At 33.0% G+C, this 55,522-nt stretch overlaps 1 protein-coding gene, 2 long non-coding RNA genes and 1 other non-coding gene across 16 annotated transcripts; 3 read left to right on the forward strand and 1 right to left on the reverse strand.

Moving 5' to 3' along the window:
• Positions 1 to 1,427: 1,427 nt before the first annotated feature.
• Positions 1,428 to 2,496, forward strand: LOC126692321 (uncharacterized). 2 transcript variants are annotated; one of them, XR_007644966.1, is made up of 2 exons: positions 1,428 to 1,766; positions 2,330 to 2,496. It is a non-coding gene; the product is annotated as an uncharacterized LOC126692321 (long non-coding RNA). The 2 variants fall into 2 exon arrangements; XR_007644965.1 differs by lacking the exon at positions 2,330 to 2,496 and adding an exon at positions 2,004 to 2,102.
• A 12,330-nt stretch (positions 2,497 to 14,826) lies between these two features.
• Positions 14,827 to 14,908, forward strand: TRNAS-AGA (transfer RNA serine (anticodon AGA)). Its single transcript has one exon. It is a non-coding gene; the product is annotated as a tRNA-Ser (tRNA).
• A 3,355-nt stretch (positions 14,909 to 18,263) lies between these two features.
• LOC126692322 (uncharacterized) lies at positions 18,264 to 37,143 on the reverse strand. 11 transcript variants are annotated; one of them, XM_050387884.1, is made up of 11 exons: positions 36,204 to 37,053; positions 35,789 to 35,996; positions 35,383 to 35,473; positions 35,137 to 35,282; positions 34,328 to 34,571; positions 33,651 to 33,755; positions 33,385 to 33,567; positions 33,034 to 33,235; positions 32,177 to 32,229; positions 26,839 to 27,315; positions 18,264 to 18,497 (listed from the first exon to the last, which is right to left on the reverse strand). In XM_050387884.1, exons 1-10 carry the CDS (start codon positions 36,373 to 36,375, stop codon positions 26,872 to 26,874), a joined length of 1,848 nt encoding a protein of 615 aa, XP_050243841.1. In that variant the 5' UTR covers positions 36,376 to 37,053; the 3' UTR covers positions 18,264 to 18,497; positions 26,839 to 26,871. The 11 variants fall into 11 exon arrangements, 10 of the variants coding, with proteins under 10 accessions (XP_050243841.1, XP_050243842.1, XP_050243846.1 ...); XM_050387885.1 differs by lacking the exon at positions 18,264 to 18,497 and adding an exon at positions 18,504 to 18,931 and having other exon boundaries at positions 27,272 to 27,315; XM_050387883.1 differs by lacking the exon at positions 18,264 to 18,497 and having other exon boundaries at positions 26,582 to 27,315; positions 36,204 to 36,300; positions 37,046 to 37,143.
• Positions 24,272 to 32,367, forward strand: LOC126692324 (uncharacterized). Of its 2 annotated transcripts, XR_007644968.1 has the most exons (5): positions 24,272 to 24,402; positions 24,522 to 24,589; positions 25,373 to 25,556; positions 25,721 to 25,769; positions 26,979 to 27,576. It is a non-coding gene; the product is annotated as an uncharacterized LOC126692324 (long non-coding RNA). The 2 variants fall into 2 exon arrangements; XR_007644969.1 differs by lacking the exons at positions 24,272 to 24,402; positions 24,522 to 24,589 and adding an exon at positions 32,308 to 32,367 and having other exon boundaries at positions 24,817 to 25,556; positions 26,979 to 27,431.
• Positions 37,144 to 55,522: the final 18,379 nt, after the last annotated feature.

Raw genomic sequence — 55,522 nt, forward strand, 5'->3', positions numbered from 1 at the left:
CCAAGATAATGATTATGGATTGCACCATTTTGAATACGTTGAACATGTTCTTGCATTATTGGATCAAATTCTGCAATCATTTCAATTATACTTAAAAAATTTCCGTTATTTTCTTGATAGATCTTTTCGTTTTTTCCTCAGAATGCCAAATTATTTTTACCAAGATTTTTTACCACCGCTATTATTCTTAATAACACTTTTTTCCAATGATCTTTCTCTTTCTTAATTTGTTCTTGGACATTTTTATCAATTGTTTTATTCTTCAATAATCTAAGTTCTAAATCAATCCAAGTATTCATATTAGTAATATGCTCATTAGTTGTTTCGTGATTTTTAAGAATAGAACTAATATTTTTCCAATCCTTAGTTCCTCCATTAGCTAGTTGATTTGTATTAAATTTTGAATTAAACAACTTGCAACAAAAACAAAATACTTTATCTAGGTCTTTCGAATACACTAACCATTTTCTATCATGTTTCTCTCCATTTGGTAATTTTCGAATATAATGCGTAGTAGAAAAATGTCTAGAGTTCTTATCTATAGGAAAGTTTAGATCATCAACTCTTATTGGACCATTTTCTACTAACAAATCTCTTAATTTTATATCAATAGTTTTCCATTGACTTGGATCAAAAATATTTGTAGGAATATAATTAGGTTGATCATTAATATTTTCACTCTCCTCTAAATTATTTTGAGCTTCATTATCAAGAATGGTGACATTACATGTTTGAACATTATCATGACCATCTTCATTATTATCATTTTGTTGTATATTTTCATTATTTTCTAACTCTTTTTGATGAATTTCTTCTTCATTTATGAAACTTTCACTCAAATTTTCTACAAGATTTTGTTTTTTACTAGTAATAAATTTGTCCATAGCTCCTTTTTGAGATTCAATTAGTTCTTCTCTTTGTCTTTTCTTTTTTAGTTTTTCATATCCGGATGGATATTTTCTAGTAGACATTTGTAATTAAAAAATATTTACAAATAAATGAAATACAATCTATAATAATAATAAAAATTACAATTTAACTAGAATAATATAAATTTAACGTATAAAACAATAGAACCTGGTTTATAAAAAGCACAATTGTAGCTTTACTTAATATGCTCACTTTACACTTTAAACCTGCACAAAAAAATTAAAATTAATATTAATACAAAATAAATTATTCTAAATTTATAATTTTGTTATCAATACTCTTCACTAACAAAATATGTAGAACTCAACTTGATTCACACATTCACTGATACTAAAAGTTCATCATGGCATCACACTAAAAAAATCTGATTTCTTAAAAAAAAAAAAAAAAAAATCAAAAATCAAAAAATGTAAGGCTTTCTCTGATTTCTTAAAAAAAAAAAAAAAAAAATCAAAAATCAAAAAACAAAAGGCAAAACGTGTAACTGTGTAGCTTTCTCTAGAAGCCACAGCACAGCCAGCTTTTTTTCACTTTTTGTAAAGTGAAATCAATGGTCCGGATGAATTGATGCTTCTAGAGACATTTTTAAGGGCCCGGATCAAGCTTCTAGAGAAATCTATTTCTCTTTTCACTTTTTGTTCTGTTGCCGCAGCTGTTTGTGCTCTTTACTCAGCAGTAATGAGCAATAACAGAGCTGAGCAAACTCCTCTTCAACCAAAAAAAAAACCCAGCAAACTATGAAGAAGATGAAAGAGGCAACGGAGGAGAAAACAAAAAATGAACCTGAAATGAAGATCTGTGAACACATCAAGTCTATTGCCAACACCAACTGATGAGTAAGTCAACAAAAAAAGAGAGTGTTTTTTGTTTTTTTGAATTAAGATGGAGATTGGAGAGAGTCAAAGAGTGGGGGATTTTTTTCTTCTTTCTGCCTTTTGTAATATTTTCTTTTACAAACCAAAGATTATTGCTTTTTATAATCTTTTCTTCTGCAAGTTAAAGATTTGATGATAGGATATTAGGATTTCATGTCACTTCAATGTAAGTAACGGGCAATTTTTTTTTTTTTCAAGATGAGAAACGGGTGTTTTGTGATCTTTTCTTCTGCAAGCTAAAGATATCATGTCACTTCAGTGAGAAACGGCCCTTTTTTTTTTTTTTTTTTTTTTTTTCTCCTCAAATGAGAAACGGGCCTCTTTTCTTCTGCTGCTGCAACTTAAATGTGAGAAACGGTTTTTTTTTTTTTTTTTTTTCCTTCTTCAGATGAGAACACAATATTATATACTATGTTTTTTTTTTTTTTTTTTTTTTTTTTTTCATCAGATGAGAACACAATATTATATACTATATATATATATATATATATATATATATATATATATTTTTTTTTTTTTTTCAGATGAGAACACAATATTATATACAATATTATTGCTATTTGGGGGCCCTCTTACATGTGGGGGCCTTAGGCGACCGCCTAGCTCGCCTATAGGTTCAGCCGGCCCTGAACGGGTGTTTTGTGATCTTTTCTTCTGCAAGCTAAAGATATCATGTCACTTCAGTGAGAAACGGCCCTTTTTTTTTTTTTTTTTTTTTTTTTTTCTCCTCAAATGAGAAACGGGCCTCTTTTCTTCTGCTGCTGCAACTTAAATGTGAGAAACGGTTTTTTTTTTTTTTTTTTCCTTCTTCAGATGAGAACACAATATTATATACTATGTTTTTTTTTTTTTTTTCATCAGATGAGAACACAATATTATATACTATATATATATATATATATATATATATATATATATATATATATTTTTTTTTTTTTCAGATGAGAACACAATATTATATACAATATTATTGCTATTTGGGGGCCCTCTTACATGTGGGGGCCTTAGGCGACCGCCTAGCTCGCCTATAGGTTCAGCCGGCCCTGGCTGCGAGCAAACTGAGGATGGGAAATCAAAGAACACCAGCGCTTCGACACGGACCTATATTGGAGAGCCCATCGGCAAGGGAGTCGATAAAGGACCTCGAACAATAGAGCATCGGGCAGCTTTTCGATATCGATTTGGATCGGATCATTCGACTTTTCTTCTATTATTATTTTTCTTCTTTTTCTTCTTTTATAACACAGAACCATGGAATCTGTGTCTGTGCTTTTGATCGACTCCACCGCCGCCATGGAAACAGAAGTTTAATAAACCTGAAAGATAATTTAACCCTATGGATTTGCTTTGCTTTTAAATATATTTATAGGTGGCCATATAGGTGTCAGTTTCCTAGTCGATCTCTAGTTGGGGTGGCCTAATCCAAACCGTTTCTTTTTATTTTCAATAAATGGCCAGAAATTGTATAGAGTTATTTTTGAATTGACTTTGTTTTTTTTCTTCTTATTCTAATAAATAAATAAAGGGTAAATTTCATCTAAAAAAAAATTAAAGGTTAAATTACAAAGTTTGTCACTATACTTTACATTATATCTCAATTTCACCTCTAACTAACTTTTTTTTTAGTGTCCTGTCGATTTATTCATTGTCCTTCTCTCCTTAAAAGAAAAAGCTGTGTCAAACAAAATTATAAAAAAAAAATTCCTACCACATTATCGGTTAACTATATCATCATGTTCAAGTTTGGGGAAAATCTAAAATCCTATCTCTCTCTATCCTTATATTACTAGCCTGTTTGGATGTTTAAAAAATGAGGGGGAGTAGAGTAAAGAGAGAGAGTAATTCAATTACCTTATTTGAAAATTTTTTAAGGAATGAGAGGAGGCGTTTGGAGGGGTTTGGAGGGGTTTCAACTACCTCTAACCCCTCATTTTTAATTCCCCAAAATTGGAGAGATTTGGAAGGAGAGTAGAGTAGATAAATTATTGACTAAATGAATTCCCCAATTTACCCTTTCTAAATTATTAAAATTACAAACCGATTATATAAATAATCTTTGTTTGTTTCCTGAGAAAATTTAAGGCAAATGAAAAAAAAAATTACAAATCTAAGCAGATTGCAACAAAATACAAATTAGATTTGGAAAAATCAACAAATCAGAGAATTCAAGTCTCACAAAAATAAATAAATAATAAATCAAAAGGACTGAAATGCTCACCGCCTCCATTTGCGAAGAGCAAAACCTTCCTCTGGCTCCACTTCAGTTGGTGGTAGAAGCACCGGACCATCGGAGTTGAAAACGTCGTCGTCAATGCCGATGCCGATGTTGTTTTCACTGAAACCATCGTAATTGTTCTCGTTCCCATTTCCATTATCCACGTGGATCAGGTTGAACGGAGATTGGGAGTAGCCAGGGTTTGGATCGTCGAATTCATAGATCTCAGGCGATGCAGAGGCGTGGTCGACAACCACGTCACCATCAACTGGAAATCCTCCGAATAGGAAGCTGAAGTAAGCGTAGCCTTCGCTGGCAGTGGTGAATCTCTGTTCTCTCTCTCTAAAAAAACACCTAATTAATTAGTGGTATTTAATTTTTATTTTTATTTTTATTTTTACTTTTATTAGTGGTATTTGATGGAATGAGAATGTTGATTAAATAATTATTTAATTTAACAAATTAATTATAGACCAATGTTATAAGTTCATTTTCAAATAAGGGTAAATTTGTCTATTTAAATCATTTCTTCTCCTCTCCCTCCTAATTTTTAAAACATCCAAATCTATATATTACTAAAAGCTGAAACGTAGCGTTTAATGCTGCTGCTCTCACGTTATGCCACATCAACTGCCACGTCATTCTCTTTTTTCTTTTCTTTTTTAAAATATAATTTGTCTTACAATTTTAAAATGGTTTTTACAATTTTCAGCCCTATAAATGCAGCCCACTACTTATTTATTTACTTCCACTATCATCCTATAATAAATCTAGCCCACTACTTATTTATTTACTTCTACTATCACCCTATAATAAATCTATATAATTAATCCAGCACACCTCTTATTTATTTAGTTCCATCATCAAGCCCAACCCAAAGTCTTTTCAGCTTAAAGGAAGAAAAAAAATATATAAAATAAAATAAAAAAACGTTGAAGCCTTTCAAGCTTTAGGGGTTTTTTTTTTTTTTTTCAATTTTCTTATAATTGTTTTTAACATTTATTTGTTTTAATATTTACACTTCTCCAACCTTTCTCTCTCTCTTACCATTTCATCTCTCCACTACTTCTTCAATCTTTCTCCCTCCCTTACTTTTTCATCTCCCCACTACCCTCTACATTAATATCATTCCTCCTCTTTCCCTTCATCTTCCTTTATTTTTGTCTCTTCTTATTCACACCCTCTTACTATAAATTTGTCACTATCTCTTCTATTCTATGCATAGTTTTCCCTCACACAAAAAAAAAAAAAAAAAAAAAAAAAATGGTTCCCTCTCTCTCTCTCTCTCTCTCTAAATTTTTTGGTGGATTTTATTATTTTTCTTGCATCTCTACTTTAGGTTAATAATTTTTTATATTCTTTAAAAATCTATTTTGGATTAATGCGATTTAGTTTTGTTTTTTAAATTGTGATTTTTTTTTTCTCTTTGATTGTTAAATGTTATCCTATTGCGTTCTAAAGAATTAAATATAGCATATAAAAATATAATATTATTCTATTACATAGCATGATTTGGATAATTTGGTATTTATTCTGTTACATAACATGATTTTTTATAGTGATCAATTTAGATGTTAAATTATGAGACTTTACTAATTTTTATTTATTTTCTAATCCTTTGTGGTGGACGAAGTACTCTTAATAGTTGTATTAGAAGTACTCTATAATGTCATTTATTTAAAGAAAAGTAAAGGTTAGCCAAACAAAAATAATTGGATAGGTAACAAATTTTAACTTTTGCAATTTTTTTTTTATTATTATTATTTTATAACAATGCATGTATAGAAATTTAATTCTTAGATTTTGCTAATAATTTTTTATTTGATAATATGTTTTGGGTGGCCGAAATTATAATTTCTACAAAGAAAATAACCTTAATAGATTATAAAAAAAAATTATCCTAATATTGGTTCAATTAATCATTGTTAAGTTTTATTAATTTTTTTTAGTTTACGTTTTTTTGGTGTTTTGGATTGTTCTTATATTACATTTATGATTGTTCCTATAATAAATAAAAATATATTTACGAAATACATTACTCATTATTAGATTAGTTTAAATTGTAAAAAAAAAATTTAATAAAACCACCATAAAAATAATTATTACGCACAATGCGCGGGTTCGCGGCTAGTATAATAATAATACCCAATCATATTTCAAACTAAAACAATTCATAACCTAATAAGAACCTCACGTCCTCACTTGAATCACTTCTCAGTGGCAGCAGCGACTCAGCAAGGCATTGAAGGCAGAGATTCTTTAAAAAAAAAAAAAAAAAAAAAAAGGACTCAGCAAGGTAGCAACAGCAACACTGAACGCCCAAAGTAGCTCTGCGACTACGAGATCGGAGATTGACTTGGCCCAGATCGGAGATTGCGAGATCGGCAATAGCAAAAGCGAGATCGGGAAATAAGAACCTTAGGCTTCAACGTGTCGCGACGGCATCGCCCCTAACCTTAGGCAAGTATTTCAGTTCTCTCTCTCTCTCTCTCTCTCTCTCTCTCTCTCTCTCTCTCTCTCTCTCTCTCTCTCTCTCTCTCTCTCTCTCTCTCTCTCACATAGTCTGACTTGTGTTGTGAGTCTTGTGACTTAGACTTATCTTTTGACAATATAAATTGCTTAGCTTTTGTCTTTTTGTGTAAGTGTATGTAAATATAAAAATATGTAATTGTGTTGAAATTGCCAATCGGCTCTTATCTAAGTTGTCTCTTAGTGTGGGGTGGATGGGGCCGTGGCATTGATGTCTACGTTATGGATGAGTTTAAAAAACAAAATCCTAAAGTTTTGCTAAAATATTGTGTAATTGTTTTATAAAACCGACTAAATTAGCTTGAAGTAAAGAAATAAACTGTGGTGGAATATCCTCCATTCACACAAGAAAGTTTGGAACATTAACAGCAAATTTAGTTAGACTGTGAGCAACCTTATTACATTTTCTCTTATCATGAGATTGTGTAACTACTTGATAGTGGGGTTGTACGTGGGATTTGCTTTTTGTTTTTTTGTTTTTAAAATTATTTTTGAATTTAGCTATTGAATTTCCTTATATGCCCCATTTTTTTTTTTTTTCTTAACTGTAATGATAATATTATGTATTATATATACTAGCCTTTGAGCACGCACTCACGCGCGTGCTCAGAGACTCTTCTATTTTTTGGGTAAGGATTAATTTAGAGCATTTATTATAACTTGACATTACTACATTTTTCAATCACAAAAAAAAAAAAAAAAAAAAAAAAAAAAAAAAACCTAGGGATGTGATGAAAAATTATTTCACCACACATAATACTCATCACACCCCTGGGTTTTTTTTTTTTTTTTTTTTTGTAAATGGAAAATGTAGTAATTTCAAATTATAATAAATGCTCTAAATTAACCCTTACCCAAAAAATAGAAGAGCTTCTGAGGGTGCTCAGAAGCTAGTTCTTCTTAATCTTTTAGATCAACCTCTGGAAAATTAAAAAAAAAAAAATTATAAAAAAAGAATTACAATTTTTTTTCCTCACGAAATCCAACAAAGAATATAAGTCAACAACAATAGATGAAGATATAAAAAAAATAAAATAAAAAATAAGAAATTAGATGTCTCATACTCCTTTGCGTTCATCGGGGCTCTTTAATAAGGGCTTATGTAATATTGTGTCTCCAATTCATCACCATCGTCAACTATTCCACAATCAATCTAATCACTCAATGATAATCTCTTTCAATATGCATCTTCTCTCTATCAAAATACATAAATAAAAAAATAAGCTTTAAAAAATTATATCAATATGACTCAAGAAATAAATATTAAAAAAAAACTAAAAATGAAATTAAAAGTAAGAGAGTGTGAGAGGAAAGAGAGTTACCTAATTGTGATTTGTGAGAGGGTGGATTAATTGTAGAGCACCATTTAATCTCTTTCAAAATGTGTCTTTTTGAATTCTCCCTGTCAAAATGCATCAATAAAAAATATCCTTAAGAAAAATGCATCAACTTTAATAACTATAAGAAAATTTTATCAAAATGACTAAAGAAAAAAAAAACTGAAATGAAATTGAAAGGAAGAGAGTGCAAGAGGAGAGAGAGTTACCTAATTGTGATTTGTGAGAGGGTGGATTAATTGTAGAGCACCATTTAATCTCTTTCAAAATGTGTCTTTTTGAATTCTCCCTGTCAAAATGCATCAATAAAAAATATCCTTAAGAAAAATGCATCAACCAAAAATAACTATAAGAAAATTTTATCAAAATGACTAAAGAAAAAAAAAAAAAAAAAACCTGAAAATGAAATTGAAAGGAAGAGAGTGCAAGAGGAGAGAGAGTTACCTAATTGTGATTTGTGAGAGGGTGGATTAACTATGGAGTACCATTTTTCTCTTTTTTCAAATTAATCAGTTTTGGCACTTTCTATTGAAAAAAATGATGAATATAAATGGTCAGTTTTTAGTAGTTATCTTAAATAATAACTACTGAGTTTAGTGGGAGGTGAAAGAGAGGGAAATGGGTAAATGAATTAGTAGGATAAAAGAGGGAAACTGAGAAATTTTAATTATTTTTTTTTTTTCGGATAGAATATAGCAGACATTTGAATACTGGTGAGGTGAACAGCCTTTTTCTTTTTTCTTTTTTAACTTTTATACGTGATGCAGTGGGTTTTTGGTGGAATGTTTGTTATTATTAGCAAGAATTTCGGTTTTTTTTTGAATTTGGTAGTGTTTGACATTGAGCCTACTTCTAAAAAATGCTAAATTTTAGGGAATAAAAAGATGAACGTGAAGAAAAAAATCCCAAATTTTAGGAGTGCTCTGTTTGTCTATTTTACCAAATTATCCTTTAGTTTTGTCTCTACTTGAACTTAGGAAAATAGGGGTACTTTGGAACTAAAAAAATCCGGTCCAAACAGGTGCAGCCCCTTAAATAGAAGTATAGATTATATATTAAGGGTGTTTTAGTCAATAGAGGTAGAAGTAACTAACTCTTGGAATCCTCTTAATATATAGAGACAAATCATATTAATATATAGAGATAATATATAAAGATGAACATATCATTTGTTTTTAATAAATTTTATTATATTGCTTTCTCTTTCTCTTTCTTTATTTTTCTCTAATTGTTACACCGCCTTAGGCATTACATCTTTCTCCAAAAAAAAAAAATTTCCCATTTTTTTAAACTAGCCTTGTGGGTACTTTTTTGGAGTTACTTAGTAGCCTTTGGCTTTCTGTACTCTCCTTTTTGGTATCCCCCTTTTTGGTATCCCACATCGAAGAAATCTCCCTCCCCCTCAGGCTTTATAAGCATGAGCCGAAAAATTGTAGGTACTTCTTTGGAGTTACTTAGTAGCCTGTGGCTTTCTGTACTCATGTACTCCCTGGCATTTCCTTATAAGCATGAGCTGAAGAGAAAGGAGAACCATCAGTTATCTGTGGGTACTTTTTTGGAGTTACTTAGTAGCCTTTGGCTTTCTATACTCTCCTTTTTGGTATTTCACATCGAAGAAATCTCCCTCCCCCTTAGGCCTTATAAGCATGAGCTGAAGAGAAAAGAATACTATTAGTACTAAGTAACTCCAAAAAAATACCCACATTCTTCAAATAACTAGTAAGAAGAATAACTAATTACTCTCTTTCCCCTTATTAATTTTAAAAACATCCAAACAAGGTGGAGGATAATCATTCCCCTCTACTCTCCTCCCCACTACTTTCCTTCCCTCTACTCCCCTCTACTCTCCTCCCTCTCTAAACTTTCAAACATGCCATACATCTCTCTTCTCCCTCATCCTCACTCTCATGCCATTGAAGTATTGAACCCAAAGTGCATAAAACAAACTATTACTTGACTTAAACCGTTAGAAGTATATTGGATTGGTTCACACACTAGCTTTGACGTTTTGTTTTATGATTCTTGGCCTATCAATTACACTTTTCAAACTCAAATTTCGAAAATTGTGTTGGATGAATCTGGGGAGCTTAAACTTCAGTCATAATTAGAAGAAGGGAAAAAGTGGAATTCCTCATTACAGTCATCTAGCATCCAGGTGTATGGGGATTATGCTTTATGCAGTGCTTTAATAGTGATGTTTAGAATGATGGGTTTCTTCTCATATCTAACATTGATTGGCTCCATAATTCGCTGCCAAAGAACATTGACAGTGATAAAGAGTGTCAATCATCTTGCTTGAACAATTGTTCTTGTATTGCTTATGCTTTTGAGCAAAAGTTCGGTCCCAAACAAGACCAAGTCTCTGGTTGCTTATAATGGCATGGTTCTTTTTCATATTTGAAGAATTGAAGCAACTATTAATGAGAGTGAAGATAAGGAAGAAGAGAGGGAGATATAATCTGACGAGAGTGAGAGAGAAAGGGATAATGGCAGGGAGATATAATTTGAAGCAACAAAAAAATTTAAACTTTTTTAGGCGGTACAGTTGACCGTTAACGTGTAGGAAAAATAATTTTTTATATTAGATTTTTTATTTTTTTATTTAAGGGATAATAGCAGGGACCAAATTGACTCGATATTGAAGGACATGGACTAAATTAACACAATTGAAAGGTTATAGACCAACTATGTAGTTTACAAATAGTAGAATGATTGGATAAGATGTTAAACTTCTGTGCTACATATGCTTCACTTGATTATTTTGATAACATACTGAACTCAAGTACATAATTGGGATTAAGATTTTGCTGTTATTGTTGTATTGGTGCTTAAAATAAAACTGGGTTATGGATGACTATTTTTCACAAAACAAAAAAAAGGGGTTATCTGGAATAAAATTAAAATTGAAGAAGAAATAAAGAGTTGTCACAGAAAACGCCATCATTTTTCTCTATAGTACATCAATGCAGGTCCATAGACATGTAAGAATACTCTCTTATGCTTTCTCAAAAAAAAAGAAAAAAGAAAAAGAAAAGAATACTCTCTTATGGGGTAGTTTGACTCATTACAGAAAATAACTGTATTAATGCAGAAAGTGGAAGATTGTGTATGCCATTATATTATTGAGTATATAAATAACTTTTGAATTTTGTGTCCAAACAACAGAAACAAAGTTTCTTATAAGATGCATTCCTTATCATGTCTTCATTAACACGGGAAAAAAATATATGTTTTGAAAATGCAGTTGTTGGGAAATACCAATACATAAAAAACCTGATGCATTGTATGAACACTTCAGCTATCATTATCATGTCTACATTTTGCTGGTACTAGTTGTAGAACACTTCTGCTATCATTTTCTTCCAGTCTATATAGTATTCCCATTTTCTTAATTAATACTTACTAAATTGTGAATTGTTGGATTCCAGACCTCATTGTTGATATCAAACAGTTTACTCAAAGAGTTTTGTGTGCTGGGATTTTCATCTTATTCATTTTTTTATAGCTCATAATGTACATAGCCAGATGGGCTTTGTGACTTTGTCTCTCTGTGCAGAATGACCCATTGCTCTATGTACCTTGCCTGTTTGAATTCTCAAGCTAGAGGGGAAAGATAGTTTGGGCCCATATGCTTCTTTTGGTTTATAATATAATGTAATCCTCTCTGTTTCTCTTTTTTTTCTTTTTCAATAAATTATTGTTCATATAGCTGGGGAAAAAAATAGTGAACATTAATCTTACATATTTGCAATTTCATTGAAGTGGAGGGAACAATGGTGATTTCTTGACCTATCAATATCGCTACTACTTGACAAAAGAAAAGAAAAAAAGTGTTGGCATTGCATGCTGCAATATCGTTAAAGGATCTATCATCTCATAATGTGACACAACCATTGGATTTGGAAGACAATAAGCATAAATTTCTCAAGAGGTTTACCTTTTGTGTATCAGAGGATGGTCATTGGTCAGCAATAATGCAACAGATCGTTTATAATACTTCCAAGTTTGAACCATTTTAACTTTTCAGGACCTATTCTATTCTTTCACTTTTATAGCTATAAAAAGCCATACCTTTTTACCTAGTAGGAATAATAATACTGGGGGAACTACATTTTACTCACCTGTGGTTTGCTTCAAATTTAACTTATCTACCCGTTGTTTCATTTTTGACACTTAACTTACCTATGCTTTACTCTGTTAGTATTCCATTACTCACCTCCCTATTAGACGTTACTCTAACACATTTTTTATCAAAAATAAAACCCAAATCAGATCAAACACTCCTCTCTCCCAAAACACACTCCCATCCACGTGTGCTCAACAAACTAAGATCAAAGATGCTACAAGGTAGAGAGCTTGAGATAATAGACCGAGAACCATCTGGGTTTTGATCATGCAAGTAAACCAAGGAAGAACAAGACCCCAATTCTGGGTTTATCTGAGGCAAACTCGTATTTTTGATGGCTCTTGACACGATGCTGTCTCCAATTGCAAACAAAATGGTCCTTTCGGAAGAAGTTATTGAACTTTATAGTGACTTAATGAAGTTGGATTCACCACAATCTCATTACTACAAGGACGAACGCAGCTTAGTTTTATTGCAGCAGGTTATTTCTTCCTTTCTGTATTAACTGTCTAGTAAAGCATAGTTCCCTTACTCCTTTAACCTCTCTGTTGGTAGTAATTCTGCTTGTACATGTAATTGTTGAATCTTTCTTTACTTGTTCAATGTTTTATATTCCAAATACTCATAATGATTGGTTTCAAAATAATCCCTAGATTGATCATAAGATCCTTTCAATTTCTAGAACCCATTACCTGAAATTAATTAGATTATATTTATACTTTGCCCATTTGGACTCGGTCAATCTAAATATATTACTACGCTTGAGTCTTCAATAGGCAGGCTTATGCCCACAACTTTTGAATTCTGATATGGAGAAAAAATCTCTTTTATACGTAGGTTACCCCTCTTTTTATTTATTCCTATTGTTTTGAGTGGACCTGTTACCAAGATCTTTTTTGGGATCACATCAATATCTTGATGTAAATACTTGGTAAGGGCAAGTGTTGCGTTGCACACCTTAATTTGATATGTTCAGTTTGTGCACACTGTGTGCTCCTCCCAGTTCTTTGAATGCTAATGTGTAATCGCTTACTAATATATCAGAATAAGTTTACATTTTGCTCTTGCTCTAACTAAAATTTTCTTTGGAGTGATTCTGATATTGTGTTGATTCTACAGATAACTTCCAATAGGGAGTCTTTGCTGAGGTACTGATTTGGTTCCACCTGTTTGAAAATTCTCTTATTGCGGTGAGTCCATAAACTCCAAATTCCAAATGCAAAGAACTGGTTCCATGGCAAACACACTTCACTAGTACTCTGTTCTGAACACAGGTTTCTCTTCAACTAGCAGCAAATATCAGAATTAAAAAACACACTATCACAACTTATGTAACCCGAGTGTAACCAAAAATCTTTGTCAAAACTACAACCACGCAAAACATGAATTGTGGTCTCACTCTCTCTACCACAAATTTCATACATGTAATCTTCAGAAATACCTCTACTCATAAGCATATCTTTGACAGGGAGACTGTAAATAGCATTTCCACACAAAGATTTGAATTTTTTGAACTGTATCAAGTTTCCATATCCATTGCCCAGAAAAATTGATAGGACACACCAACCCAATAAAGAGAAAACGAATGGATCAAGACCCAATAATCAAAAATACGAGTTTGCCTCAGATATACCTAGAATCGGTGCCTCATTCTTCCTCGGTTTGCTTGCACAATCAAAACCCAGATGGTTCTCGGTCTATTATCTCAAGCTCTCTGCCTTGTAGCATCTAGGATCTTAGTTTAGTGAGTATGCGTGGATGGGAGTGTGTTTTGGGAGAGAGGAGTGTTTAATCTGATTTGGGTTTTGTTTTTAATAAAAAAATGTGTTAAGAGTAATATCTAATAAGGAGGTGAGTAACAGAATAGTAATGGAGTAAAGCACACAAATAGGTTAAGTTTCAAAAATGAAACCATGGATTGATAAGTTAAATTTAAGACAAATCACAAATGGATAAAGTATAATTTTCCCATAAAATTGATTAGTTCCAAGAAAACATCGCATCAAGAATAGAATTTTTAAGGAATTTTGTATGGTATGGTTCTTTAAATCCTCGTTTATCTTTTGAAATATATAATTAAATATTGTCAAGAGTATTGTAATTCAAAAATATTGTCTAACCATTTTATGAAACTTAGATTTGAATCCCTTTTCCGGAATTAATATAGGAAAAAATAAAAAATAAATATTATGCCACATCATCACTTTAGTAATATAATCATAAAACATTAAATAAGATAGAAAAAATGCATAAAAGTTGTATTTAATGCTAGATGGTAGATTCCAGCTTAACATTTTCTTTTTACTCACATTTGTGTGTGTGTGTGTGTGGGAAATGGTTTCAATCGTTTCAACTAATAAAGGCTCTCATTATCGAATAAGAAATATGATATTCAAACTTGGTTTATTCCAAAAACTAACTGGCGTTTTAGTCTGATGATAAGAGCAATTATTATAAAATGAATGTCATAGGTTTAAATTCTACCATATCAATCAAAATAAATAAATAAATAACCCTAAAGATTACCATAAAACTTCGTCCTCAAAATCAACAACACAAAAGAACTAAAGAGGACACCTTTCAATCTCTTTATGTTCCCATATTTATTTCTATTAGTTGCATACTCATGCAATACGTGAGAATAAATAATTATTTTGTAATTGATTTATTAAATAATTATGCGTGATCAATAATTATTTTCAGTTTTTTTTTGGCTAAATGATCTATTAATCTTTAATGTAGCAAAATCTAGGTAATCTTATGCTGCCTAAATACTTTACATTACACTGAACTTAACACTCCTGCAATCATCTGGTGGGCGTGCCGGAGTGGTTATCGGGCATGACTAGAAATCATGTGGGCTCTGCCCGCGCAGGTTCGAATCCTGCCGCTCACGCTTTTTTAATCTTTTACAAAAATTAATTAATTAATTAATTAATTTTTGTAAAAGAATATAGTAGAATCATAAAATAAGATGTTATACTTCTGAGTTACATATGCTTCACTTTATTATTTTGATAACATACTGAACTCAAGTTCATAATATTCTTTTGCAATCAATTCTTTTTCTTTCACTATTTTTCAGTATCACATTACGGCTATTGTAGATGTAGAAGTGCACCATATAAGCATGTGCTAAAAATGTGATTAGACTTATATTGATTTACTTGAGATAGAAACTTAAATAGACTGTGCAGCAAGAGGACAACTGTCACGCCTCAAACCTAAAAGTGTCTAAAGCATGAAAAATACATTCCAAAAGTATTTGTAAATTTTTTCTTTCTGACAATTCAATCCAAACAATTCGTACCAAGTACCAACATTAAGAACTTTCATGATAATTTTATTAAAGATTTCTCACACTCTTCTTTCTACTCGAATTTAACATTCTTCCGAGTTAACTATGTCAAAGGAGTTGCAATGCTGGAAAATCCTTCTATAAACCTTCTATAATAACCAGCAAAGCCCAAGAAATTTCTAACCTCACTCACATTTGTAGGCCTATCCCAATTACCACAGCTTCTATCTTATTAGGATCCACCGTGATTCAAAACCATTTTGCAATCTCAGGAAATATGGGAGTGGTTGCAGCCAAGGTATGTATGCTTTTGTAATGTCTTTAATTGACTAAACTCAAAAAGGGAAACCCCAATTATCTGGGCAACTCCTCTCTATGGATATACATCTACTTGGGAACCATATGGAATTATGGACCATCAATATGTTTAAAGACATTTCCTATCGTGCTATGCAAGAACTATGCAAAGTTCTTGTTGTCATTATCCAAGCTACTATGGACCTGTTCTAGATCTATGAAGCATTTAGTTGGGAAACATTAGAATGTTGCATAGCAATTGAGGTTTTATAACTACTGTTTGGTCCAGTCCAATCTATTCGGTCCATTAGTCTAGTGTCATTTCAATCTAATCTAGTCTATTTTTTGTGAAACCAAGGATCAAGACTAAAACCCAGATTTTATAAAATTTAGAACCGCCAGTCCACCAAGAGTTTTCAACGAGTTGTCTATGCAAATTAATAAAATAAAAAGGCAAAAATACAAAGTACACCATCTAAATTTGATTAAAATTCATTTATAATCTCAAACTTTGTTTTCGTTCAATTGAGTATTTTAAGTTTCAAGTTTATTCAATTAAGTTCTTTCTGTCAACTTCCATTAATTTTTAAAAAATATATATATAATTTTTTTTTAAATTATTGATTGAATTTTTTAATTAAAAAAATTTGAAGAAAATAAATAAATATTTAAACACTTAGCCGCAACATTTAAGGAAATTTGATGAAGATATCTTAATGGAGTGAAATTTCTTATAAATTAAAATAAAATTAAATGAACTTTAAACTTAGAGAACTCAATTGAACAAAAGTAAAATGAAAGGTAGTCAAATTTAGATGATAAAATTTTTATAATTACCAAGTAAAAAAGCTTATAAAATAATAATAATAATAAAATTTACATGGTACTTGTCTTCCGGAAGTAAGGGACGTGTATTTTTATTTTACTAGAAGTCTAAAACAACACTGTCAAGCGACAACACAACCTTCCCTCTTTCACTGTCTTCTGCTCTGCTCTTCTCAGTTCTCACTCCCACCTACCACACTATGCCCGGTTCAGGGACTTGCCAGTCGGGTCGGGTTACGAGGCCGTTGTACGGTCTCTGACTCTGAGAGCGATTGTTTGTGAAGCTGCGTTGCAAGTCAGGAATTAAGGTTCTCTCTGTTTTCGCATTCTCTTGTGATAACTGGTTTCGCCCTCAAGTATGTGTCTTTTTTCCTTTTTGAGTTTTAAATGATTGAAAGAGTTGTGGTCACTAATGATGCAGATGGAAGTTGAGTTTTTAATGGAATTATTTGAAATGGGTAGCTTGTTCAGGTCAGCATGCGCATTTGATAAACTATTTCACTTCATTCAATTGTTACATATTTTAGATAGAAGTTGAGTTTTCATTTGTAAAAATGCTATATTTAGATTGAACTAAGGGTATTGAATTGAGTGGCATGGATTGGTGAGTTAGTGAATGACTACAAAGGACCAATATTTCTGGTTTCTCTTTAGCCCAAATATTTTTGGGATCGGCAATGGATCCTCAACATATTAGTCAAGATCAGTCACATGTATTCTATATCTATAATGTTTCATAATGATCCTGTTGCTGCTGCTGTATTTCCTATAGCCTCATTTGTGTTCAAAGCTGTGCGAAAGTTATCATATTTCTTTTGTAGATTGCTTTTTCAATAAGTTGTTGTGCCATATACATTTACATAATTTTTTTTTATTTCTTTCCCAGGTTAGACAGTAGTAGATCTGTGGTGTAGATTGAGATTGAGACCTTTCGGCCCTTGGGGAGTGGTCTATGTTTTCATTCAGGATCTTTTTTATTTGTGTATCTAACGTAATTTTCCAATTGGCCTACGCTAAATTGTTCTTTGCATAATCTCCACACTGTCCAGTATGACAGATTTTTCATATTTGTCATTTACAAGTTCTATGGCTCTGTTAGAGGTTCCCCAATAATGGTCTTGATTTGACTTGAAAATTACTCTTTGATTTCTGGGGCTAGGGGGTAAGTTTCAGCTGTGTGGGTCTTGGACGCCATGATTTCTTGTTTTCTTTTCTTTTCTTTCGTTTTACTTTGCTTTCCTCTATGTTTTCTCTTTTGTCTTGATATAGTCCTAGCTAATGTACAGTACTGATATTTGTTAATAAAGCATTTAATTTTTCTCTCTCCAAGTCTCTACCCTTCCTTTTGTCTCGTACTGGTGCAAGAGGCATATCAAATTTTACTTCTAAAATTCGAAGTAAGTCTATCTATAAAAAACCAATCCCCTCTTCCATACCCCCACAAAAGTGAGAGTCTTATGCATTATGTACAAATCATTTCATATAATAATCGGAGAAAGAGTACTATCCGTTTCTCCTAATGCGCAGTTGAGTTGGTGTATCAAATCAGCAAATAAATGGTAGTTGCTCTCTCCAATAGTACTCCCTGCATAGTTTTCCTTCTTTTTTTCTCCTCCCCATGAAAGTTTGAAATGCCAGTATTACCACCAAACCAATAATTTAATGTTTACCATCTTAGCCAACCAAAAAATATCGACCACATGAGTTCAAAATATAACCTTTTTTTTTTTTTAGGTACATTTTTTTTTAAATAATCTCTATGAAAAAAATGAAAAATAAATTGTACCAAACAAGACTTTTGTTTTCATTTCAATTTCATTTACAATATATGAGTAGAAACAAAAGGGAATATTTTATAAAATCATCATATGGGCTTTCAAACATATGATCCATGCATGTTCGGCTAGATTATGGCTCATAAAAACGGAGTAGACATAATGAGAATACACAATAGAGATAATACCCAAACTGGGCGTTTATCAGGTAACCTAAGCTTGGCTTGACTAAATTCACATAAGCAAGCACAACCTTTTCACAGCTGCTGCTGATATGAACTGTTGTGTGCCTAGCCTTATTGGAATTCACATACCCAAATTCAACTAATGTATCTTCATCTTTAAACCAAAGCCTAAAGGAAACAAAGGATCATAATGCTCATCCCCATAATTCATAGGCAGCTGGTCTACTCTCTTGAACCAAGTGACAGGAAGCTTTCCTTGGAATTCATAGTCTCCAAACACCACATCTGCTATTCCCTCTCCTTGACTCCCTGGCAACCAAGCTGCAACCAATGCATCCATCTTTTCCAGAAGTTCTGGTTCCAAAACAAGAGGCCTTCCAGATATCAGAACTACCAAAGTTGGAACTCTTTCTGCAACCATGTTAATAACATTGGCACCATCAAAAGGAATTTTGAGCTCTACATTATATCCCCTGCCTTCAGCGTAAGCAGGCTCACCAACAACAACTATAGCATAGGAGAATTCTAGGCCTTCAAAGGTTGCTGATGATGGGTTTTGCTCAAATATGACTTCTGAATGTTCTCCAACTGCTTCTTTAATGCCTTCCAATATTGTTGTGCCTAGAACACAAGGAAAATCCGTATGAGAGAGGTATAAAACTATACAAATCATTCCATTGCTTTTAACATGGTTGCATGGTCTTTCAAATGTATGTGTTCCCTAAATACTTAATAAAAAAAATTCTCTTTTTATCTCTTTCCTTTGATGGTGACACTTCATCTCTCATTTCTTCTCTACCCCATCTCCCAAATAAAATTGATTAGTCAAAACTTTAATACAATTTTTTAGTTACCATACCTTAAGTTCAAAATCATGTAGTTTATTGACAATGCAAACAGTCATGTACCTTACTAGCTTATTGGCCAATGCACTTTTTAGTTACTATACTTTATTAGCTTATTGACAATGCAAACTATCATGTACCATATTTTTATAGTTAAATCAACCATGTGTTCTTACCTATGGTTATTCTGCCACTGGTTCCATACTTCGTTATTGTCCAACCTCCACACTGGTACCCAAGATCATCAGCATGCCTCCCAATAACTAATATTCTTCTAGCATTTTTATTTAGAGGGAGGAATGGCTTCTCCAGGTCCTTCCCATTCTTTAGCAAAATCAGTGATTTTCTTACTGCTTCACGTGCCAATTCTCTATGCACCTTTTATCAAAGAAAATTATAAGATAGTACAACCATTTCCATCTTCTGCTAAGGCTAGTGTGACTATTATTTCATTCATTTAGGCTTAGTCTATGTAAATTGTAGCAACTGCACATAAATGGAATCAATATTCAGTTAACTCCAAAACATGTTCCACTAAACAATACCTTGCAACCAACCATATCTAGCAAGGATCTATGAGCAAAGGGATGCTCAAAAAGGCCTGCAATAAATTTGACTTTCAATATTCGTTTCACAGCATCATCAATCCTGGACATGGGTATCTCTCCTGATTCAACGAGAGATATTAAAGTTTCAAAATATTCTTCGTATCGTAAAGGCTCCATATTCTGCACATAATCACAACACATTAAAATTAAGTGGCTTGCACCACTTTGCGGTCATTTAATTATTTGAGACTTCAAACTTTACCATGTCCACTCCTGCATTAATTGATGTTAAAACGCAATGACGATAATCTGCTCTGTATGGTTCACATATCGTGTCAATTCCTTCCCAACCTGATAAAAGAAATCCCTGCCAAAAAGAGAAAGAAAAGGGTCATTTAGCTTGATTCTCATAGAAAGAAGTTGTTGTTGGGGGGGTGGGGGGGTGGGGAAGAGATTAAATTGGGAGAGCATAGTTTATGAGCTAAGTTTAAATATCAAATTTTTATGATGATGTTCCATTTTAGCAACTCACTGTTGTCCAATATCACTTTAAACCAAGACAAAGATAACTCAATAAGCACACATACACAAAGAATACAAGATTTTATATTTGTGGTTGGACAAATTGCATACATCCACAGACCAAGACGGAAAGAAAGTATTTCTAAGAAAACAAGAGATTAAAATAGTAGTGCGAAGGATCTGTTACGTGGTTCCTGTTTTCTAACTTGCTATGTGTTTTGATTACATATAAATTCAACCCACATCATCACTTACAAAGTCCCAAGATTAAAGAAAGATGAGTAAAGGTATATGTCTTGGTGAAAATCTTGAAACCGGAGGCTTAAGCACCTTGAATCCCAGCTTCTCTTTCAAAATATCTGTTAAGAGAAAGCGGTGACCATGCATTCTAGTCCCATTCCAGCTGGTATAAGAGGGCATAATAGTGGAGACTCCTTGAGCCAAACAATGCAGGTAAGGTTTCATATGGATCCTCAAGTCTTCAAAAGATGAGACAGTATTTCCTTCCATTAAACCTAGTTCAGTGCCTCCATCTCCAACGAAATGCTTGGCACATGCAATAACATTTGTTCTGCATTTATAGATGAAAAAAATAGTCAAACAAAAATCAAATAACCTACTGTCAACAAATTTTTTTAACACTTCCGTGATGGTGGCATTGGAAGACTTATGTGATTAAGGCTCTTCGTGGCATTGGAATACTTATGTGATTAAAGGCTTATAGAAGAATGTGGAATGGATTTCTACAAAGCGTTTGGTACATTTTTGGGCTGTATGAGAGAGAAACATTTGATGTTTGGGGCTTGGACGTTATGAGAGTGTTGAGTTTGTGAATTGAGATTATAAGTTTGAGTTGAGTTAGGTGTTGTTACATTTGGGTTAGGTTTGTATTTGTGAGGATTTTTGAATTTGATTTCTGATAATGTAGGCATAAATTTGGTAGAACTATATAACAATGTTGTCACATATGTTTCACAGTTTCACTACAAAGTACATAAACACAAATCAAAAGAAGTACAACAAGATTAGAAATTTCTACGTTTCGATTTATCAAGTTTGAGGTTGAAATTCATTTTATCATTATATGAACTTCCACTGCTAAATGATGCACACAAGACAAAGCGATTAACAATGTTAATAAACAGATCCCATAAAAAAAAAAATGTTAATAGACACAGTTCACATTCATTATAGAAGGTTACAATGAGAAGTAGTTCTGGAATTTTTTTCTTACCTGCTAGCTACATAAGGATAACCATTAGGATGCCCTTTGGGTGGTATGCCCTGATATCCTACAACAGCAGATGTCATGGCACTAACTATTTCACTATCCTCACTAAAACTCTCATAACATAATCCCCACCTTGGATCTCTGATAACCTGTAGGTACATTTCCACAGCAATCCCAAAAATCATGCATGTGGATTAATAACTGAAGAACACAACGAAATGGTCTTGCATTAATATGAATCAACTTACAGCTACACAAGGAGCAATAGCAAAATTAGTTCCAGTTGCTCTGAGTTCCAGTGCAGTAGCAGCTGCAATTCTTTCAACTAAGTTTTTATCTCTACAACAAATAGCAGACAGGATAATGAACAACAAGGAATATAAGGCTATGACATAAAAAAGTCTCTTTATGCATCGATGAGCTTGATATATCTTAAAATATTTTAATTAATATGTAGCTGATTCTTGAACATGCTACAACCAATAAAAATTATCTATCCCACTAGATGTGTTCTACTTTATACTCCACCAAATGTAAAATGCAATGTGTAGTGAAACATAAAGTCAGACACTCAAGTTGGGACAATATATTTTTACTTACTATTGAAATATGGCATCTAGCTATATGATTATACGTGCATCAATCAGCTGCAATATATATAAAAGGCTTGCCTAGTTGCTCCAAGGCCAATGTTATGAGGGAAAACTGTAGTACCGAACACATTGCCATGGCCATGGACGGAATCACACATTTGTATAATTGGAATACCAAGACGTGATTCTAAAGCTGCCTTCTGTAAACTGTCAACCATATCAGCCCAGTCAGTTGCTGAAGCAGGTTCAGTTGGATAACAACTGGCTGGGAAAGAATATAATATAGCTCCTATATGCAAATGATATAGAACTAACATAAGTGAAGGAAAATATCTATAAAAAAAAGTCTATCCAGTGCTCAAATCTCCAACTTTTAAGGGGTATTAAAGAAATGATTGTTAGGCAGACTTATCCCAAATTTATTTTTGGAGAGACTAACAACCAAACTCAAATACAAGACATTAAAGACAAAATATGCAAATTATTAAGAACAATGTACCAATGGACAAGTCTTTGATGGTGGAAGGACTAGCAGCAGGATTCTCAGTACAGGTCATTTGGCCAACTTTCTCCTTCAAGGACATGTGAGAGAGGAGGTCAATGACCCTAGCTTCAATTGGCTGATTTGGATCTTTGTAGATGAACCTGCAGCTATCTGTTGCTTCACTCATCTTTGGTTTTTTTTTTTTTTTTTTCTTCTTTGTTGCTTAACTGACCCAGGTTCTGCTTACACAAAAGCTTGGCTATTCTTTGAGTTACAAGATAAACATTACTACTTGTAGTTTTTATACTGAGATAATAATGCAATGGGCAGCAATTTCAGAGTAAGATATTGATAGTAAGTTATTAAGGAATAAAACAAACACAAGAAGCTAAACTCTACTGCTGACAAACCTACACTTATATTATAGATCAACCCCTTTGCAAGGACTAATTCACTAATTTAGGTCATTTCCAGGAATCTAAGCATGAAAAGTAGTTCTCTTTTGGTTTATTTATTTCTTACCCTAGGACCTAGGCGAATTAAGAACAAAAAGAAATGATCACTAAGATAAGAATGAAATGGGCATGAGCATGACTAAAAGAAGACTACTTTTTATTATTATAGAAGAAGAAGAGTAGTGTGTTAGTCTTTTTAGAGTTGGTACAAGAAATGTCAGCCAAGTTTTTTTTATTAAATTTTATGACTCTTTAATGATGCTTCCCTTTCTTTCTTTGGCCTTCTCGGTTTTTTTTTTTTTTTTTTTCCTCCTATCGAGACTTGAGAGATATAACATTAGGATATTTGACTTAGCTGGGTGGCTGTAATACTAATTTTATGTACACAAATTTACATGAAGGGTGTTTTATAAATCTCAGTTTGTATTAGCTATCATATGTAAAAAGAAAAATTTTATATTATAAGCTTTCATGGTTACAAACAAGATGATGCAGGGAAGGGAGATCAAACCTTGGTGTTCTTCACAAAAGAGAGCATAAAATCCTGCTGAGTTACTAGACTTTTGGATTTTGAAAATTCTTTTTTCAAACTACACCTAAACAAAAATGAAATTTTATAAGGTTGAACATACAAAAATAAGTTGGTTTAATTTCTAAATTAAACCTCAACAAACGGCACCTAAGTAAGACAACATTTGATGTATAAAATAGTTGTCTCGACAACTTTCCAAAATAATTTTAGTGGGGTCTATTATAATGAGAATATGTCTATTAATTTTGATACTAATTTTGGATGATAGAGTGGATATTAAACATCAAACTTGAATTGGTGTGTTAATTACAAAAAGAAAAATACAATTTATGACGCATATAACAAATAAACCTATTGTATGACATTCTTCAAAAAAAAAAAAAAAAAAAAAAAAAAAAAAAAACCAACCTTTGAGGGAGAATTTTTCAATTTATGACGTCCGCTCCTAATGATAACTCTTTATCATCAAACTAAGACACCAATTAATTTTTAATTTAGACGAAAATTAAATCTCAAATATCTTATTTAACTACCGTTAATTAACCTAATTTACATTTTTTTTTTTTTAACTTATACTCCCCCACTCCTTTTTAACTCATAAATACATCATTTTTTTTTTAATAGAAAAGGTTAGAACATATATACGTATCCATGATTTTGCTTAACACAACGCAACGCAACACAACCTTCCCTCTGTTGAACGTAACGTAAACACCCGTTGGGCGAACCCATTTACATGATCCACAAACACAATTGGGTCGACCCGAACCCTACTTCTTCTTCTCCTTCAATCTGGACGAGTACGTAAAACTCTCACTTTCACTCGATTCTGTGTTGCATGTTGGGAATTAAGGTTCTCTATTTTTTATCTTTTTTGGGTTTAAAATGATTGAAAGAGTTTTAGTCACTAATGATGCAGGTGGAAGTTGAGTTTTTAATGGAATTATTTGAAAGAGGATTGAGAGATGAAATTTGCAGTTTGTTCAGGTCAGCATATCAGAAACTATTTCACTTCCTTCATTTGCTACATCTTTTAGACACACACAGATAGTATCAATTTACTATAAAGATTTAGTTTTTTTGTTTGTAAGAATTTTAAAGGTGTTTATTATGGTGGTACTTTCAATGACTTTTAAGCATATGTAATATTTTTGTATTAGATGGTTTCTTTCTATTGGTGTGGTGTTTCACATCAGATTTTGTGACAAAATAAATCTTTGTATCAAAGCAAATGGAGAGGATCCTGATCTGTATCCATAGCTTCGGTTTGCATTTGTAAGATGCTATGTTTATATTGAAAGGGTATTGAATTGAGTAATTGGTTATGTGAGACTTGCAGGAATTGGGTGGCATGAATGATTACAAAGGACCAATATTTCTGGTTAAGTGAACTGATTATGTAAATGGGGTTTGGCTTTCCGTTTAGGTACATGGAAGTGTTATTATGCACGAGAATTCTGATGTTTCCAAATGTTAACTTTTATGTTAAGTTAGCAACTTTAGAATGCTGTTATTACATTATTTTAAACTAAAAGTAAGAAAGGAAATTGTTTGAGCTTGATGGGAGTGACTGTACCAGTTGCTTTTAAATTTTCAAAATGGTCTAAGCTAAGACTAGGAGTGAAATTCTGAGTTCCTAGATTTAGGATTTTTCACTTTTTGGTTAGATTATGATTTGCTGCCATTAACATATACTTGTTGTGATGATCTTAATCGTATACAGTTTTCATTATATCTGAGTGAAGGTATGTTGCATTATTGCCTTGATAGATTACATGGTCTTATATAGTGGACATACATTAATCGTGCTGATTTTTGACTTGTGACTGGGAAAACATTCAAATTTCTGTAATTGGAGATTCCTCTAAGCTATCAAGATCCCTACAAGAGCTGATAACAGGAATTGAGGAGACCACCAACACTAATTGTGGACTCCAACTTATTGCTTTTTAAGGTATCTATAATGTTTCATGATGATCCTGTTACTGCTGCTGTATTTCCTATAGCCTCATTTGTGTTCAAAGCTGTGCAAAGTTATCATATTTCTTTTGTAGCTTGCTTTTTCACTAACTTGTTGTGCCATATACATTTACAGAACTTTTTTTTATTCTTTCCCAGGTTAGACAATAGTAGATATGTGGGGCAGATTGAGACTTTTCACCCTCTGGTGAGTGATCTATAAAAGTTTTACAATTGGCCTACACTACATGTCATTTACAAATTCTATGGCTCTATTAGAGATTCCCCAATAATGGTCTTGATTTGACTATAAAATTACTCTTTGATTTCTGGGGATAGGGGGTAAGTTTCAGCTTTGTGGGTCTTGGACACCATGATTTCTTGTTTTCTTTTCTTTTCTTTCCTTTTACTTTGCTTTCTTCTATGTTCTCTTTTCTGTTGATATAGTCCTAGATGATGTACAGATCTTTGTTTTAATAAAACACTTAATTTTCTCTCTCCAAGTCTCTACCCTTTCTTTTGTCTCCTACTGGTGTAAAGGGCATATCAAATTTTACTTCTAAATTTGGAAGTAAGACTGTCTATGAAATACCAATCACCTCTTCCATTCTCCACAAAAGTGATAGGCTTATGCATTAAGTACGAATCATTTTATATAATTGGAGTAAAAGTACTATCCGATTCTCCTAATGGGCAGCTGAGTTGCTGTGTCAAATTGGCAAGTAAATGGTAGTTGCTCTCTCCAATAGTACTCCCTGTATAGTTTTCCTTCTTTTATTCTCCTCTCCATGAAAGCTTGTAATTTCATTATCACCAAACCAATAATTTCATCATGGTTCAGCCTATGAGTCCTTAGTAGATAATGTTTACCATCTTAGTCAACCAAAATATATTGACCATATGAGTTCATTTATTTATATGGTAACATGTTATCAAACCGTACTTTTCAAAGTATAACTTTTTTCAATTTTCATTTTTTTAGGTACAATATTTTTAAATAATCTCAATAAATAAATAAAATTGTACCAAACAAGATTTTTCTTTTCATTTCAATTTCATTTACAAGATGATTAGAAACAAAAAGGAATATTTTTTAAAACCATCAGATGGGTTTCAAACATATGATCCATACATGTTCGGCCAGATTATGTCTCATAAAAACAGAGTAGACATAACCCAGACTGGGCTGGTTATAAGGTAACATAAGCTTGACTTAACTAAATTCACATAAGTAAGCACAACCTTTTTCACGGCTGCTGATATGACCTGTTGTGTACCTAGCCGTATTGAATTTACATACCCAAATTCATCTAATGCACCTTCGTCTTTAAACCAAAGCCTAAAGGAAATAAAGGATCATAATGCTCATCCCCATAATTCATAGGCAGCTGATCTACTCTCTTGAACCAAGTGACAGGAAGCTTTCCTTGGAATTCATAGTCTCCAAACACTACATCTGCTACTCCCTCTCCTTGACTCCCTGGCAACCAAGCTGCAACCAATGCATCCATCTTTTCCAGAAGTTCTGGTTCCAAAACAAGAGGCCTTCCAGATATCAGAACTACCAAAGTTGGAACTCTTTCTGCAACCATGTTAATAACATTGGCACCATCAAAAGGAATTTTGAGCTCTACATTATATCCCTTGCCTTCAGCGTAAGCAGGCTCACCAACAACAACTATAGCATAGGAGAATTCTAGGCCTTCAAAGGTTGCTGATGATGGGTTTTGCTCATATATGACTTCTGAATGTTCTCCAACTGCTTCTTTAATGCCTTCCAATATTGTTGTCCCTACAACACAAGGAAAATCCGTATGAGAGAGGTATAAAAAAATACAAACCATTCCATTGCTTTTAACATGGGTGCATGGTCTTTCAAATGTATGTGTTCCCTATTATTGACTTAATCAAAATTTTCTCTTTTTATCTCTTTCCTTTGATGGTGACACTTCATCCCTCACTTCTCCTCTGCCCCATCCCCCGTATAAAATTCATTAGTCGAAACTTTAATACAATTTTTTAGTAACTATACCTTAAGTTCAACAATTAAATTTAATCATGTGCTTTATTGACAATGCAAACAATCATGTACTCTATTAGCTTATTGGCCAGTGCATTTTTTTTTTTTTTGGGATAGTTATAACTTCTAAGGCCACATGGTTGAATTTCACTAAATAACATGTGGCACAACTAAGGAACTATACCCAACTGTTGGATAGATCCTCGAAGCTGCCTAGCCTTAGTGGAAGATATACGGAAGGAAGACATTAGTTGTATTCTAATGTTCTAGCTTTGTTCCAAGCTAAAAAGATTGAAGAATGTGCTTGGGATAAGTTTTTAACAGAAAAAACAAAATGAAATAAATAAAAAAATAAAAACCACTTCTAATAGAAAAATTATTTAGTATTCTGAGAGTAATGCTCTCTCTTATATAAACGGTGGATCCCACTAGAAAGTTAATTAGTCAAACCAACTATCATGTAAGTGTAAGAAGTATTACCCTTGGATTATTGAATAACTACTCATTTCAATAATGGGATAGAAGAGTTAAAATTAAATGAGTGTCCAAGTGCCCCATATTTATATGGTTGAATTAACTGTGTTCTTACCGATTGTCATTCTGCCACTGGTCCCATACTTTGTTATCGTCCAACCTCCACACTGGTACCCAAGATCATCAGCATGCCTCCCAATAACTAATATTCTTCTTGCATTTTTATCCAGAGGGAGGAATGGCTTTTCCGGGTCCTTCCCAATAAGAGATACATATATATATATATATATATATATATATATATATATATATATATATATGTATGTATGTATGTATGTATGTATGTATATATAATTTTTATTTAAATAAATTATTCATTCTATTAAAAGAGATTATCATGATAATCAAAACTCATGCTAAACTTATACTGGATATGTATAATTTATTCTCTAAATTTTATTGTAGAGAGAGAGATAGACCACTTGTGATTGGGAACTAAAAAATACAACACTAAAATGCATGAGCCCAAAATAGAGTTTTAAAAATCACAATAATTCATCAATATAAAGTAGAGTTGTAAGAAAGAATAAAAAATCAATAGAAAGAGAATAACCACTTTTTAAAAAAAGAAATTGAGAGAGAATAATAAAAAATTTATAGAAAATAATATGAAAGGTGTGGGTGTCGGAGATGAACACTTTCTTTTTTTGATAACTAAATAACTGACTAACACAACTAATTTATCATAATTTAGAGATAAAAATTTCACAATGGGAGATCTAGACAACCGATTAGAAGGCAACAAAGAATACAAAGGATTGTTTATTGATATGAAAACATCTTTCTCGAGATACAAAGGACTGAGTTAAAAGCTAAACACTTCTATTTTTCCTATCCTATTATAGTTTTCTCTCTCTTGTTCTTCCTTGAGTCTTTCTTTGAGGATATTTCTAAAACCCCTCTCTGTTGTACCCTCCTCTTCTTTTATAGGCATTTTTCCTTCCTTTATCTCCCTAGTTGGCCTACTTCCAGCTGGATTTTTTGGGTACTTGTCATATCACCCCTTGGTTCTACCCCCCTTTCATCATGAAATAGGACTTTTAGGGGTGTCTACACTATTTAGGCTATCCTATATGCATTTAACGTGGAAGAGATTAGGTAGAGAACCTCTCATTAATGCAGAGGTGACTACCTCTGTGATTCTTATCCTTTCAAGGTGTTTTCCAAGGCGAATCTAATGGGAGTGGCATCTCAGATTAAAAAGGAAATTGGTTGCCCGTGGTCCCTCTCGTGTCTGCTGAAGGACTATCCATGTTTGTTACCTCGGATAAGAGTTTCAATATTGGTGGCTAACTCGGATCTCCATAGTAACTGTTCTGGTGAGTTACCCTTTACTCTTCAGACGCTCTAGCTTCCACCCACATTGATGGGCCTGGGCCATCTCTTCAAGTATAACCTTCTAGGCCTTTGGGCCTTGGCCCGGAATCAAGTTCACCCCCCCCCCCCCCTGCCCATAAGAAGAAAAAAATAAAAATTAAAAAATATAGTATTAAACCAAATTATCCAAGTCATGTTATGTGATAAAATAACATTATATTTTTTTATATTATCTTTATAATGCAATACGATAACATCTATGCAATCAAAGAGAATAAAAAAGATAACAACTTAAAAATACAAAACTTAATCACATCAACCCAAAGTAGAGTTCCAAATAATAATAAAAATTCATCAACCTAAAGTAAAGAGAGAGAAATAACCTTTTGTGTGTGGAAAAACTATGTATAGAATGGAAAAGAGAATTGTAAATTTATAGTAAGATGAGGGGAATAAGAAAAATAAAAAATTAAGGAAGATAAAGGGATAGAGGAAATGTAATATTAAAGTAGATAGTAGTTGGGAGATGAAAAGGAAAAAGAGAGGAGAAAAGTAAAAAAAAATATATATATAACAATAAGTTGAGAAATTAATAAGAAAAAAAGAGTTAAAAATAAGAAAAAGAATGTTGAAAATGAGTGGATAATATAACTATTGATGTGACTTAACAGAAGCGTAACAACAATAAATGTTACGCTTCAACAACTTATATATATATATATATATATATATATATATATATATATATATATATATAACCTACTACTCTTAAATCAATAGAAACTTGAGCTTTGTATCTATTTTACGGTTAAGATTTTATTTTTATATTAGATAAGACGTATACATTATTTAAAATTTTTAATAATGTGACACTGGATATACCTTAAATTGATTCGATTTTAAATGGATAGACCAAAGTTGTCATAAACATGCAATTAATTGGAAGTTTAGAGGCAGATAAAGGGTTGGGCCTAACAGTTGTTGACTCTTATTCTCTATGTGGTGAGGGCCTTCCCATTCACATTTTATATGCGACCACAAAACTCTTTGGGCCAGTATCAGGCATTCTCTACTGAATAAATAATTCATTAGAACCTAAAGAGAAGTGCAGAGTCCATAGACTGGACTGGTAACCATCTCTTCCCTCGAGATAAAAAAAAAAGGACTGAAACTTATAGGTCTCATATAGGCCCAGCTGATTACAAAACCCAAACTATGGGCCCAAATCCTATTCAACTCTGAAATTTTCCACATACAAAATTCAAAATTGTGGAAGATACTTTTCTCTCGTATTATCATCAGCTAGAAAATTACTCTTTGATTTCTGGGGATAGGGGGTAAGTTTCAGCTTTGTGGTCTTGGACGCCATGATTTCTTGTTTTCTTTTCTTTTCTTTCCTTTTACTTTGCTTTCTTCTATGTTCTCTTTTCTGTTGATATAGTCCTAGCTGATGTACAGATCTTTGTTTTAATAAAACACTTGATTTTCTCTCTCCACGTCTCTACCCTTTCTTTTGTCTCCTACTGGTGTAAAGGGCATATCAAATTTTACTTCTAAATTTGGAAGTAAGACTGTCTATGAAATACCAATCACCTCTTCCATTCTCCACAAAAGTGATAGGCTTATGCATTAAGTACGAATCATTTTATATAATTGGAGTAAGAGTACCATCCGATTCTCCTAATGGGCAGCTGAGTTGGTGTGTCAAATCGGCCAGTAAATGGTAGTTGCTCTCTCCAATAGTACTCCCTGCATGGTTTTCCTTCTTTTTTTTCTCCTCTCCATGAAAGCTTGAAATGTCATTATCACCAAACCAATAATTTAATCATGGTTCAACCTATGACTCTACGAGTCCTAAGTAGATAATGTTTACCATCTTAGCCAACCAAAATATATTGACCACATGAGTTCATTTATCTATTTGGTAACATGTTATCAAACCATACTTTTCAAAGTATAACTTTTTTCAATTTTCATTTTTTCAGGTACAATATCTTTAAATAATCTCAATAAATAAATAAAATTGTACCAAACAAGACTTTTTCTTTTCATTTCAATTTCATTTACAAGATGAGTAGAAACAAAAAGGAATATTTTTTAAAACCATCAGATGGGCATTCAAACATATGATCCATACATGTTCGGCCAGATTAAGTCTCACAAAAACGGAGTAGACATAACCCAAACTGGGCTAGTTATAAGGTACATAAGCTTGGCTTTAACTAAATTCACATAAGTAAGCACAACCTTTTTCACGGCTGCTGATATGACCTGTTGTGTGCCTAGCCGTACTGAATTTACATACCCAAATTCATCTAATGTACCTTCGTCTTTAAACCGAAGCCTAAAGGAAACAAAGGATCATAATGCTCATCCCCATAATTCATAGGCAGCTGATCTACTCTCTTGAACCAAGTGACAGGAAGCTTTCCTTGAAATTCATAGTCTCCAAACACCACATCTGCTACTCCCTCTCCTTGACTCCCTGGCAACCAAGCTGCAACCAATGCATCCATCTTTTCTAGAAGTTCTGGTTCCAAAACAAGAGGCCTTCCAGATATCAGAACTACCAAAGTTGGAACTCTTTCTGCAACCATGTTAATAACATTGGCACCATCAAAAGGAATTTTGAGCTCTACATTATATCCCCTGCCTTCAGCGTAAGCAGGCTCACCAACAACAACTATAGCATAGGAGAATTCTAGGCCTTCAAAGGTTGCTGATGATGGGTTTTGCTCATATATGACTTCTGAATGTTCTCCAACTGCTTCTTTAATGCCTTCCAATAATGTTGTCCCTAGAACACAAGGTAAATCCGTATGAGAGAGTTATAAAAAAATACAAACCATTCCATTGCTTTTAACATGGTTGCAAGGTCTTTCAAATGTATGTGTTCCCTATTATTGACTTAATCAAAATTTCCTCTTTTTATCTCTTTCCTTTGATGGTGACACTTCATCCCTCATTTCTCTTCTGCCCCATCCCCCATATAAAATTCATTGGTAAAAAATTTAATACAATTTTTTAGGTACTATACCTTAAGTTCAACAATTCAATTTAATCATGTGCTTAACAATTCAATTTAATCATGTGCTTTATTGACAATGCAAACAATCATGTACTTTATTAGCTTATTGGCCAGTGCATTTTTTTTTTGGTATAGTTACAACTTCTAAGGAAACATGGTTGAATTTCACATATGGCACAACTAAGGAACTATACCCAACTGTTGGATAGATCCTCGAAGCTGCCTAGCCTTAGTGGAAGATATACGGAAGGAAGACATTAGTTGTATTCCAATGTTCTAGCTTTGTTCCAAGCTAAAATGATTGAAGAATGTGCTTGGGATAAATTTTTAACAGAAAAAACAAATGAAATAAATAAAAAATAAAAACCCTTCTAATAGAAAAAATATTTAGTATTCCAAGCAGTGGATCCCACTAGAAAGTTAATTGGTCAAACCAACTATCATGTAAGCGTAAGAAGTCTTACCCTTGGATTATTGAATAATTACTCATTTCAATAACGGGATAGAAGAGTTAAGATTAAATGAGTGTCCAAGTGCCCCATATTTATATGGTTGAATTAACTGTGTTCTTACCGATTGTTATTCTGCCACTGGTCCCATACTTTGTTATCGTCCAACCTCCACACTGGTACCCAAGATCATCAGCATGCCTCCCAATAACTAATATTCTTCTTGCATTTTTATCCAGAGGGAGGAATGACTTTTCCGGGTCCTTCCCATTCTTTAGCAAAATTAGTGATTTCCTTACTGCTTCGCGTGCCAATTCTCTATGCACCTGTCATCAAAGAAAATTATAAGATAGAACAACCATTTCTATCTTCTGCCAAAGATAGTGTGACTATTAGTAAATTTTGGCAACTGCACATAAATGGAATTAATAACCATTAGTCAGTTAATTCTAAAACATGTTCCACTAAACAATACCTTGCAACCAACCATATCTAGCAAGGATCTATCAGCAAAGGGATGCTCAAAAAGGCCAGCAATAAATTTGACTTTCAATATTCGTTTCACAGCATCATCAATCCTGGACATGGGTATCTCCCCTGATTCAACGAGAGATATCAAAGTTTCAAAATATTCTTCATATCGTAAAGGCTCCATATTCTGCACATTATCACAACACATTAAAATTAAGTGGCTTGCACAACTTTGCAGTCATTTAATCCTTTTGAGATTTCAAACTTTACCATGTCCACTCCTGCATTAATTGATGTTAAAACGCAATGACGATAATCTGCTCTGTATGGTTCACATATCGTGTCAATTCCTTCCCAATCTGATAGAAGAAATCCCTGCCAAAAAGAGAAAGAAAAAGTTCATTTAGCTTAATTATCATAGAAAGAAGTGGGGGGAAGGTTAAATAGTATGCTATAACAAATAAGCAAAGGATCCTGCACAATGAAATCAAGCTTCTCATTCAAGTTTTTGGGAGAGCATAATTTATGAGCTAAGTTTTAATATCAATTTTTTACGATGATGTTCCATTTTAGCTACTCACTGTTGTGCAGTATCACTTCTAGGATTTAAACCAAGACAAAGATAACTCAATAAACACACACAAAGAAAACAAGAATTTTTATATGTGGTTGGACAAATTGCATACATCCACAAACCAAGATTGAAAGAAAGTCTTACTAAGAAAACAACAGATTAAACTAGTAGTGCAAAGGCTCTGTTATGTGGTTCCTATTATCTAACTTGAATTATGGTGCAATCAATAAAAACCCCTTATTTTGAGTGTACTTAAGTATCTGCCACATTGGATTTAATCCCATGTGATGCAAGCTATGTGTATTGATTATACCTAAATTCTAGAGAAATGTATATATCTCAGTGAAAATCTTGAAATCAGAGGCTTAAGCACCTTGAATCCCAACTTCTCTTTCAAAATATCTGTTAAGAGAAAGCGGTGACCATGCATTCTAGTCCCATTCCAGCTGGTATAAGAGGGCATAATAGTGGAGACTCCATGAGCCAAACAATCCAGGTAAGGTTTCATATGGATCCTCTCCAAGTCTTCAAAAGATGATACAGTATTTCCTTCCATTAAACCAAGTTCAGTGCCCCCATCTCCAACGAAATGCTGGGCACATGCAATAACCTTTGTTCTGTATTTATTGATGAAAGAAATAGTCAAACAAAAATCAAATAAACTTATGTGACGGTGGCATTGGAATACTTATGTGATTAACACTTCTATAAGAACGTGAAATAGGTTTCTACCAAGCGTTTAGTACATTTTTGGGCTGTATGAGAGAGAAACATTTGATGATTGGGGCTTGGAAATTATGAGAGTGTTGAGTTTGTGAATTGCGATTATAAGTTTGAGTTGAGTTATGGTTGGTTACATTGATTTGTGTTTGTGAGGATTTTTGAATTTGATTTCTGATAATGTAGGTATAAATTTGGTTGAACCATATAACAATGTTGTCACATGACTCACATATGTTTCACTACAAAAGTACATATGCACAAATCAAAAGAAGTACAAGAAGGTTAAAAATTTCTACGCCTCGATTTATCAACTTTGTGGTTGAATTTCATTTTATCATTATATGAACTTCCACTGCCGAATGATGCCCAAAAGATAAAGCGATTAACAATGTTGATAGACAGAGTTTACATTCATTATAGAAGGTTAGAATGAGAAGTAGTAATGGAATTTTCTCTTACCTGCCAGCTACATAAGGGTAACCATTAGGATGTCCTTCAGGCGGTATGCCCTGATATCCTACAACAGCAGATGTCATGGCACTAACTATTTCACTATCCTCACTAAAACTCTCATAACATCTTCCCCATCTTGGATCTCTCATAACCTGTCAGTACATTTCCCAACGAAATTCCAAAAGTCTTGCATGTGGATGTAAAACAGAAAAACACAACGAAATGGTCTAGCATTAACATGAGTCAACTTACAGCTACACAAGGAGCAACAGAAAAATTAGTTCCAGTTGCTCTGAGTTCCAGTGCAGTAGCAGCTGCAATTCTTTCAACTAAGTTTTTATCTCTACAACAAATAGAGGACAGGATAATAAACAACAAAGAATATAAGGCTATGACACGAAATTCTCTTTATGCATCAACGAGCTTTATATATATATATATATATATATATATATATATATATATATATATATATATATAATTACTTCGATTACTTTATAAGGAAATAAAAAAAGCACATGTAGCAAGTTATGGTGCCAGTGAAACATAAAGTTAAGCACTCAGGTTGGGACAATTGATTTTTATTCGTTATTGAATTATGCATCTAGCTATATGATTATATGTGCATCAATCAGCTGCAATCTATAAAAGGACTTGCCTAGTTGCTCCAAGGCCAACATTATGAGGGAATATTGTAGCACCAAACACATTTCCATGACCATGGACGGAATCACACATTTGTATAATTGGGATACCAAGGCGTGACTCTAAAGCTGCCTTCTGTAAACTGTCAACCATATCAGCCCAGTTAATTGCTGAAGCAGGTTCAGTCGGATAACAACTGGCTGGGCAAGAATATAATGCCCCTACATGCAAATGATATAGAACTAACGTAAGTGAACGAAAAGATTTATAAAAAAACTTCTGTGCTCAAATTTCCTACTTTTATGGGGTATTAAAGAGATGATTGTTAGGCAAATTTACCCCAAAAAATTTTTGGAGCGACTTAACTCCTGGATTCAAATCCACGACATATTAAAGATAAAATATGCAAATTATAAAGAACAATGTACCAATGGACAAGTCTTTGATGGTGGAAGGACTAGCAGCAGGATTCTCAGTACAGGTCATTTGGCCAACTTTCTCCTTCAAGGACATGTGAGAGAGGAGGTCATTGACCCTAGCTTCAATCGGCCGATTTGGATCTTTGTAGATGAACCTGCAGCTATCTGTTGCTTCACTCATCTTTGGTTTTTTTTTCTTCTTTGTTGCTGAACTGACCCAGGTTCTGCTTACACAAAAGCTTGGCTATTCTTTGAGTTACAAGATAAACATTACTACTTGTAGTTTTTATACTGAGATAATAATGCAATGGGCAGCAATTTCAGAGTAAGATATTGACAGTAAGTTATTTGGAACACTCTACTGCTGACAAACCTACACTTATAGATCAACCGCTTTGCAAGAACTAATTCACTAATTTAAGTCATTTCCAGGAATCTAAGCATGAAAAGTAGTTCTCTTTTGGTTTATTTATTTCTTATCCTAGGACCTAGGCGAATTAAGAACAAAAAGAAATAATCACTAAGATGAGAATGAAATGGGCATGATAATTTAAGTCATTTCCAGGAATCTAAGCATGAAAAGTAGTTCTCTTTTGGTTTATTTATTTCTTGTCCTAGGACCTAGGCGAATTAAGTACAAAAAGAAATAATCACTAAGATAAGAATGAAATGGGCATGAGCATGACTAAAAGAAGACTACTTTTTATTATTAAAAAATAAATAAATAAAAGAAGAGAAGAAGAAGAAGAAGAGTGTGTTAGTCTTTTTAGAGTTGAAGGACTTGCGGCAGTGTTCTGATCAGTGCAGGTCATTTGGCCAACTTTCTCCTTAAAGGACATGTGAGAGAGGAGGTGAACGACCCTAGCTTCAATTGGCTGATTAGGATCTTTGTAGATGAACCTCCAGCTATCTGTTGCTTCACTCATCTTGTTTTTTTCCTTCTTTGATGCTGAACTGACCCAGTTTCTGCTTACACAAAAGCTTGGCTATTCTCTTAGTTACAAGATAAACATTACTACTTGTAGTTCTTATTCTGAGATAATAATGCAATGGGCAGCAATTTTATTTCAGAGTGAGATTTTGAGAGTTGGTTACTATTTTTTTTTTAATGAATAAACAATTGTAGTTCTTATACTGAGATAATAATGCTATGGGCAGCAATTTCAGAGTAAGATACTGAGAGTTGGTCACTACTATTTTTTTAATGAATAACAATTGTAGTTCTTATGCAATGGGCAGCAATTTCAGAGTAAGATATTGAGAGTTGGTTACTTCTTGTTTCTTTTTTCTTTTATAATGAATAAACAATTGGAAAATTAGTATTTACACTCTTTAACACCATGCATAAAATGTAGACACCTATGTCCACATTTTTCAATAATATCCAGATTTTACACATTATGTGAACAAGTGGATGTGTTCATGAATGTGAAGTAATCATGATTTTAAGGAACAAAACAAACACAAGCTAAACTGCTGCAGAGTGTAGATATACCTACACTTCTATTATAGATCAACCACTCTGCAAGACCTAATTCACTAAGTCATTTCCAGGAATCTAAGCCTGAAAAGTGGTTTTTTTTGGTTTATTTATTTCTTATCCCAGGACCTAGGCGAGTTAAGAACAAAAAGAAATAATCACTGGGAATAGGATAAGAATGAAATGGGCATGAGCATGACTATTGTGGGTACTTAACCTCTGGTTCGACCTCAGGTTCGACCCATTTGTGGAAAGCCCTTGGAAGCCTTTGGTTTTGTATCCCACATCAAAAGAATCTTTCCCCACTTTCTGCCTTATAAGCTGTGAAGTGAAGGAATAGTGTACCATCAATTATTGGTACACTTTTATTGTGGGTACTTAACCTCTGGTTCGACCTCAGGTTCGACCCATTTGTGGGAAGCCCTTGGAAGCCTTTGGTTTTGTATCCCACATCGAAAGAATCTTCCCCCACTTTCTGCTTTATAAGCTGTAAAGCGAAGGAGTAGTGTACCAAAATATTTAAGTACCCACAAATATAAAAAACTACTTTTCAAAAAAGAGTGTTTTAGAGTTGATACGGGTAATGTCTTCCAAAATATTTTATTAAATTTTATGGCTCTTAAATGATGTTTCCCTTTCTTTCTTTGCAACTTTCATTTAAGTGTTGTAATGGGTTATTTTGCAAAAAATTTGCAGGGAACTTGACAAGCTCCTAAATGGGAAAATTAAGGAACCGAGTTTAGACATTTCTATGGAGGGAATGGGGAGTGGCTGCAGTTGAGTTACTGCACAGTCAAACGATACGTTATTAAATTCTGTAATCTTCCAAAACTAACATTGTTCAATAGGAGACTGGCCTTCTCCTTGTTCTATTTGTCCTCCTATGGAGACATGAGAGACATAAAATTAGGATATGTGACTTAGCTGGGTGGCTGTAATACTAATTTTATGTACACAAATTTACATGGAGGGTGTTCGGTCACTAAGCCATTGTGGAGCTGTGTTGCAAGTTGGGAATTAGGGTTCTCCCTGTTTTCGCATTCTCTAGTGAGAATTGGTTTCAACCTCAAGTAAGCTTAAGAAGCACGGAACACTTTAATTAAGGTGTCATACTATGTTGTATCCATATCGTACTCGTGTCATACCAACCTTTTCATATTATAAATTTTCAAAACTTGCTTGTGTCATTGTCTCGTATCCATACTCATACTCATGTATGTGTTTGTGTCCATGCTTCCTACTTGTGCTTTTTTTTTTTATATATAAAAAAAAATGTTGGTGCTTTTTTTTGTTTTGTTTTAAATGATTTAAAGAGTGATGGTTACTGATGATGCAGGTGGAAGCTGAGTTTTTAAAGGAACTAGCCGCATACCCACACAATGCGTGAGAATAAATAATTATTTTATATTTTAATATAATGTATAATTTTTTCTCTAAAATTTTTGAAGATAATTTGTTCTACCTAAAAATTAAACAATTTTTATTTGGTCCCCTTTAGTTCATTTTAGATTAATTGGGTCTTAAATTGATTCTTTTTGTAGGTTATCTTTTCAAGTTTAGCTCAAAAATTCTTCTTTTTTTTCTTAATTATTGGGTTGAAAAGTATGAAATTTTATTATATTTGGGGCTAAAGTCTTTAGTTTTGAGTTAAAAAATAAAAATAAAATAGACATTAGAAATTAGAAATATGAGCCCTAAAAATGATAAATATTCAAAAATCTCATTCGGTCCACATTGGTTTTATTTGGTCCATTCTGTCCTCTTCGGTCCATTTTGGTCCTATTTGGTCCATATGGTCCTATTTAGTCCATTCTATACACTAAAGTTCTATTCGGTCCAATTCGATTCGTTGGGTCTACTTCAGTCCTATTCAGTCTATTCAGTCCACATTGGCTCAATTCGGTCCATATTAGTCATATTCTGTCTACGTCAGTCTTATTCGGTTCACATTGGTCCTATTCAATCCATTTTTTCCTTTTTAGTCTACTTCAGTCCTATTCGGGCCATTCAGTACATTTTGTCTACTTTGGTTCTATTTGGTCCATTTTGTATACTTCGGTTCTATTCAGTCCACATTAGTCCTATTCGGTCTACTTCGGTCCAATCTGTCCATTTTAGTTCAATTTAGTCTTGTTCGGTCCATTTTGTCTACTTCAGTTTTATTCGGTCCATTTGTTCTTATTCAGTCCATATGGTCCTCTTATTTTATTCGGTCCTATTTGGTCCATTTTGTTCCATTTAGTCCAACTTGGTCCATTCAGACCACTTCGGTCCATTTTGGTTCACTTTGATCTATTTTTGTGCACTTACATAATGGGAAAAGACATATTTGGGTTGAAAGCACCTAATCTAAATCTAAATCTAAAACTCGTAAAATCTTAAGTATAGCATTTATTGTTGCTACGCTTTTGTTGAGCTACATTAAAATAGCATTTCAGTCTACTTCGATAATGCTAAATTTAAGTGAAAGTCTTTCTAAACATAAAATATATTAATATACAAATGTAATCTTTAGAGTTATTCATTTGTTTTAACATCGCTACTTTAAATGAATTATATGAGGTAGATTATACATTTAAGAGATACATATATATATATATATATATATATATATATATATATGTATATGTATGTATGTATAATTTTTATTTAAATAAATTATTCATTCTATTAAAAGAAATTATCATGATAATCAAAACTCATGCTAAACTTATACTGGATATGTATAATTTATTCTCTAAATTTTATTGTAGAGAGAGAGATAGACCACTTGTGATGGGGAACTAAAAAATACAACACCAAAATGTATGAGCCCAAAATAGAGTTTTAAAAATCACAATAATTCATCAATATAAAGTAGAGTTGTAAGAAAGAATAAAAAAATCAATAGAAAGAGAATAACCACTTTTTAAAAAAAGAAATTGAGAGAGAATAATAAGAAATTTATAGAAAATAATATGAGAAGTGTGGGTGTCGGTGATGAACACTTTCTTTTTTTGATAACTAAATAACTGACTAACACAACTAATTTATCATAATTCAGAGATAAAAATTTCACAATGGGAGATCTAAACAACTGATTAGAAGGCAACAAGGAATACAAAGGATTGTTTATTGATATGAAAACATCTTTCTCGAGATATAGAGGACTGAGTTAAAAGCTAAACACTTCTATTTTTCCTATCCTATTATAATTTTCTCTCTCTTGTTCTTCCTTGAGTCTTTCTTTGAGGATATTTCTGAAACCCCTCTCTGTTGTACCCTCCTCTTCTTTTATAGGCATTTTTCCTTCCTTTATCTCCCTAGTTGGCCTACTTCCAGTTGGATTTTCGAGGTACTTGTCATATCACCCCTTGGTTCTACCCCCCTTTCATCATGAAATAGGACTTTTAGTGGTGTTTGTACTATTCAAGCTATCCTATATGCATTTAGCGTGGAAGAGATTAGGTAGAGAACCTCTCATTAATGCAGAGGTGACTACCTCTGTGATTCTTATCCTTTTAAGGTGTTTTCCAAGGCGAATCTAATGGGAGTGGCATCTCAGATTAAAAAGGAAATTGATTGCCCATGGTCCCTCTCGTGTCCACTAAAGGACCATCCATGTTTGTTACCTCGGATAAGAGTTTCAATATTGGTGGCTAACTTGGATCTCCATAGTAATTGTTCTAGTGAGTTATCCTTTACTCTTCAAACGCTCTGGCTTCCACCCACATTGATAGGCCTGGGCCATCTCTTCAAGTATGACCTTCTAGGCCTTTGGGCCTTGGCCCGGAATCAAGTTCACCCCCCCCCCCCCCCAAATAAAAAATATAGTATTAAACCAAATTATCCAAGTCATGTTATGTAATAAAATAACATTATATTTTTATATATTATCTTTATAATGCAATATGATAACATCTATGAAATCAAAGAGAATAAAAAAGATAACAACTTAAAAATACAAAACTTAATCACATCAACCCAAAGTAGAGTTCCAAATAATAATAAAAATTCATCAACCTAAAGTAAAGAGAGAGAAATAACCTTTTGTGTGGAAAAACTATGTATAGAATGGAAAAGAGAATTGTAAATTTATAGTAAGATGAAGGGAATAAGAAAAGTAAAAAATTAAGGAAGATAAAGGGATAGAGGAAATGTAATATTAAAGTAGATAGTAGTTGAAAGATGAAAAGGTAAAAGAGAGGAGAAAAGTTTTTTTTTTTTTTTTTAAAGTATAACAATAAGTTGAGAATTAATAAGAAAAAAGAGTTAAAAATAAGAAAAAGAATGTTGAAAATGAGTGGATAATATGATCGTTGATGTGACTTAACAGAAGCGTAACAATAATAAATGTTATGCTTCAACAACTTTTATATATATATATATATATATATATATATATATATATATATATAAAACCTATTACTCTTAAATTAACAGAAGCTTGAGCTTTGTATCTATTTTACGGTTAAGATTTTATTTCTATATTAGATAAGACGTATACTTTATTTAAAATTTTTAATAATGTGATGCTGGATATACCTTAAATTGATTCGATTTTAAATGGATAGACCAAAGTTGTCATAAACATGCAATTAATTGGAAGTTTGGAGGCAGATAAAGGGTTGGGCCTAACAGTTGTTGACTCTTTTTCTCTATGTGGTGAGGGCCTGCCCATCCACATTTTATATGCGACCACAAAACTCTTTGGGCCAGTATCAGGCATTCTCTACTGAATAAATAATTCATTAGAACCTGAAGAGAAGTGCAGAGTCTATAGACTGGACTGGTAACCATCTCTTCCCTCGAGAGAAAAAAAAAATGGACTGAAACTTATAGGTCTGATATAGGCCCAGCTGATTACAAAACCCAAACTATGGGCCCAAATCCTATTCAACTCTGAAATTTTCCACATACAAAATTCAAAATTGTGGAAGATACTTTTCTCTCTTACTATCATTAACATTCTTGGCACCCAAACATGGTAACTAAAATAGAGCCAATAACAATGAAGTATAGAATGCTTATTTAGGAAAAATGTCTGGATATAATTTGTCTCTAATCCCATTTGCAAGGTACAGAGTTTTTCTTCAGTTTTATCATTTATGTAGACCAAGACCAAGACCCCAAGACATCATTTTCATCACTACGTGGCAAGGTGCAAAATCTTTCTTGGTTATAAATATTAGAATATAGAAAACAACTAATCATTATTGGCCTCATGGCTGTATCAAAGTTTAGGAAAAAAAGAGATTAATATATCATTGGGGAAAAGAAAATCCTTATCACCGATTAATATTCCTGGTACTTTGTCAAAACACAATACACAAAGTGCACCCACGTGTTGCAAGGCAAGGACCGTGAGTAACCATTTGACCAGCCGCCTTGGCCTTGTCTAACTAGCTAGTTGTTTCCTGGTTGCTCACTTCACAAATTCCCTACTGGTGCAAGTGCATTAAGATTGACCACAATTTCCCATCAAGGAAAACATGTTAACAAGAAAAAAACATTGTACTTTTATCTCGATTAGTGTGAAAGATTGGGATGATAAGACCTCATTAATTATCTTATCCAAATAATGTGTTACATGGTGGAGTAAAAGAGGACAAAACCTCTAATTTGTCCTCTGACGGCAAAATTAAAAAGCAATATTTTAAGGGTCCAGTTAATATATCTACTTAGAACATATAATATGTTAATCATTTATTTTTAGAAATATTTTATAGAGATTTGAAAATTTTGTCAAAAAAAGTTGGTAATTTTTTCATCATTTTTTTATGAAAAAATTTCTGAAATGGTTTACTAATGTATGACATAAGAGCACATGTTATTAATTAAAACTCATATTTTAAACATTATGGTTTCTGTATTTTTTCCAACTGCTTGTTAATGTCCTATTCGTCTAGATCCGTGGTTTCGACACTAAGTTGTACGACACTGAACATCAAATGGTCGGAGAAGGCTGAAAAAGTGTTGGAGCAACTTGATGTTTTTCACAATTATTGCCAAATGAGTCCATGCGCATAAATTGCTCTAGTTTGGAGGATAGGGTAGGGGTGAGAAAAACATTTTACGTGATTTGGATTCATTTGGCTTCTTCTCACATTTTAGTTTCATACGGAAGATTTTCATGCCAAAGTGTTTTGTCTTGTAATGAGACTAATATCTTACTCGATCAGTCGATCTACAACCCCTTATACTCACACAAAGACCACTCAAATCAGTTTGTAACTTTATATGAATGGAAGCATACATGACACAACTCAAGCATAAACTACAAACATAAAGCTAATGGGAAAACACTCACAATTTTTAATTTATTTTTTAGCCTAAAAGTTCAAAGAAAAATGAGGCTCAACTAAAAACACATTTTTCCCATATAATCCAGTATATTACATACTCAGGCACCCAACATACCTTGCACACACGCACAAGGGCGGCCAACAAATTTGGAGGCCTTAGGCGATATATTTAAATGAGACTTTTTTGTTATTACTTAAAAATTATTTAACTAGTGTTTAATATCATTATTTTTTTTTATAACAAAACTATATTCTTTTTATTTTGTAATATGCTTTTTTTTTTTTTTTTGGAAAAATGCTAAAGCTATAACAAATTTAATAAAAATACACTTAAAAACGATATAGTAATGAATATGATTAGTGACACTTCAAAAAGATAATTAATAAACAAGTAGTTGAATGAATGAATGAATGATGTTAAGGATATTATAAATTTTACAATATGAAGCTTACAAAGATGTATCACCAATCACAAAAAGTATTTCAAAAATGCATTTAATAAGTTGTTAATGTCTACAAATCATATTAATTGTCACATCAATTTGTAAATGTCTTTAAAGTAAAACTTATAGTACATATTTCTTGCATTTTCCTATTTAAATTATTTCTTGTGATTAATGACATATATATTTGTAGGACTCACGTATTTAAAGTTGTATTATCTTTAGTATTACTTAATTATTTGAGACTTCTTAAAAATACAAAAAAAAATCTATATCTCTAAAAATGTATTTTTTCAAAAAAATATATTAATTTTTATCCCAAAATTTGGGGGCCTTTCTCTAATAGGGGCCCTAGGTGATGGCCTAAGTGGCCTAGGCCTAGGTCCGGCCCTGCACGCATGCAGCCTAACCACTGCACAAAAAACAACCAATGAGTGACCATGCCCAATCAAGGCTATCATGGCTCATCTCACCGCACATGCTACCCCATAAGGCCATAACACACACATGGCTAGCAACCTGTCAACCAATTACCGCAGGTCCATTGCCAAAACCACTATCACACACTACCACTTAGCCAAGGAACCTTGCTCACCTCATGGCGTGTCTCTCTCATATCCATGGGTTTGTGTGGCTGGCATGAATGCAAGGTGTCACCACATTTTTAGTCACTCCTCTTCGGGATCAATTGTCTAACACCTAGGCTTTTATACATTTAGAGCATTAGCATTGGAGTGAGTAAAACTTCAAATTTGTTATTTTACACTCCCAAATACCAAAATCCAACCAACATCCGGATGGGTATACATAAATTTTTTTATAACATTTTTATAGTAACTTCTTAAATTTAGAAGTTACTATAGCAATTCTTACTTCATTTTATATTAATATCTCTCTCTCTCTCTCTCTCTCTCTCTCTCCTATGTTGGTGGAGCATGTATTAAATAGTCTGAATCTCGAATAGTGACAGTAAATTTGGTAATGATGGGGATCTAGCAATGGTTCGACTTGTTGATTTTGCTCTATTAATTGTGAAATTTTGTTGATTTTGTTGGGTCTATGGTGCAACAATGCTGTGGTGGTGGTGGCTGATGGTTTGTGGTTTGTGATTTGTGGGTTTTATTGGAGGATTTGAGTTTTTAAGATTTGGGTTTTAGCAGTGGGTTTTTGCCGTGGTATGTGGTTTCACAGAGAGAGAGAGAGAGAGAGAGAGAGAGAGAGAGAGAGAGAGAGAGAGAGAGAGAGAGAGAGAGAGAGAGAGAGAGAGAGAGAGAGAGAGAGAGAGAGAGAGAGAGAGAGAGAGAGAGAAATAAATAAATGAATAGTGGTGGTTGTGATGTGAAAAATAAGAAAAGAGATATAGTGTGAGTTGTAAAATTATGTGTTAAAGTAACTTTTTGTGTATTAAAAAATGTATTTTTTTTTATACAAACCTGGATAGTAATGTTTTTTGTTAGAATTATGTAGTTAAATGATTAAATTTACCATATCCTAATAATTTAAACTTTTGAAATAATCGGTAATTTAATACTTTTAGTGTGCATTTGAGATTAGATTATAAGTTAGCTTTTAGCTTTTTTTTGTTGCTACAGTAGTTTCAATTAAACATTTTCAACAAAAAAGCTAAATAAACTATTTCCAAATGGATAAATGATATATTACAAATATAAAAGTATATTCATATATTACTTATATTGTTAGATCCTAAAACAAGATCTTAACCTTCAAATGAACTCGAATTGAAATGAAGAGTTTTGAAGCACGGTCATGTTCCCACTCATTATTAGGAACCGTTGGTGCAAATGGGACTTAAAACCATGGTTTTAAAAACCAAAACTGTCAAAGAACCAAATTTGGGTTCGGTTCGTGGTTTTGACACTTTTTTTTTTTTTTTTTTTTTGGTTTGGGGTCTTATTCCTGATTAAACCGGCCCCAGTTTGGTCTGGTTTTTAAAATAGTGCCTAAAACATGACAACTCTCGTGAAGCTTTTCCAACTTACTAGGGTTACCAGCTAGCTAGTAAAGATGGTGAGCAGTCAGCTGCCTAGTTGTCTTCACCCCAACTAAGTCATTGAATCTAATTATGCCCAGTCAATGTAGACATTTAGGGGGAAGGTGGGGGATGTGCCAGCATAGTTACCTGGATGGTGAGAGGCATGGGGCTGTGAATGTCCGCTTGTCAATCACCGAATTGGCGAAATGGATGACTTGTTGGCACCTTACTAAGGCAAGAAAAATCAGAGAGATAGAGAGATTGCGATTGATCGGTTGTCAATACATTAATTGTGCCTATACAATGGACTCTAAAGAAGAACACTCGTCCCCACAGATAGGTATGGAGAGTGAGAAGATGAAGAATTGACGGAATTATATTATTATTATTATTATTTATATCTCAATTCAATTTTACCATTATATTTGTTTCTATTTTTCTATTTGTATTTTTGCTGGAACTTCCTAGCATTTTTTGTATCTATCTATGTTTATACTTACTTATCTTCTTCATTTCTTTGTTGAGCTGTTCTTGTATGGCCCATGCTAATATTTGTACCAATAGATGATAAATAAATATTAAAAAAAGCAGAACCATTCATAAGGTTCCAAATATATTAGGGTACCAACTTAATTATATATATATGTATATATATTATGGTAGATACTAACAAGTGCTAATTATTTAGTCTATCATGTTAATAATAATAGATACTTCCTCATCTTCAGTTTCAACTTTGCTTATCAACAACAACAGCACATACGTTTCAAATCATATAGCATCCTCAGTACCATAGCGAAGTTGCTCAGAATATTTTCTACATCTAGTTGAGCCTGAAACCTAAATCCTAAGAAAAGTTTATCGACAATATTAACTAACTCTTGTGAAAACGTCATCTTTCTCAAGATATTAAAACTCCATTAAATTTAAAGATATAAGATGAAGCAAAAAGGAAATACATAATCGATGATGCTTTCTTATTATAGATAGTAACTCACATTTTGAACGAGAAAGTAACACATGCCTCTAGTTTAGAGACCTTATGAACGGAGCGGTAACATTGAAAATACCCATATTAAAGTTTCTTAGATGATATAAATATGGTGTAAATCCTAATTTTTCACATAGTAGATTTCTCAATAGCCTACTCCCATGAATATAGACACACAGTCAAACCACGTAAATCTCCGTAATGATTTTCTCTCTTTCTTTCTAGTTAAACTAAGATTGTTAACATAAATCTCCAACATTTCTCAAAGCATGGTAAGAAGAAAAAGGGAATGATGTAGAAAGGGGGAGCCAAGGGAAGGGTGTTTTGCTCCTTGTACTTTTCATCCTTAGCAACTTATCGATGAGAAGGCTATTATTTCACTTTTCTCTCACATATCTGTCATCATTATCTTTTCCATATCCAAAATCCATTTTTTTTCATCTCTTTTACCTAAAAGAATCTACTCAAGTGAGGTAGGAAAAGAAAAGAAGATATTATTACATGCGCTATAGTCATCTTCCGTAGCATCATTCCTTGGCATTATCCTCTCTAGTCTCTAGTGGCTTTTCATCTAACTCAATCACTAAGCAGGCAAATCTAATTAAAATGCTTTCTGACAAAATAGAAAACATTAGTCTTTTCAACAAACCCCAATATTAAGTACAAATTAAAGTATGTATGCAATTGATCAAACCTCTAAACAAGTATATGGGGAGACGTACGTTCCAGCTATCAGATATTATTCATCATATTCTACCTTGGTTCATCATTACATTCATGCACCATTGACAAGTAATGATTAGCATATTCCAATAATTAAGTTGTTATTACCAAAATGATGAAAGCAACTATTAGTGGGGAGTTAGCACCTTGTCAAAAGAGCAACCTAACAACATCATCATTCATTTTTATTATTAAATAACAATTTATTTATTTTATGTTTTGTTCTTTAATTAATTCTTCATTGCCTTTTGTCCCCTCTTCCTCAGGCCAAGGTTAATAGATTTAGATTATCCCCACTTAATCAAAAAGAAGAAGAAGAAAAAAGTGATTTAGATATATAATTTAAGACCTTTCTCTCTTAAGTGGCCTTTACAATGAGAGGACATGAAAAAGACCACATTCGGACATTGTGTTTTCCAAACAATTAATCATTCAGAGTACTGCACAAGGGTCAAAATGAGGACATAAAAAATTCATGCAAAGCTAAAAACATAAGAAAATTTTTCTCTCCTAGATGATTTATTAATTCTAAACCTATATACATCTTTATCTTACACTCATATGGGTCAACCTTAGGCTACTGCCTTTAAAGGAGATGGAATATCATTAAATTATAGGTCATTGCCATATGTATTAGTTAAGTTAATGTTCTCGGGTTTCAAGTCATGACTCCTCATGTAATAATCACATCAATCCTTAGGACAGTTTGTCCTGCCATTTAATAGGCCTTTGGACAGAGAGATTATCCTGGTTGGGCTTGCTTGGTCCAACCCCCTCCAATTGTATCTCATTTCTAGTATTAGTCGAGTCATGTAAAAAAAAAAATCGTCTTTTTATAACACCATGTAATAATAAGAGAGTGGTGTATATCCAAAATAGCATAACTCTTGGATACACCACTATCAATTTCTTTAAGATTTTCTTCCCTCTCCCCTCTCCTCGTGTGTGTATTAAAACATTTAGTGTGCGCACCTAAAATGAGACTATTGGGCCTGATCTCACTTGAGCTTATAACTTATTTGTAAAGTGGGTTTAGGATTTTCTACTTTGGGTTGTTCTCGGCACAGAGACTCAATGAAGCTACTTCTCTCTCTCTCTCTCTCTCTCTCTCTCTCTCTCTGAATCACTCTTTTCTCTCTATTTCCTTGAGAACCTTTCAACAACCTTTTTCTTCCTCCAACTTCTCATATTTATTACTCTAAATTAGTGCAATGGGAGGTCCAATATCATTAATCGTAAGTGGGTGGTTAGGCGAGAGTGGAATGTGGTGAGAGTGGCCTTGGAACTGTTTCCCACTCTCCAGTAGATATGCCCAGCAGCGATGTTCCCTAAGGCACTGCCGGGTATGCAAGGGATGGTGTGTTTGAAAGTCATTCTTTCTTTATTGCTCGGGAATGGTTTATCGAGCAAGGACTAGGTAGCAAAACTTGGGCCTGCAATTTGTGTGGGTTCGGGCTGGGGTTTTGGGTAGAGAAAGAGACTAGGGCTATGGGCCACGCTGCTGGGTCAGAATTCAAGGTCCAAATGGATCTGGGTACCACGGTGCCGTACACATAGTATTCTAAAAAAAATGTAATAATAGGAGAGAGAGAGAGAGAGAGAAAGAGAGAGAGAGAGAGAGAGAGATGTTTATTTAATGGAAGTGGAAGTAGTAACACTCACAATAGTAACCTCAATTTTCTATTTTTATAGCAACTAAATTTTCAATTTTTTTTACTTTCTAAAAATAATTTTCAATTTACATCTTTCCCCATATATTTTTTATTTTTAAAAAATAACAAATCATTTTTCATTCTCAATCTCAAAAATAAGTAATTAGAGATTTTATGAATGATTTTCAAAAATTCTAACCAAAAGGGCCTTAAATGTAGGGGTGTCAATGTTCGACCCAACCCGCGAACACGACACGAACCCAACACGGGTTTTTTCGAGTTAGGGTTGAGCCTTAATGGGTTTGGGTCATAAACGGGTCGACTCGAAAGCGACACGATAAGAAACGGGTTATAAACAGGTCAACCTGCATAACCCGCAATAGACACGTTTGACACGCCAATTTATTTGTGTCAACCCAAAATGACCCACTTAACACAACCCATTTAACTTATATAACAAATAAACATTTATTTTATTTTAGATTTGTCAAATACCTTTTATATCCAACATATATTTTAAATTAAAAAAAAAAAGTGAGTAATTACAAAAATTTACAAGGGATATAATTGAAAATTGAAACTTTACAGACCCTAGAACTACTAGTACTTTTTTTTTTTTTGGCATAGAACTTACACAAATAAAATTGGATGAGCTTGTAGAAGATGTTATGAATTTGAACATCAACAAAGAGTCTATGAATGATAATCGTGGACATAGTCAGGATTAGTCTACTGTTTGCTCAAATTCTTTTAATATTGATACTTAGCATTTGACGAGTTCCAAGAATATTATATTTTTGTTGAAGTATATTATTTTCTTTTTGTGAAACTTTGTTATTTTGAATTTGGGTTGAAGTGTATGCACTCCTTTTGGAGTGTAAAGAACATATTTCTAGATGAATGTTATATTTTTGTTGAACTATATTATTTTGAATGTAGGTTAAAGACTTGAAGTGTATGCACTACTTTTTGGAATGTAAAAAAAAATTATTTATAGATGGATGTTATATTTAATATTATGCAAGTTGAAATGGGTTGTATTACATCCGTGTCAACCCAACACGACTCGTTTATTAAGCGTGTCAAATGGGCAAAATTTGGTATTTAGACTGTTTTCAAAAAAAAAAAATTGTGAACAGCATACGCGTCAAACTATTTAGTTAGTTGGACTGATTTTGGAACTCGAGTTTGGCAAACTCGAGTTCCAGCCCAAAATTTAAACTATAGTGGCGTTTTTTTTAGTGGCGTTTGTCAAAAACACCACTATATGTACCCTATAGTGGCGTTTTTTATAAACGCTGCTATAGGAACTAAAAAAACGCCACTATAGGGTTTGCTTTCCAGCCCAAAATCGAGTTTGGCAAACTCGAGTTCCAAAAACAGTCCAACTAACTAATTAGTTTGACGCGCATGCTATTCTCCAAAAAAATTTCTAAATTCAGTCTAAATAGCAAATTTTGCCAAATGGGTTGAGTTAGGGTTAATAATTTTCAATTTTTTTTACTTTCTAAATTTTCAATTTTTTTTACTCAACGCAACACAACTAAATTTTCAATTTTTTTTACTTTCTAAAAATAATTTTCAATTTACATCTTTCCCCATATATTTTTTATTTTTAAAAAATAACAAATCATTTTTCATTCTCAATCTCAAAAATAAGTAATTAGAGATTTTATGAATGATTTTCAAAAATTCTAACCAAAAGGGCCTTAAATGTTTCTTAGAATGTTTAACTCTACCTCACTCAGTCAATACAATTGAATTTATTGCTGCTTGTGTGCAACTGTCCAATTTACCAAAGATCTTTGTATTAATAAGCCTGAATGTGAAGGTGATTCCCTTATGGTCATTTCAGCTTTAAAGGCATCTAACAAACTCCATGCACAGGCACATTATAGAAGAGACCAAACTCTTGGCAAGTTCCATATCGCAGTTTACTTTTAAGCATGTTAAAAGGGAGGGAAATTATTTAGTCCAAGTTCTGGCAACAAGAGTAGTTTCATCTGCAATTTAGATGTTTGGGTGGAAGAACTACCATCTTATTTGGAAACTGTATTCCAAAATGATTTGAGCTAATAAAATTTTCTTATCACTTTCTAAATTTAAAAAAAAAAAAAAAAAAAGTTTGACTTATGATATAAGCTCATAAATTAATATAAAATTATTAATTATTATATTAATTGACTTACATTTATTGATGTGTAGTTTCAAAATTAATATAAACTCTTTTTTTCTTATACGGATAAATAGTAAAGAAAGGGAGAATGCATATATGATTAAAACCACAGACATAAATGATATCATTATCTTTATACTATCTCTTTAAACCCTCCTATTTTGCACCTAAAATGTTGTAGTTGCTTAAGTACTCAACTCTTTAGTCTGTACTATGTGGGGCTGCAATTATTATTTTTTTTCCTTTTTTAAGGGAAGGGATGCAAACATTTAATCATTGTGGGTTAGGGTTTTTTTTTTTTTTTTTTTTTTTGATAAGATTGTGGGTTAGGGTTAATTATGGATAATCACACTTTGCTTTTTTGTCCCAAACAAATTGACGATGGTACGGTTAAAGTGGGAGAGATTCACCCGTTCCCACAAAATCTAATACGGGCTAAAAGTGCGTATATTTTTTTACTTTTCCCTTTTCTCTTTTTTTTATTATTATATATTTTTTTTACCTCTGAAAAGTGAAAGGAAAAGACGTTCCCTAAAAACAAAAACAAAAACAAAAACAAAAAAACAAAACTAGTGCGTTAAACAACTTAAACTTTTTGTTTTGGAATTACCAAGTGACAGGTAGGCCTTCTTCTCCAAAAAAAAAAATAAGGTGACAGGTAGGCCTAAATGGGTGGCCCAGTTCTCATTTTATCATTAAAAAAATAAAAACACAGTCAACGGACATCTACTCTAGATTCATGAACAAATGATGCACAATTGACTCGTATCTTTCACGATCTGCCTTACGATTTTTTATGAACAAAAGTAGGCCTTAGGTTTCATTCTATCAGTAATTATTGGATGAGCTCAAGACTAGTGGGGCTTCACTATTTATGTGAAAGATAGTGATTTCATATCAGAAAAGTCATGGTGATGAAAATGAAAATGAAATTTTGATTAAGAACCTATACTAGAGTTTCGACAAGTCCTCGAGCTCATATATATGATCTTTAGCTTCGTATAAAGTTGGTTGTCTCTTTTAGGCAACAAGTGAAGGTCCCATTTGTTAGACAAGATAATTTTATTCAATAAGATGGAAAGCAGTGATAGAAACAACGTAATTTTCATGTAAATCCATTATTGATATATATATATATATATATATATATATATATTTTTTTTTTTTTATGGTTATTGTAAGGACACGATTTGTAACGACCCGTAACAGTGTTGGGTTCGTACGTAAAAATATCCAAACAATATCATTTATAAAGCGTGGGTTTGAAAGGCTAGACCTTAGTCACCAGACGGCGGGTTCTTCGTGGTATACATACATGGTTAAGTCGTTTTCACCCTAGGAGTCTTTCTCCTGGAGGCGGGCTGGGAGGCTCTGGTTTTTGGTCATTTTTCTCAGCCCCCCTTTTGGATTGCTTATTTTTCCTTTTATACTAGCCTGTGTTCCTTATCCTTCGTCCACGTGTAGGATCGACATTCCAAAACTGATACTTGTCCCATCAGCCCATACCCAGAGTGGTTGGGAGTGGTTGTAAAAGCTGGGGAGTATGGCTCTGTCAGGTGCAGAGTATTAAATGACAGTAAAGGCAGCTTTCCTTGGTCGTTAAGCGATCCAAGGTGTCCTTCCCTATTGACATAGATATTTTTAGATTTTTTCCAGACTGTTTCTGTTCCGTTTTTGTCCTTCCTTCCAGGGGGACCTTGGACATGCCGAGGACTGATTCATCCTCGGCTGTGTCCTAGAACTATTTTGTACTTTGTATTACCTATCCTGGGCTATAACCCTCCTCGGCTCAGGCCTTGGGCCCCAATGAATAAATGGGCTTGGGCATCAAATCATTGGACCCCACAGTTATTATTGATATTTTTTTTATTATTACATGAATCACAACAATTAATAAATTTTTGTTGAAAGAAAAAGAAAAAGAAAAAGAAAATTACAATATATTTTGTGTCATTAGACTTATTGAAACTTATAATCTTAATAAGTGTTTTGGATTTTAACTTTTTAGGTTCTTATCCATCACAATGGATATGTTTTGCCACACTACTTAGATATGTTTCATGGTACTTGGAGGTAAACATGAAAGTTTTATTCATAATCATCTGCCGACTAATATGGATCATTATAATTCTTGACTAAAAACACCCTTTTCATAATTTTATAGTTTCTGACAACATATGTTAAAGGGAGTGGTTGGATGTTTTCAACCAAAAGGGAGGCATAGTGGTGTATTATTAAATGGTGTGGGCAAATAGTCATTTAGTGGTGATATAATTAATAAGACAATTAAAATCTAATGTTACCTTTATTAGTGTTAGTATATCAAGCGCTTACCCACTACACTAAAAGCTATAACAATGGTAAGGGTGCAACTTTTTCTCTTAGAGCCTGTTTGGATTGAGAGGGGAGAGAAGGAGAGTGGAGGGAAGTAGGGTAAAGTAAAATTAATTCAAAATTAGCCTATTTTTAGCCAACTCTACTCTACTCTACTTTCTCTCCCTCCCCCTCAATCCAAATGTACCATTAAAAGGTGACAGTTCAGCGCCAACAGATTGACTCAGACTTAGCCCAACCTGACTTCCGCTTCTGCAAGATGTTAGACTTGGCCCACTAGACATCCACCCAACAATTGAAATAGAAGATTTCTCTAATGAAAAAGAGCATTGATCAATAGTCAATACATACCACTTAAGCTTAGAATTATCTAATTGATCAACCTCACCTTATGTCATGGTGCATGTATCATACCAAGTGCGTGGAATAAATTATTACTATATTGTAGCTAGGTGATAAGGGAGCACACTTTCATAAACTTTGGAAAAGATTAAAAAAAAAAAAAAAAAAAAAAAAAAATCTCTGGGTCTCATCAGTTTGGTCACACATTATTAAATAGTGATGGGTAAGGACGTGTACTTATAATTGAAAAATTATTGAATATTCCGGAAGTACTATAAATACGTATTCCTCCTCTCACATGAATTGTGGGTTCCACCATAAATTTAATTAGTAGGACCCACAGTTATATGAAAAGAGAGAATATGTATTTATGATACTCTCGAATTACTCAATAATTACCCCTTATAATTAAGTATTTTAAGTTATCTTGGATGTTAGAGTAATTTTCTTGAGCTAAGCTTAAGATTAACACCTATAAACCTCACTCACTCATTTCTTTCATTTGTTTACTTAACATAAAAAGAAGAAGTGGGGTTCCTTCATCCAAGATCGATAAATAGAAAAGTGCCTAACCTACCCCATATGTGATACATGCTAATAAAATATGTAGTTAATAAGTAAACGTGATTTGTATTTAAAATATGGTATTAGTGACAATCCATGTCACTAAGCAGTAAGCACAAGAGCTAATAATTCTTGAGTACATATCTATGATTTCCTTAAAAACTGTGTGCTATGAGAAAGAGGCTTTTACAGATTCTAATATGGATCAAGGGAGAAAATGGGCAAATGTCCCTTTCAAAAAAAAAAATTTAGCATTTTATCCATTTTCCCAAACTAATTAGGGAAATGCCCCTGTTATAACTCAATTGTCCAAAAATTGAGTTTCAAAACGCCACTACAAGGTCCT

Source organism: Quercus robur, chromosome 7, assembly GCF_932294415.1.
Source record: "Quercus robur chromosome 7, dhQueRobu3.1, whole genome shotgun sequence".
NCBI classification, from domain to species: Eukaryota; Viridiplantae; Streptophyta; class Magnoliopsida; order Fagales; family Fagaceae; genus Quercus; species Quercus robur.

Bases quoted from the DNA above. Each gene is read 5' to 3' on its own strand.
- LOC126692322 (XM_050387884.1), bottom strand. From the start codon at position 36,375: ATGAGTGAAGCAACAGATAGCTGCAGGTTCATCTACAAAGATCCAAAT. The intron at 35,997-36,203 runs GTACATTGTTCT...ATTTGCATGTAG, and splicing joins CATCAAAGACTTGTCCATTG to GGGCATTATATTCTTGCCCA. The intron at 33,236-33,384 runs GTATTGTTTAGT...CTTTGATGACAG, and splicing joins TAGATATGGTTGGTTGCAAG to GTGCATAGAGAATTGGCACG.